Here is a 72,089-nt window from a genome sequence, read left to right as displayed (position 1 = left end):
AGGAAAATCCCATCCAGGATGGCTCACCTGGAAAAGCTTTTACACTTTTTCAACCGAGTGTCCCCACCGGGAATCGAACCCACTACCAAAGATTAAGGCTTTTAATTAAGTAGTATCTTAACATATAGTGTACGGCGTGCCGAAGATTGGAACACAACAAGTATGAGTAGGGTATCCTAAGTCGTTTTTGAGAAAATTTTCCGAAGGAACAAGAAGAACCTATCTCGTATGGATTCTTTTCAGGAGAAATTACTTAAGCTATGTTGTTAATACAAAAATGTATTTACAAAATGCCAACAAAATTTTCTGAGTTGTGTTTTGAGAAAATTATCCTGAAAGAGCTTTCCTTTAGGTTAAACTATCCGTTGGCGGATCCAGAATATGATCAAGGGAGGAGCTAAACCATAGTTTGCCGCTTTATCCAGTGTAAAGCAGGATTAAAGCCCATTTTATCCAATGTATACCTCAGCGCCAAGGGGGGCATAGCCCCCCTTGGATCCGCCCCTGGAACTATCCCTTCTGGATTTTGCTCTGAAAAATAACTGATACCATCAATGAAATGTTAATTGATGAAAAATGTACACAATCGTTAGAGGTGTTTTTCGACATTTTTTTTATTTTCACCCTTCAATAAGCTACTCTTATCTGAAGAGAAGTTTGATGCAATTGAAAAAATTCCTCCATTTCTACATATATATTCTTTGACATCCTGTCAATGTGGGAGAGATTGACAATTATGTCCAGTTTAGACACTTCCATGAACACAGGCTCAGCAGAACAGCCAAATGGAACGATCTTAACATCTCTTCTTAATGGCCAGTTCCACCATGTCTATATATTTTCTCAATACCATTGAGATCCGACAAATTCGGAAGTCAAGTGATATGCTGGTTTGTCCTCCTCATGATCTACTCCTGCATTATTACAACTCGGTTGACAATGCAGTTATCTTTGATACTGTGGGTCTGGAATGGTACTGTCCATGGTGAACTGGACAAATGGAAACATCTCGTTATCCAAAAGTTGAACGTAATACACTGGTTTCATGCGATTGGATACCTCCCCACCAGTTGAAATACATCCCTTACCAAATAGCACGATACTGTAACTCCCTTCTGCACAACTCATTTGCACACGGTCTGTGTTGAAAGATTTTAAACACATACATATACAATACACATACAATACTTTACAAACGACACTTTCTTTTACATGATCCTGCACCGACCAGATGGTACGTCGTAACTGTTGATGTGGTAAAGTGTCGTGTTTTTCTCCTCGAAGGGTTTACCTGGAGACTAGATCTGATAATGTAATCATGCAACATTTCTGGATTTGGAAACATTCATGATTGATGATCTCCCCAGATATCACGGGTTGCTCATGATAATTATTCTAGCACAGTTGCTCCGACAGTATTGGTCCTTTCTCGACTTCTGTTATCTACTTGGACACACAACCAAACTGCACTGGCTCCCTCAGAGAATGATCATGTGAACAAGCACTACCAAACACCATAGGATAATTCCCATTTCCCAACCTGTTATACCACCTTTTCGATGTACAGTATTCGCCTATAAACAAAAATAAAAGTAATTACGCAAGAATGTTTCAAAAAAGGCTGAAATAGTAAAAAGTAGCATACAATACTTTACAATACACTAACTAACTAACTAACTCTATGGCCTATGGAATCCAAAGGTTGAATGCCGCGTTCACAAAAGCTCTCTATTGACTACTGTCCTTAGCCAGCTGGATCCAGTTTCTACCTTGTATTCCTATTTCTGAGAAATCAATCCTAATATTGTCCTCCCATCTGCGCCTAGGTTTTCTTAGTGGTCGTTTCTGATTGGATTTTCAATTAAAACTTTGAAAGCGTTCCTACTTTCTTCCATTCTGGCTACATGATCTGCCCACCTGAGCCTCCTAGATTTGATGACCTTTATAATGTTTGGTAAATGGTATAAAATATATAATTCCTCGTTATGAAGTTTCCACCATTCTCCATTCCCGTTTCTCTTGGATCGGAATATTTGTCTTAGGAACTTGTTTTCAAACACTTTCAGTCTGCGTTCTTCCCTCAGAGCAAGCGACCATGTTTCGCAGTCACGCAGCACAACAGGCATAATTATGGCTTTACAATACACGCATTTTAATATTCCAGGCCAGTATAAAAACTGTTCCGCAGGATGACTGGATTCCGTAATATTTTGTCTGACCATGTGCTTATGATTGAAAATATACTAATCATGTGTGATCGGCTTTTACAAAAAGGTTTATTGGGTCTTGTTCTAAATACTCGTATATCACTACAAAAAGGTTGTCTTCTTCTATGTATATCACTACAAAAAAAGTTGTCTTGTTCAAAGTATATCACTAAAAAAACGTCTTGTTCTAAGTATATCACTACGAAAAGGTTGTCTTGTTCTAAGTAACGTTATATTACTTCAAAAAGTTGTCTTGTTCTAAGTAACATTATATCACTACAAAAAGGTTGTCTTGTTCTAAGTAACGTTATATTACTTTAAAAAGTTGTTTTGTTCTAAGTAACATTATATCGCTACAAAAAGGTTGTCTTGTTCAAAGTAAATCACTACAAAAAGGTTGTCTTGTTCTAAGTATATCACTACAAAAACGTTGTCTTGTTCTAAGTATATCAGTACAAAAAGGTTGTCTTTTTCTAAGTATATCACTACAAAAAGTTTGAGTGACAAGAAGACCACTTTAAAATTAATTACATCAAATATATTGGATATCACGAGGAGATTGATGTACGTATTAAGCTTATACAAATTTATTACATGAAAAGAAAAACATATATCAGGGCGTAGTTTAATGGAAAGAAGAAGAACTCCTGAATATTTGGACTTGAGTTGTAAACCAAAAGAGTTTGAGCTGCTTACGTAAGTTTTTCAATCAAGCTTACATTATGATATCCACCGGTAAAAATAATCTACAATGCAGATGTGTAAAGCGTTATTGTAAGATATAATTTTAGTGGAAAAATGACAGGTTACATGCTTTCTGCCTACTGATTAACAACTTTTTTTTTCTTTTAACCTATACACATTCGAAGTCTATTTGCAAACCAATTATGGAAATTTCTTAATGGAATTCAGAATCCAATTTGCACAACACCATCAATTGAGAAGAAAAGGAGTGGTTATAAAGTCTGGAATAAAGTCGTTATCATCGCATCGAGCCACGTCTGCTTTTGTATAATATTTTCCATTCACTTTCCATATAGTAGATTCAATAACGCTTCATCGTATTCTGAAGCTTGTTTTCTCACAGTTCTTTAATGAGTTTTTTTTTAAAACAAAGAAGTTGTAAATGTATTATTTACTTTGAATGTATTGTTTTATCTAATAAGTAAGCGGAATTTGGAATGACAGAATTAGGCATTGCTGCTAGTAGAATATACATTGTGTAGGAGGAAGAAAGTTGGTCAGATCTGTCCTTATTGCCAATAAATATACCTTGTGATGGTAGATCCTCCACTAGGCGAACGTACTTGTGTTTTCATTTTAAATTCATTACTTTCCCAACTGTAAATATCCTATGTATTCTATCTATTAAAATGCTAGCTTTATATGTTTGTCTCCAATCCTTTTGACAATGAGATCTCGAAAACCACTAATGTTAGAAACATACCGTTTTCACTGGTCGAGTCCAAATGTTGTGTAGATTGTCCAGTTCTAATTGATTTTTTTAAAAAAAACATAGCAGTTATTTCTTTATTACATTTTTTAGGAGTATACTGAAAGAGTTGAAATTTTAAAAAGCATCATATCCTACGAGTTATACATTAAAACATAACACAGTTGTCTACAGGGGTTGTATATATCTCAGATGTTTGTTTCGTGGGCAAATGGTGAAAACGAAGGATAACCATTTCTTCAGTCTAAGAAGAATCTTTATTGTTTGGAGTGTTTTGTCCAATGAATACTGACATCATAATTAATTGTGTATGTAATGTATTTGCTTATTACATACTGCATGCAAGAAGAAAGAAAACACTGATCATATATGAATTAGAAGCTCCAATCGGAAGTAGGTTCAATCTTGCAAACGATGCGAGATATTAAAAAAAAATAATCGAAAAGATCTCCCCTTGCCGATTTTTATCATGATATCTTTCACTTATGTCTGTAAAGGGACATATACAGATGTCGTGAGGAATGACAAGGAGATTCATGCTCATATGTGAACGACGCGCTGTGTAGAGAGCGCAGGTTCAGCTAGTATAAATAAAAAGAAAAGTGGCTATATTTGTGACCTAATAATTCTTGAACCACCCGATCGATCTCGATCAAATTTTCCACATAGATAAAGTTCGGGCCTGTAATGGATTTTGTCATTTCATTTTGAAGGTGCAACTTAAGAATGGGGAGAAAGATATATAATTATGATAGAAAATGAGCGATATTCGTGTTGAATCCATAATTTTCGGGATCGTTGAGATGAACAGTGGCACTTCTGATGCCGTTTAAATCCAAATTCAGCCCCGCAACTTGGGGATATATATATATATATATATATATATATATATATATATATGATGGAAATGCACGATATCAGAGAGCGCTTCAGTAGTAGTAAAAATGACAGACTAAAGGAACATATTACTATTTTTTGTTATTTTAACCTAGCGAAGCGTGTAATTGACGCTAGTTGCATATATTATCCTGTGCCATCTGTAAGTTCTGGAATTTATTTAAGTGAAAATATTCTGGTATACAAGAATACAAGTACGAATATACGTTCTTTATAGCATTTTGTAAATTCTGTTAGATGACTTACTCTAAATTGCTGATATTCATTATTAATTGCATTTTCAAGATTTTTTTTTTTTTAAGAGTCTTAGTGCCTCAACATGATGTTACTTGATATTTTAACATATTAATAGTCCATTTGGAAATTTACCATACATAGAAGGCGTGACAATTTTTTTTCTGCATATCCTTTCAAAACCCATCTCACTACACGCATTTCTGTCCTCTGTTTTCATATCATTTCCTATTAAATTGACATTATCAGCGTAAGCACCATAACTTGGCGAGCACCATTCAACTCTGGGCAGTAGTTACTATCTTTTAGTTTCCTTATATGAAATATATGAACACAAATATAAGTTTAAGTAGCATTTAACCAGACTGCATGTGAGAAATATATAAAAGCACTTTGTAGCCTACATGACAGAACAGGTTCCTGCGGAGATGCCTTCAACATTTTCCAGAGATTATCATAATATCACTAGACAAGGAACATAGTCATTTGTAGACCCATTATGAAGCTGACGGCAAAAGACATATAAAACACACAATGTGGAGAACTCAAGACGAGATACCCAAGAATTACAAGAAATGCTTTACATGGTCGTTTCTTTGTGTTGAAGGATTAATGTTTGACATGTAGCAAGTACATTTGGCATAGCAAACAGAATAGGAAATATTCCAGCTCATAAACTAACCAGAAGACTTAAGTAGAGCGATGTGTATCTTAATTTCGCTGGGATCAACGTTTCGTACTCTATTTTTTTTCTTTTCTTTTCAGTTGTAGACCCAAATACATTCCAACTTTGTCGCACGGCTATTTTATGGACTAAGTACGCTACAGAATTTGGAATTCCCTTCGTTTTCCATCTGGTTCAGCAGAATTTCGCAATATTATCGTTGCTTAACACACACATTATTTTGTTTAAGTCTACAAAAACTGTTTGTACGTACATACGTAACTTTGATGGTATTTTGTTGTACTGACTACGACCAAAGGAATTTTTGTATCAATAAATTAGTGCAAAAGTAGTAAGTCTCAATGTAATTAATCTTTCCTTAATGTCTTCTTTCCTTCTTTTCTTTTCTTTTCTTTTTGTTTATAAGTAGTGCTAACCAAGAGACGAGACGAGAAATTAGGATTTCTAGTTTCGTTCTCATAAATTTTGTAGATGTCTCATCTCCTCTCGATTCCTGAAGAACGATTTCTCTCCTCTTATCTAGATTGTACAAAAAATGTCTTGTCTCGATTTTCTCCTCTCGTCTAGATTCTAGAAAAAGGTCTAATCTCGAATTTTTTACATCTTGTCTATATTCTAGAAAAAACGTCTTGTCTCGGTTTTTTTGTTTCATTAGATGCTAGAAAAAGTGTCTTGTCTCGAGGTTACTCGTCTCATCTAGATTCTACGAAAAGAATCTTATATAGATTTTCTCGTCCCGTGTAGATTCTAAAAAAAAAAGCATATTGTCTCCACTTTTTTCCTATCATCTAGATTCCAGAAAAAGCGTCTTGTCTCGATTATTTTCGCCTCGTCTAGAATGTATAAAAATCGTCTTGTATCGATGTTTTCTCGTTTCGTCTAAATTCTAGAAAAAAGCGTCTTGTATCGAATTTTTCATCACATTCAGATTCTAGAAAAAGTGTCTTGTATCATTTTTCCGTCTCGTATAGATTCTAGAAAAAGCATCTTGTGTCGATTTCTCTCGTCTTGTCTAGATCCTACAAAAGGCGTCTTGTCTCGATTTTTCTCGTCTCGTTTGGATTCTATAAAAAATTGTCTTGGTTTTTTCTCATCTCGTCTAGATTTTCGGTTTTCTAGAAACTGGTTTCTTGGCTTTAGCAACCGTTAGTTTAAGATTAAATTCAAACCACCGTATTGCGTTCAATGTTTTCCCACTGAAGGTCGAACTCTGGATTTTGTGCACCAAAGACGCGCGCCCTAGCCGTTTTACATTTCTTTTTTACTTTTGTTTTTGTTGTAACCATACTGTATTACCAGCGGGAAGAGCTATATATTTTATCGTAGTTCTCCCACATCTTCAATCCTTCATAAAAACCGATATTCATTAATCACCGTTTTCTTTTATCCTAAAAGGCATAACAGATTCAGTTCAATTTCACCTCTCCCTTCGTAATTTTTATTCCCTGACAGTATACATAACACGGCGAAAGAAGAATTAAGTATGCTATACACATTACCCTTCATGGTATTTCGGTGAATACAAAGAAGAAAAAAAAGAGATCATGTAACAATTCAACGTAATCGGCCGGCTATTACTTACCTCTAACACAGGGTTTCAGTTTTCACGTTGGCTCTCTGTGGGTAAATAAACGTAGCCTCGAGGCCCAGCTAATATTTACGTATGACTCAATGGGAAGGTATGGAGGCAGTTTTTCACCTGCACAGTCTGGCTAGCTGGCATTTTTTTCACCACAGCCGATGCTTACAGTCATTTGGGAAACAGAGTTGCTAAACCACTTAATTTTTTTGTAGACGCGTATTGAAACGAGTGACCGTGTGTCTGTCCGTCTGTCCGAGAGACAAAAAAAAATCTCAAGAATGTAGTGGTTCAATTGTTAGAAATCGACTTAATTTGTTTGTTTGTTTGTTGATTAGAGTTTTGCTTATTTTTGACCAGCGAGGCTATGTAGTAACTTTAGTAGAGATGGATACTTTTTTTCTGTCCACAATAACTCCAATACTTGTGTATGTAGAGCATGTATTTTTTTTTTTTTTTTTTGCACGAATTCCAACAAAGGACTTTCTGTAACCATAACTAAAGGATTTTAGGATAAAAAAAGGACGCATTTCTACCTGAAATTTACGCTTGAAAAAATGGCTGACAGGTCCACCTTCCTCATACGATTATGGGTTAGATGGACCATGCACTATAGAAGTGATGGACCGTATGCAGAATCTAAGCAATAAATAAATAGATAAATAATTTTGAGTAGTTTTGTCTTTATAACCATTATATTAATAAAGTAGATATTATACAGCTACCAAGTTTTTTTTTTTTTTTTTTTACTGAAATCTAATATTGATCTCACATAATCTAATATTGATTAAACTAAGATAGAAATATGGAAAATCTAAAAAATGAACTTTCTTCTTACATGAAATCTAGAAAAGAAACATTTGCAAATGGTAAGAATACATAAGTTTTATGTTTTAAGAAGAAAAATGAGTGCCAGTAACTACATTGTAACACACATTGCATCTTTCTTGTGTATATTTGAAAACTTTGCCAGTCAAACAAACCACAAACATTCTCACACTTCCTATGTGATCCATCCATCTCTCCCACAGTGACAGTGGTTCATTTATCCGAAGAAGGAAAGGTAAGAAGGGTAGTTTTTGAACGCAGAAAACTTCAGTTTTTCATTAACATATTTCGTTATGATGAAATGCGCTAGTAAAAAACAAAACCGAAGGAATCTACACCAAGAACATTGAATATTGTTTTCAATAAAATGTAGTAAAAAAAAAAATCTCTCGACCTACCTGAAATAAAAAATCTCGTCTACTGAAGAAAGGTGTGGACTTCTGCTTAAGGAAAACACACGATGTCTAGGATACATCCGCCATGACACTACACCAATATACACGCTGCACTCTGGTGGATAGTTTACGAATTATAGCCCTGGTTCGTCTCTCCAGGCAGGTCCATCTCTACCCGAGTTACCTTATGACGTGAACCTACTGCCTTAGGTGGGATCAGAACCACATGAGCTCCCACCAGGAATTGAACCCAAAATCGAGTTTATTGATGGAAGTCCTATTCAAACCGTAAGTGATAGAAATTAATAATTTCCGGTTTAAACGTTGATCACTAGAGAGCGAAAATGGTAATAAGTAGCGAGAAACGTTTTGTAGAATCGGCTAGAAACGTTTTGTAGAAGCGTCCCAAGAAAACATTTCATCTCCATCCTTAACTCTCTACTGAAACTGGAAGTGAAAGAGATCCACTACATTTTACGGAGGCCGCAGTGGCTCAGTGGTAGAGCGTTCACCTCTGGTGCGTGGAGCCCCGGGTTCAAACCCTGCTCACGCCAAGTGATTTTTGTGGTGGACAAACACCGTGTGCGTGGGTTTTCTCGGAGTTGTCCCGTTTCCTCTCAGTTTCTTCATTCCACCATTTCATTCATTTCTCATCATCACCGTCTCCTTTAGCCTAGCCAACATATGCGTGGGACGTAAAAATCAAAAAATTCATTTCATTTCATTTACGTTTTACGGTGTCAATATTGATCTACCTAGAACAAAAACGATATGAGATAGTGAGAAGCGCCATTTTGAAATCGATTTAGCCTTCTAGAAACAGATACTATCTTCTCTTTTAACTCTGTATTCAAACTGGAAATAGCAAAAGTCAACCACTTCCGGCTTTAACGTTGATCGCTTCGCTATAGAGTTTAAAAAAAAAAAGTTATAGATAAAACGAATCAGTTAAGCATGCCAAAAATTCATCGCGAAACGACTCTAATCTCTCTAGTAACATCAGAATCCCGAATATTGATTGAGAAAGTATCACGTGATGCAAAATAAATTTCTTCACGTGGTGTACACGTGACGTTACTTGTTGTTTCATATAATGTGTCTGCAGTTGTCTTACTCTGGGTCTAGTGCAGCATAAAGTCCCACATTTGATTTCCAGTGGGAGAGCATTAAAACACGGTGCAGCAGTTTAGATCCCATTTTTAAAGCTATAGGTCTTGTCCTATATAACCTTCCTGTTGGCGAAAGGTGTAAAAACTAAATTAATCAATCAATATAACTAGAGTACGCTTTCAAACTATATGAATGCACTATAGACTGGAATAGTGGTGACGTCATTTCCTCTCCGTTACCATGGTGATCGCCATTTTGTTTTCTATACAAACGTGAGTGTGTAAAAGAGGTGTTGAGTAAACAATAGCTGTGAAATTATTTAGAATTTTTAAATACTTTGAGAACGAAGTAAAGTTGGTGGAAAAAGGCGAAAATGCTCTTGAATCAAATCGCGTGTCTTCCGTAATGTATGATGGTGAATTTATATATTTAAAAGGCAGAGTGGAGGCAAACATGAAGAACTGAAGTTGAGGTAAGTTTGTATTCATTATTTGTTAATATAAATGCCTCGATGTACTGCACAGAAAGGGAACAAACCTTATGTAAAGATCGTGTTGATTTGTCTGTATCATGTAATATTACAATTATGTGTTCTGATCGAATCATATTTGCTCATTTATTTTGCCTTAGTAATTTTACGTTTACGATTAAGAATTTTATGTTGCCTACAGAATATCGAAAATCTTTAGTAAAGAATTGTAGGATATTGTTTGTTCCATTTCTGCTCAATTACATTAATGCTTACAATCAAATACGTAACATATCACCATTTATACGTTGTTTCTCAGCCTTCGCTTGTGTTTGTATAGAAAATAAAATGGCGATCACCATTGCAACGAAAAGGATGTGACGTCACACTATTTCAGTCTATTGAAATCGTAAGTGAAAGGTGTGCTGCTTTCGGTTTCAATAGACTCATGAGGTTAGATGGGAATGTATACACAAATTCCATATCAAAAACCATTTCTTGGCCTCTCTACCTGTTTCTTGCTTTATAGGGAATAATATTGACATGAAAAGCAGTAGTAGATTTGTATTACTTCTGGTTTTATCATGGATGGATCAAGCAAACATACTTCTGGCACAATTTGTTTCCGGTGGTGGGTTCCAACAATAGTTACGGTGTTCGTCTACCTATAAACTAGTGGTGGGCACAAAAACCGGTTCGGTTTTTCACCGAAACCGGTTATCGGTTTTCTCCAAAACCGGTTCGGTTTTTTTACCTGGTCCGGTTCCGGTTTTCTTCAAAACCGATTCCGGTTTTTCTTCAAAATTTGTTCTATTTCTGACCAGAATGGTGTTTCGTTGTTCTCTGGACACCGAATCCATTTCCACAGAAATAGTTTTTGTGTTTTCGAAAAGTTTTCACCGAAACCGGTTTTGGAGAAAACCGAAACCGGTTTTGATGAAAAACCGAACAACCGGTTTTTGGAGAAAACCGAAATGTCGGTTTTTCGGGTTTCGGTTTTTATAGAAACCGGTTTTCGGTTTTTATAAAAACCGGTTTTGCCCATCCCTACTATAAACAGAGTGTGAATTACCGGGGATAGGCACTAGCCAAGAGGGAGGTCCGAGGGGTCCGGACCTCCCTTCAAAACCAGAAATGAAAAAATAGGGAAAGATGAAACAAAAAAACGAGAAAAAGAAGAATCAGTGTTATATAAATGAAAAAATCTACAGCAATCGTTCTGTAATAGTGTGGACATTTTTTATCATAAGTTTTCGTCATCGCTTCTCTGCAGTATCAAACATGTTATTTCAGAAACAGTTTTCTACTGCTCCTTTAACTTGTCATTTGGAACAGACAGTAATTGACGGAATAATAAAAACCAAAAAATTATGTGGACACCAAGTTCAGTTAACATTTGATTCAACAGAGAAAGGAACGCAGATATTGGAAAATATTTCACAAGATATTATTGGATATGTACTTTTTATAATAGTTGAGGTCATAATGAAACGAAAATTGTTATATTTTAATGAACAGAGGAAGGAACGTAGATATAGAATCTTTTTCAATGTATTTTCTATATTCCTTTACTAAAAAAAAAAAAAAATCATAGTTTATTATTAAAATACTACTAACATATCCTTATCTTATTGTCCTAACAAACCAATACATGTTGCCAGTAAAATTGTTTAGATTGATCGACATCTTGGTGTGATAACCACAATATTTCATGTCAAGTCCCTCCATTACGAAATCCTGGTTAAACGAACCAATATATGTTGCCAGTAAAATAGTTTAGAATGATAGAGCACCTGGTGTGATAACCATAGTATTTCATGTCACGGATCTCCCCAGGCCCGAAACCAGCCACAGAGGTTTAGGGAGGGCATGGATATGTTAGGGGGGCCAAGTCATTAAAAATTCTCCTACAAATTGTTTTTTGTATTAATAATAGCATTTTGGATTGAGGTTTGGAGGGGCCGCTAAAAGTTTAGGAGGGCCAGGCCTCCCCTAGCCCCCTCTGGTTCCGGGCCTGGATCTCCCCTATTACGAAATCCTGGCTACGTGCCTGCCAGGGAGATTGGATGATTTTCTCCCCTCAATCGCATCTCGATCTCTACTAAATAAATTATATTTGCTAAACTGTAAATCATAATCTCACGAAGCTTTGAGGCTAAACTTTAATCAATAAAGAAATATATGTAAAATATTAAACTAAAATATTCATTATACTTTGCAAACTGTAGTCTTTAATCTAATAACTAATGTCCTGTTCTATAAACTGTGATTCAATCTGGTAAAAGGTGAACCTCGAACTATGTGGATCAAAATCAAGTGTTTAAGCTTGTAACATTACCGGTAATCTGTATAAATATGTAAACGTTTTTAAGGACAATAGTATGGCACGAAAGATATTTTCTTTTATGGCCAAACCTGCTCATTTGTGTTAGTTTGTGTGGTCAGACAGTTTTCTAGGTAGTTAAGAAATAATCCAAAGAGACATTGTTGTAAAATGCATGTATGTTCAATTTAAAAATAAGAAATATTATACAAATATAAGGTAAATATGAAGAAGTCTTCGAAAAATACACAAGTTCAAATTTATTTTATTTTCTGTGTTATCATAGAGCATTCATTCAGTGAAATACATCTTAAGTAGTTTAATAATCACATATCTGACGAACTCAGGGTAAATATGTAACTAACCGTCTCATAATAATAGCTGAAATTGGATTAAATGTTACAAGCTTACTGGTTATAGATATGGTACTGCTTTAAAATATGAAAGACTTAAATATTTCAGGACGCATTTCCGTAGATTTGGAAGAAAAGGGTATCAGTATTCTTCATGTTGTCTGCCGCTAAATTTGTTGTGATGTGTGAAGGATAACCATAAAGCATCTGACTGTTTTTCTTCCTGTGTTGTTTGGAATTCCTCAGGGAAATACATTTGACCCATTATGTTTTCTGTTGTATATTGACAATGCCCAAGGCTGTGAAATGTAGTAATATTATTTTAATTCAATGCAGATGTATACTATTCAAGACAATAATGATATCCGATGGAAAGAAAAAAGAATCATGCAGCAGAATTTGTAGTTAATGGTGGCAAAGGACGGTATGACTTAAAAACTTCATTGACAAAATTTGCACTTCAGCAGTTCGTTCAGTTTAGGATTAGGATTGGAATTAGATATTTGGGCTTTCGGCATCTATGACCATGTTAGCCCGTCACTAGGATTAGGATTAGGAATTAGATTTCTGGGCTTTCGGCATCTATGGCCATGTTAGCCCGTCACTAGGATTAGGATTAGAAATTAGATTTATGGGCTTTCGGCATCTATGGTCATGTTAGCCCGTCACTAGGAATAGGATTAAGAATTAGATTTCTGGGCTTTCGGCATCTATGGCCATGTTAGCCCGTCACTAGGATTAGGATTAGGAATTAGATTTCTGGGCTTTCGGCATCTATGACCATGTTAACCCGTCACTAGGATTAGGATTAGGAATTAGATTTCTGGGCTTTTGGCATCTATGGCCATGTTAGCCCGTCACTAGGATTAGGATTAGGAATTAGATTTCTAGGCTTCTGACATCTATGGCCATATTATCCGTCACTAGGATTAGGATTAGGAATTAGATTTCTGGGCTTTCGGCATCTATGGCCATGTTAGCCCTTCACGTATGAGGGATGATGTCCCTCACCGATCACACTATCCGATGAAAGGGAAGGAAGAAAGGATTGGGGAAGGCAGGAACCAGACTAGGACCATTATGTTAGATATCATCCCAGTATTTGTCTGGTGTGAATGAGGAAAACTTAGGGTGGCTGACTTGCTTTTACATGTTTTCGCCCGAGTGTTCCCACCGGGAATCGGATTCAGGAGTGCAAGCTTGAAAGAGAGAGCGCGATAGTGACTACGCTACGCAGGATCATTCTTCGTTCAGATTAACATTCGAATATCCAAATGCAAACACTATAAGAACATACGTGTTCCATTATGACCGCACAAAATACATTAATTGCTATGGGTAAGTTCCGATTTATGCTGGTTTAATTTTTCCACTTTGAATTGTGTAGCTTTATTCCCTATATATGAATTGTCTCGAAACGAATATATTCCAATTAAGCCATCTTGGTGATAAGGACAGGTTTTACTGTATAAGGTTTTATCTTAGAGCTAGCATCTACTTGGATGGATTGGATACACGGTGGCTCAATGGTAGAAGGCTCTCATTTGCGACAAGGAGTCTCTGATTCGATCCCAGATCAAGTGAGTTTACGGTGGACAATATTGTCCGTGGATTTTTTCGAGAGTCTCTTAATTACTGCTAAGATTTGATTACACAAATTCTTTTATACTCATTAACGTTCAAAAACCATTTATTTTATTTAGCCTACATCACAACTATGCAATGCAAAACTAGAAATTTTATTTGATGTACGGGGTCCTTGGTTCAAATCCCAGGAGAGAATCTTAAAATTTGAACGCTTTATAGTGGTTCGGATGGGTTCCCGTCTCACATAGCCACGGTGTTGAAAAGCGACACTAAACTCCAACTAACCAACTAGAAATTGCATTTAGTTTCATTTATTTCTATTGATAAAATATACAAGGTATGATCAAAAAGTTCGGTGAATGTAGTTGCACAGCGCCATCTATCGATGCTGCAACCATTTTAACTAGTTAAGCTCGGTAACCTAAATCTTTGGCACAGTCAGTGTCGAGTTTAAACAAGTTGTGTCATGTTAGTCGGCTTCCAGAGGCAGAAGAGTGAGGACGTGTTAAGAGTGTCGTTCGAGCGCCAACATTAAGTATTGTTCTAAGCTGCAAAAAAAAATTGCCCAAGAAGCTCACAAGATGTAAAAATCAGTGTATGGTGATAAATCCGTGGCATTGAAGACTGTTTATAAAGTTTTATGAGCGATTCAAAAGCAGCAAGGAGTCAATTGAAAACGTACAAAAATGGCACGAATGATTTGTTCAAACAGGCAAATGACTATTTAAGAGCTTTCTGAAGAACTAAACGTTGGGATAAGTGCATTGCTACCTAAGGACAGTACTTTGAAGCAGATTAAATCAAATTCCATGTAAGATTATTACTTTGTTGCTAATAAAAATGTCCCTGGTTCGATCCCAGCTCGCGCCGTGTGGACTTTGTGGTGGACAAACACCGTGCTCGTAGGTTTTTTCGGGGTTCTCCCGTTTCCTCCCACTTTCTTCATTCCACTATTTAAATTCATTTCTCATAATCACCGTCTTCTTTAGCTTAACCGGCATAATCGTGGGACGTAAAACTCAAAGACTTCTAATAAAATGATTCACCATACTTTTCGATCACCCTTCGTATATAATAGCGAAATACCTATTTTTAAAAGAAGCCAGAGTTGGCAATCATTATAAGAACTGAAGTGAACTAAATTACAACCGAAAGTGTCTCATTCTTTATAGACTTTCACATTTTTTTTTTTTTTTGTTAAATCCAGTCTTTTATTAATGTTTTTTATTAGTCACAAAGACTTAAAAAAAAGAGAGAAGAAAATTCAACTCATAATACATTACAAGAGTAATGATTATGATTTTCACCTCCAAAATGACGTCATCTATGATATCTATCCCAATTTTAGAAAGAAAAGAAAAGAAAAAAAGGCAAAAAATAAAAAAAAAATATTTAAATAGAAAACTGTTGGACCGTGCAAACACTTGAATTTCGTTTAAAAAGATTTACCTTGTGGAACTTAACTGGCAAACTTACTTGATCCATAGAATAATAGTGCAACGTAATCAAAAATGACGCACAACGTCTCATATCAGGACACAAAGGTAGTAACAGTGTTTCAAAAGGCAGGAAGTAGTATCTAGTTTTTGTTTATGGCTGAAGTTTTTTTTTTTTTTTTTTTTGCATTTTTACCTGATGAACAAACAAAATGTAAGAAAGTAAGAAAGAAAAAAAACGGAAAGAGAAGAAGAAGAAAAAAAACAAAAGTAGTTACGGATGTTTAAAAATGTAAATCTTTCTGTGGTCAGTCAAGTGAGGAAAATTGAATTTTTAACAGGTAGCGTTTGTATGATTACAACAGAAGCTGGTTATTTTGGTGCTATTTACGGAAATCCTTGACACCTCATGAATTAAAAATGTGTACTCTTTCTTTCTCAGTACAGCAACCGTCTTTTTTACCTATGCTATGTATTTATCATAAACGAACGTCCTTGCAAGGTAATTGCACAGTGGTTTAACCGATTTTTTTTCAACAAGAAAGTAATTCTTTAATTGCTTGGTACTGTATTTTTTTCTGTGATAGTGGCAGATTTTTGCCTTCACGTGTACACAAGTTATTATTATTTATTATTCAATACTCGAAAGTAATACACAAAGGGAAGAAAACGTATGTGGCATACGTAAAAAGGTAGGTTACATGTGTAAATCCTGTAGTTTTTGGACTTAACGTATAAGTATAGATATTATCCTGTATCAAATATATAACTGAAAATGTAAATTTTATAATCTTTTCCGTATACTTTCCGTATGACAGAAAGAACTGTATATATAGGCGTTAAGAGGTCTAATCACTGTGAAATTAAAATACCGCTAATTTTACAGTAATTATATGATATCTTCAAATAGATAAAAATATATTGCAAAGGTGGAACAAGAGCGCGCTAGACAATATTATTTTGTATGAGGTATCGTAATTACGAGTCACCTAGTAACTTTCCGTTTGTAGCTATTTAGAAACGCGAAAATAAATGCCGATTTTCATAATGGCTGAAAATGAAAATCTCATGTAAAATAATATTGTCTATGGAGCTCGTATTTCACTTTTCTATTATCTTTTATCAATTTGAAGATATCACATATTTACTGTAAAAATTTGCGGTATTTTAATTTCGCTGTGACTGGGGCCTCTAAAAGATCTCACATCAGATGGACCTATATAACATATAGCTAACATGTGTAAGATATGTATACATATGTAATATATGGAAGGCTGTTATATGTCAGACAGCCTCGAGAAAAAGAGGGTATGTATATAGCATATAGATAGCATATGCTCCGTACAGATTTGCGTAGTAAACATATGCATACCGTATATTTGTACAATATACCGCTGTCCGGATAAAGGGTGTTTCTCAGTGTAGCTACAATAACGAAAATAAAACTGGATATATAAGTATCGATCCCCACAGTGAACATTACACGAAGAAGTTTCATTTGAAATCACTTAACAAGTTAAATGTTACCAAGCCTAGGCTTAAATGTAGCATTTTACTAGTACACTCTCTATCTAAATACATAAGTTTCAGATAGGGATGGCCAGATCCGGATATTTTTGGATCCGGATATCCGGATCTACTTGGGTCCGGATATCCGGTATCCGGATATCCGAACACTGGATCCGGATCCGAAATTTCGGATCTTGGATCCGGATCCGAAATTTCGGATCTTGGATCCGGATCCGAAAAAACGGATCTTGGATCCGGATCCGAAAAAACGGATCTTGGATCCGGATCCGAAAATCCGGATCTTGGATCCGGATCCGAAAATCCGGATCTTGGATCCGGATCCGAAATTTCGGATCTTGGATCCGGATCCGAAAAACCGGATCTTGGATCCGGATCCGAAAATCCGGATCTTGGGTCCGGATCCGAAATTTCGGATCTTGGATCCGGATCCGAAAAAACGGATCTTGGATCCGGATCCGAAAAAACGGATCTTGGATCCGGATCCGAAAATCCGGATATTGGATCCGGATCCGAAATTTCGGATCTTGGATCCGGATCCGAAAAAACGGATCTTGGATCCGGATCCGAAAATTCGGATCTTGGATCCGGATTCGAGAAACCGAATCTTGGATCCGGATCCCAAAATCCGTATCCGAAATTTCGGATTCGAAACTCCGTGTCAGAAAATTCGGGTGTTCCGAATCAGCAAAATTTTCGAAATTATTGACAAAGTGATTTTCATTCCTATGCTTAAAATAAGATTTTAAGACACTTTTGGTATCTGATCGTGTGACAGCCTTGCGTTCTCTTCATTCCAAATTTGATTGAGTAAAACTGTCGACTTAGGTAAGAGCAATCTCATTGTCAGATTCGATTCTAGTGGAAATACTTGACCGAAAGGGTAGTAAACCTTTTTTAAAGCGGTCGTCCTGATGGAAATTTGTCCTTTGTTTTCTGTAACACTAGTCAAATGCTGGGATGAAACCTTAGTCTCAAGCTTCTTCATTAGACTCAGGCTGCTTACTTTTCTAATTCTTTCTGAGTTATTGTGGTCACTGAATGAGGCCATTTCCTAGTCGTGATGGGCTAGGCCATTGCTAATGGAACAGACTATAAAATATAGATCAAATCAAATTAAGGAGCAACTTCCTATTCTTGCTCTTGATAAGCTTTTTTTCTTTCTTTAAAAATACGTTTCTCTGTGACCGTACCACTTCAGTTAGAATTAAGAATTGTAGTAGAGATGAAGTTCTAAATTGCAATTAATGTATCAAAATCAATGTATTAATGTACTGTATGTGTATACAAAATACCATATGGAGGCACGAGCAGTAACACGTATCTTTGTAATTAGTAATCCACTACTTTAACTCTGCATAGGTTGTATAAGGAGCTATATCATTCATGTAAACACATAGGCGGATGCAGGGGGAGGGCGAAAAGCCGTTCGCCCCTACCCAGCGCCACCATCAACAGTGTACTACTTTAGTAGTAATTTGTGGCAATTTCAGATCATCTAAGTAATTTTTCACTGCTAGCATCCCCAACCGCCCCCTCCAGGAGTCCGTTCTGGATTCGCCCCTGCGCAAACATAATATACAACTCATTTTGGTAGCTTTTTAAAATTTTTATCTTAAAGGATTGTCATTTCTCGTGGCTACTTATGCAATTTTCTCCACAGGCATACATGCAATTTCCAGTCATTACGCAAATACATTTATATACTTAATAGACCTCGGCTAGTTGGGGGCTTCGCCACTAGACCCCCGTTACTAGGGCCTCGCACCACAAAAGCCTCTAATCATAATCAATTTAAAAAGAAATGTCTGGGGATTTGCCCTTAGACCCTCTGATATCTCATTTGATCGGCCTATGACCTCGTACCTCGTAAACCTACAACCATACCGAATCTTAGTTCAAATATCAAATTGTATGTAATAACATTCTGGTATCCCGAGACATACCGAATTTCAGTGCGAGTACATGGGGCTTTTCCCCCAGCCCACACATTTGCTCGGTCTACGGCCTCGCACATCATACGCCTACAAACATAACGAATTTTTAAGGGGCCGCGGTGGCTCAGTGGTAGAGCGTTCACCTCCGGAGCTTGGGGTCCCTGGTTCGATCCCAGATCGCGCCGTGTGGACTTTGTGGTGGACAAACACCGTGCTCGTGGGTTTTCTCGGGGTTTTCCCGTTTCCTCCCACTTTCTTCATTTCATTTATTTTTCATAATCACCGTCTTCTTTAACCTAACCGGCATAAACCTGGGACGTAAAAACTCAAGGATTTCATTTCATAACGAATTTTTGTTCAAATAACAAGTTTCATTTCTCTAACATTCCAGGATTCCGAGATATAAAAGTCTTTTCTCCCCGCCCCTTTTCTTCTCCTCTAAGACATCAAAAAACGCTTAAGTACATACCTAATTATTTAAATGTAAAGTCCAAATACCAAATTCTATGCTCCTAACCTTCAGAGGTTCCCAGAAATCGACATGTTATTATAATAATTACAATCCCCACTCTCTTTCCTTTCCATCTCTTTTCTTTTCCTTTTTACTAAAACGTCAAAAAACACTGAAACACATGTCAAATTATTTTCAATGAGAAATGCAAATACCAAATTTCAAGTATCTAACCTTAAAGGATATAACATATTAATACAGTAATTGTAAACCCCACTTAATTTTCTTCTCGCCCTTTTTCTTCCCTTCTGGGCCACACACACACACACATATATATATATATATATAAAACGTTGAAATACGTATCTAATTATTTTAAGTGAGAAGTCCAAATACCAAATTCCATGTTTCTAACCCTTTAAGTTTCCGAGATATAGGCATATTATTATACTAGTTGCAATAATTGCAATTACCACCCGCTCTTTTACTTCCTATATCTTCCCTGCCCCTTCTAATTTAAATATCAAAAAGCACTTAAACAAATATCAAATTATTTTCAATGAGAAACCCAAATATCAAATTTGAAGTATCTAACGTCAAGAATCATCAATATTTTCCACCCCATTTCCCCCCTTCCTCGTCAAATTTCCCAAAGTCCTTTCTTAGTGGTATCCTACGTCACAAAGCCTATAAACTGTCCAAATTTCAAGTTTGTAGTTTAAGCGATTTGGCCTGTACGATGATCTGTCACTCACTCACTCAGTCACTCAGGACTTTGCCCTTTTTATATAGAGAGATTTAAGATTTTATGGGAAAGCCATGGATTTTGTCCTAAGGCCGCCAGTGTCTTAGAAATGTAATAGCTTTGCTATAAACTTTAAGCAATCAACTGACTGATCTGCGTCTATATGTATTATGTAAAATACCGCTTATAATATTTATTTTGCTCGTAATAAAAGAAATAGAAATGATGACGAAAATTCAAAGACATCCATGATTTTAGCGTAATGCTGCAGGAGTTCAGATCATTGAATTAATCATAAGAGCCGACTGTATAAGATAGACTACATTAAATTCCAATGTGGCACAAAGAAAATATGCAGCATTACTATGCAGTTTTTCAACGTTATAACTCATTCTGAAAATATTATCATAGGTCTCACAAACAATCGAATTTTAATCCTAACTCGATTAATATATAACAAAAGGCAGATCTATACAACTACTGACTTGAGATGAAAGTGGCATACTTGTAGTACGTTTAAAGATATACTAAAGACTAAATTAAATGATGGGGTGTGCGCAACAATGGTGAAAATGACATTTTGATGTAATCTTTTGTCATTTAAATTGAATTGTCTTCCCACTGAGTTAGATAAAATTCACCTAGTAAATTTTATACATATGGATATTTTAGTTCTGGCTCTCAATCTAAGGCCTAAAATATTCAAAACAGGAGTTCGAATCTGAACTTCGAAACTTCGGATCCGGATCCAAGATACAAAACTTCGGATCCGGATCCAAGATCCGAAATTCCGGATCCGGATCCAAGATCCGAAACTTCGGATCCGGATCCAAGATCCGAAATTCCGGATCCGGATCCAAGATCCGAAACTTCGGATCCGGATCCAAGATCCGAAATTCCGGATCCGGATCCAAGATCCGAAACTTCGGATCCGGATCCAAGATCCGAAATTCCGGATCCGGATCCAAGATCCGAAATTTCGGATCCGGATCCAGGAACCGGATATCCGGATCCGGATCCAGGAACCGGATATCCGGATCCGGATCTTATAGGATCCGGATATCCGAGATCCGGATCCGTCTGGCCATCCCTAGTTTCAGAGTTGGGTTGTACCGGCGCACATGATTTTAGAGAGAGAGAGGTGGAAGAGCGAAACCTATACCGCAGCTCCCTCTACAAAATCCATTGCGCTGATACGTCCCAACTCTGACACATTATTATTTAGATAGACAGTGTACTAGTTCCTCTAATATTTCTTTAGCCGACTTTGATATTTCTCATAGTTTTTGAGCTAGGCAGCCTCAAAGATACACTTTTCTCGATTTCGGCATCTCGTAACATTAAAAGAACGCGTTTCCGTCCTATGTTCATATGGACCTTTTTTTTTTTTAATTGTTTAGGTGTGAGGAATTCACCAGTGGATTTTGGTTAGATAATAAATGATTACCCTGTATAGTGTCTAGATCCCCGATTGTTGGGTGAGGACGTTTACTTGTGAGACCTTGTAGTACTTCAGAAGCTGAAGTTTCTAGCTTGCCATGCACCTTAAACGTTATATTTTCAGAACAATACAACACCTGTTTGAGTATGTATAACAAGTAATGATTCCTAATAATAGAAGTAAAATATATTTCCAATTTTCATGGCTCGAAAGTGTTGGCATTCGGTATGCGAGAATATGGTTCGTCAAGTATCTTTCTCCGTGGGTGAGTGGTTAAGGTCGTGCCTTCAGAGCTCAGAGTTACGTTAAGATCTTTCTCTCCCTCCACAATCATCAGATGGTTAGAAAGAAAAAAAAAGTTCTTCACTTTAATTCGACAACTGCGAGTCCGATTCTCACAGGTTTTACTGAGAACCTATGATTCTTACCATGGTTCAGAATATCACAATTTCCTCAGAATATGGATGTTGTCCGACCATTTGTTTCTCCAATTCTTAGCTTGTATACGTCAGTGTAACCCTCTCTGTCCCCATATGTGAATCTCTCTCTGTCCCTCCTCTTTCTCTCTCTTTCAATGTCGTCCGTCATGGATTCACATGACCTGGGATCAAATGTCTGACCCTTGATACCAGATGTGAGCCTCTATCAATGACCATCATGACTCTATATGTTTCTTTTTTATTAGGCTGCGGATATTTGGGCATTTCAAATAGTCGTTTTCGTTCTGGCAATTTCAATCTCCAAGATGCTTCTATCAGTGGGTGACCAATCACAGAAAAAGTGCGTGAGATTCTGGCAAAAGTCGAGCAAGACCGACATGTAAACAGTCATGACATCGCCAATGGTATAAACATCATCTCCAGTGTTAAATCACTCGAAGAAAGCTGGCTGGAAAGTGATCTTGCCCTTGGTTATATGCAACCCGCCTTACTTTTTTGATTGTCTGGTTGCAGTATACGTTAGGATAGGTTCCTCTCGTTACCTGTTTCAGAAATTATTTGATATTTTTAAACAAGTAATTAATTAATTATTACTTTTCTCATTTTTATATATATAAACCTTCATTGTAAATAGTTTATTCGAGTAGTGAAAAACTGCATTGAAATATGACAAACACGGTATAGATATTCGCGTACAACCATACATATATACAACATACACACATAGAGGTCAAACTAAGAACCTTTGTTTTAAGCCAATAAGAAACTATGGAATTCATGTTTCAGTATTTTTTGAAAATTCCACTTCTAAGAGAAAAACGGGGTTATATCTATAATATTAAAGTTTCCCACTATTTATTCAGAGAATTTTTAATATAATGATTTCTTTGAGATAATTAAAAGTGTGAAATTCTTAATTAAAAGTAAGGGAGCAGATATTTAAGGAATTATCGAAAATTACGGTTCTGATATGGGAACTGGGGAAATTATCTGAGATATTGTATAAAATAAAAAAGCTAAGCTAACTCGCTCATAGGCGCCCAAGCAATAGTAATATATCTAGAAACGGGAGATTTGGATAGAAAACTCCTTTTGTTACAAGAGTAATTAATGAGAAAGAAGATTAAAAAGGGAAAAAAGGTGTTAATACTGTGCTAACGGAGGTAAAGGAAATTCAAATATTTACCCAGAATAGAATACCACATCAATCCCTGAAGTTAGGGAGATAAAACTCGGCATTCCAGCTTCCCATTAAAAATAAGTAAACAGTGTTCCAGCGGAAAATTCCCGTTTTATGGGGAAAGGGACATTTTCTATATGTTTTCTACAGATCAAAAGTGATGTAGTCTGTTGCTTGTGATTGCATCACGGGGAAACGCGGGTGAAAACTTTGAAAAAAATTTTCGGCATACTTACCTCGAGCAAGGTTTCAATCATCACTTTGATTAAAGGAAGTTCCAAAATTAATGGGGAAAATAGAGTATCTCACGACACGACCCCCTCTAGTTAGGAAGATAAAGCTTAGTATAGAAACTCCTCATTACAAAATAAGATGAAACGTAACCCAGCATTTTCCAAAATTCCGATTTTAAGGGAGAAGGACAATTTCCATATCTTTTTGGACATATACAAATTTATGCTCTCCGTTGTTTGTGATCGCATCAGGTGAATGTTTACCCGTTTAAAATGACTTTTGGAACGTAATTGGTATCTAGCTCAATAATTTTTGTAGTGTCATATTGATTAAAGGGCGTATCCTAAGGGAGATAGCTATAAATGATAAGGTACCTAAGAGAGGTAGTTTTAGATATATTCTTATCTCTCTTTTTCTATATTTCTCCCTCTTTCTCTCTGTCTCTATCTTTTGTTCTATGTTTCTTTCTTTCACTTTTTCTTTCTCTCCCTCATCTACCTTTATCTCTCTTTGTTTTTCACTCTACGTATCTATATATCTCTTTTTTTATCTATTATTCCATCTCTATCTCTCTACCTCCATTTCTCTCTTATATCTCTTTCTCACTCTTTTTTATCTTTCTTTCTGTTTCTATCTCTCTCTTTCTCTCACATCATCTCTCTCTCTCTCTGTCTCATTCTCTACGTCTATCTCTATATCTATATCTCTTTCTCTATCTCTATCCGAGTGTTACTGAGTTCTATCTTCGCTGGAGACAATCAGTCGGAAAGACGTAAAAGCCTTTTCAGGCCAGTTATCCTGAGTGTTCCTCATTCACACCAGGTAAATACTTAATTGGTACCTAGCACAAAGGTCTTACAACTATCTGGTTCGTATTAGCTTTGTTTTAGAAATTAAAAATAAAAATAACATAGAGCATCTGAGCAAAGCACAATTAATTTTACATACGTATGGAAAGCTTTTGTGAACGCGGCATTGAACCTCCAGGTTCCATATATTTGTATAACTCTATGGATCCCGGAGGATCAATGCCGCGTTTACAAAAGCTCTCCGTTAACTTCTGTCCTTAGCCAACTCGATCCAGTTTCTATTTTGTACTCCTATTTCTGCATGATCTATCTTAATATTTTCCTCCCGTCTACGACTAAGTATCACTAATGGAAGTTTTTCGATTGGATTTCCAGTTAAAACTTTGAAAACGTTCCTACTTTCTCCCATTCTGGCTACATTACCTGCCCACCTGAGCCTCCTAGACTTGATGACCCTAACAATGTTTGATAAATTATGCAGTTCCTCATTGTGAAGTTTCCGCCATTCACCATTCCCGTTCCTCTTGGGCCCAAATAATCGTCTGAGGATTTTATTGTCAAATACTTTCAGTCTGCGTTCTTAAGTCAGAGTAAGCGACCATGTTTCGATAGCCATACAGAACAACAGGTATGAGATAGTTTTATATATTTTAAGCTTCAAATTCCTCGACAGAATTTGGTACGATAAATAATTTTAAACTCAGTAATAACATCGATACTATCGATGTGTAACAGTTTTGCCAACTAACTAAACCTTAGGCTTCAAGAGGGATAATGTATCTGATGAAGCCAAGGGTTTAGGTATTTGGTGAAACTGTTAGACTTCGATAATTTAATATAAAATATTGTACTTCACTTCATTATAGTTCTTTTCTTCTCCATTCTTCCATTTCCATCTCCATGCTCTTCTCCACTTCGCCAGGTTGAGTGATCGCCGAGAGACGTCATTCCTCATACACGACTGGTTTAAAAGACTCTCTGAGCAAATGCCTTGATGCTTAATGCTTAGAAATATAATTCCTAATCCTAATCTTTACCTCTATCTCTCTATTTCCGTCTCTATTTGTCTCTCTGTCGCCCTCCCTATCATTCTTTACCTCTATTTTCTATTTTCTTTCTCTATTTCTCTCTCTCTCTGTTTATTTGTCTTCTTTCTTTCTTTCGATCTTTATCTCTCTCTCTGTTTCTCTATCTCTTCCTCTCTCTGTTTCTCTCTTTGCCTCTCTGTCTCTATCTCTTTTTTCTTTTTTTTATTGAATATCGTTAAACAATTTTAAAACGGATCTGTATCGAATAGTAATATTATCAACATTTGCATTTATACTCGTACATATACGTAACTCCAACAAGAAGTCATATGAATTATTTTATCAATGCCTACGAAAATTTTTGAAAAATCGCAAAGTATGTTAGATATTTATTACAAACTGTATTTATACAGGGTATTTCAAAAAAACACCGACAACGTTTGGGAGGTGATTCCTGACACCAAGATAAGACAAAAAGTATAGACCAACCTGGGCGCACAAGTGCTTCCTTTGGGAGTTATAGGCTGCCGAAAACCTGAAAAAAATTAAATTTACAGGTCCATAGCTTCAACACTGTGAGACCTACCACAATCGGATCAAGACTTCACTTAGGAACTAGTATGTGCCCTATCCAAATATCCAGATTTCAGAATCCTGCGATACTTCCGCAACAATTTTTATAGAGGTAGTTGTGAGCATTTCAAATTATATGCCTGCAACCAAACTCCGTCTGTAAAAACTGTTGCGAAAGTACCGCAGGATTCGGTAACATGGATATTTGGATAGGGTACATATTAATTCCTAAGTGAAGCTTGACTCGATTACGGTAGGTCCCTTAGTTTTGGAACTAAGGACCTTTAAATTTCATGTTTTCGGCAGCCTATATCTCCGAAAGGAAGCACTTGTGCACCCAGGTCGGTCTATACTTTTTGTCTTATCTTGATGTCAGGAATCGTTTCCCAAACGTTGTCGGTGTTGTTTTGAAACACCCCGTATATTTGTAAATACTATCTACTGTGAATCTATTATTTTGGCATGAGAATTTTGTCACAGATACTTCAGTCTCAAACATAACATTTAACAACACTTGGGTTAGGATTTGAGAGATATTGCAGATGATATATCTTTTGGGATTTTAAACGCAAATATAGATATATTATACATATGAGGAATGAAGTCCCTAGGCGATCACACTACCCAAAGAATTGGAGGGAAAGAGGGACGGGAGAAGAAAAAGGCAGATTGATATAATTATGTTAGATAACATCCCCGCATTTGCCTGATGTGAATGAGGATACCCAGGAAGAGACTCACTCAGGATGGCTGGTTTGTGGATTGAAAAGGTCTTTACATGTTTTCAACCGAGTGTACCCACCGGGAGTCAAATTCGGGACCGCTCGCACCAAAGGCGAGAGCCTTAGCGACTACGCTAGGCGAGATACCAACTACAAAATGTGTAAAACTTGTTTCTCTTTCAAGTTTCTCTCACTGTCGCTGCATCGACCCCCTATGTCTATATCTTTCAAACAAAACTAATATGTTGCTTCTCCTTCTATACTTTTGCTTATACTGTGTAATATCTAGGTATTGAAATTGTTTTTCTTTCTTTACATTTTCTAAGACATATGGTCTGTGTTATCTCTCCAATCTTGACTCAAAGTTTACGTTTGTAGACGGGATAATCTCAGACACACGACGGCCAAGTTCTCGTACCAAAATAACAGGTTCACAGTATGTGCTGACAAAAATCCGGGGTGTTTAAAAACTTTTATAAGACTATATTAAATGTATCAAAGACCACAAATGGGCCCCTTTATCAACCTTTTTTTTTTCGCCTAAAAAGCTGACATTACACTACATAGATCAGAGCTAATGTAAACAAATTTGCATGGCTCAAGTTAGCAACACTGATCTTCCGAACTAAAAACTATTAAGGGCGGAGAGGCCGAATTGTGTCTGATTTCTGAGAACTCGCTTGTGACGTTTATCGCAAAATAAAAGCCACAATAAAGAGATTGCCGCCTAACCCCACCCATCCACATAACGAGGTAATGATAGGTTATTAAACTCTTTTTCGCTTTAAACTCTATATGACGATATAGTATGTTTGGCTTTCACTAGCCCAGACAATGTCCCCTATACAAACAGATTGCAAACGTACACAGTATAAGCAACCAATAACCACCGTTAACAATTTGTGAAATACTTTCCTTTTTTGCACTGGAACCAATAATCTTCTTCAAAAAAACATTAAGGAAAAAAAAACCGCTGAAATATCTTAATGTATAGTACTGTATGTCGCGACATATATTTCGTACTTTTTTTTCTAAAGCCACTGGTTGTCGGACTGCCGTATACTTAATACACAAATACACACACGTATATTGCGTCAGTTGAACTGCCTAACTGAATCTTGCGTCACGTTACGTGTATGTATTCAGACGTTACAATCAATCAAATAATAAGGCGACACGGAGATCGAATCATTTGATCTACTTTTTGGAACGGTAATGAGCTTAAATGATTTAATCTCTTAGTCACGCACTTTTTTTTTTCTTTCGAACATGTTCTTCCAGGTGCTTGGATAGTAAGCAAGCACCTGTATCCAACAGGTATCACTTGGGAGGACTCGATAAGTGAACACCCACTGGGAGGCATAAATAATCATAACTGTTCCAAAGATTAGATAAAAACAAAATTCTATTTAAAAAATATGGCTTTAGTGATTTTCTAAACAACCTTGGCACAAGCGTAACTAGAGGGGACAAGGATTCCTTAGATCAGTGGCTCACAATCTAATTCCTATCACGACCTCCATTTTATCGGATCCCCTTGCCAGCGACACCCTTATAATTTCTGGTTTGTAAGTAGATTGTATCTGATTTTTAAGACGTATAGCTATTGCGGAGATCTCACGATATCCATCTATTTCTATAATAGTAAAATCCATTTCGTGTATATACAGTGGATTAAAAGCGAATGAATTAAAACCGAATTTGGTCAGTTCATTCATATTACAAATATCGAATCCGATCCGTCATACTGTTTCAAAATGGAGGACGTTTGAAAATTTTAAAACTTTATAACTTTCTTAATTTTGGGTCATATGATTTAAAAGAATAAAGTGATTTCTAATTTTTGTTAAAAGACTTGGACAGTTGTTAAAAAGATTATTGAATATTTTAAACGACTTGATAATGTGGGTCACTAAGATTGAACCAGACATTGCCGCACTAGTGAAATCACACTATGCTCAAGTATCTCATTAGCTTTAAATTTTAATTGTATTTCAATATGCAGGTTTTGTTGCATTTGTATTTTTCTGTTATTTCAATATGCAGTTCTCATTATATTTCATATCGTACCTCTTTCATTTAAATTAATTTTTAAACAACTCTGCACTTTGTTGAAAATGTTTAGTATGCTTTTTTGGGGGTCTTAACAGTAAATATAAAAATAAAAATATGCTTATCAGAACAAAAGTTAAAATAATATTTGAAAATATTTCCGGTATTAGATTCTAATTATATTTATCTCTTCCATTTATCTTCGTCACACCCATGACATCCTCTCGCGACTTCTAGGTTGAGAAACCCCGACCTAGATTATTGTTGGACGAATTGAAAAGATTCAGTCTAGTCTCAGAAGTCATATCCCCTAGCAAAATATCCTAGTTACACCAATGCCCTTTGGTTATAAGATTTAGATTTTCAGTTTAATGTCCCTTTAAAGCAACGAGGCTATATGAGACGTGGACCTGCAGTTTAACGGATCCAGGGGACACGGTGACTGAGTTATAGAGCGCTTACCTCTGGTGCATGGGGCCTCTGGTTCGATCCCCGGCCAAGTAATCTATTGGTGGACATCATCGTGTCCGTGGGATTTCTAGGGGTGCTCTGTTTCCTTTCGCATCATCACTCCCTTGCTTTAATCATCCGTCCCCCTTACCCTAAAAGGCATAATCATGGGATATTAAACTCAAAGATTTCGTTTCATTTTTAATGTGGGATCCAAACTACATGAGCTCCTGCCGCATATTGAACCCCTTTTGGTGACGAGAATAAAGTTTAGTCCATTTATAATACAGAAATTTACCAAATTCAAAAGTTGGTAAATTTCTGTATTATAAATGGACTAAACTTTATTCTTGTCACCAAAAGGGGTTCAATATGCGGCAGGAGCTCATGTAGTTTGAATTGTTACTTGGCTATTGAATTGTTACTTGCTTTTGAATTGTTACTTGGCTATTTTCATAAAAAAAAAAAAATGAGTTGGCAACAATAGGCATCCATGAAATTTATCTGGGGAACATCTAAAATATCTGGACGCCCCTGCACGGTTAAGATCTATAGTCATATAAATAATTTTCTTCAGCTCAATAGATCTAATCGATTGGTACATGCCTTATCTTTAGATATCTTTTTCGTTAAATTCTTATTATAAAAATAAAACATCTCAGATCAAGTGTAACGCTAATTCTTAATAGTTAACGCTCACCGCTCCGCTATGTACGCTGTCTGCCAGACGTCAATAGATGGCGCTAGTATGCAGAGAATTTCCGAATTTAAAACTATTGTGGCGATTTACTTCCTACTAAAAATTGCGTGATTTGAATTTAATTGTTTGAAAATAGGACACAACCTTGACTATATTTAGATTTGAACATTAATATTTGTGTCTTTCTACAGCGATATTGTTAACGATTTAATTGTAACTTAAACTGTATTAATCATCATCATCATCATCATAGGTATTCTGCCATTATTGGCAGGTCACTTGCCGCAGCTGAGAAGCTCCCATGCCCCAAGGTCTTTAGCTGACGTCTTCGTCTTCAAGCACGATTTTTTCTGTTTTGATATCGTTCATCAATTGTAGCTTTCTTCTCCCTTTCCCTCTCTTTCCTGCCACCATACCCTCCGAAACGTCCCACATGATATAGTTCCTTCTTAACCAATGTTCCAACCAGTTTCTTTTCCTCTTCTCAATAATATCTAAAACTGTTTTCTACATTCTAATTCTTTCCATTCTTCTTCATATCCACATTTCGAAAGCTTCCAGTCGTTTTTCATAGTTTTTGCTTAATATTTATGTTTCTGCCCCATAGTACAATACTCCACACGAAGTATTTCATAAGTTTTTCTCAACTTTTTATTTAAGGTCCCACAAAATAGTAGGCCCTACTTTCTTTCTCCTAAAGGCTTCATTTGCCATTCCTATCCTTTCTTTTATTTCACGTTCATATTTCATATTGTTACTAATAATACTACACAGGCATCGAAAACTAGTCACTAGTTCTATTTTCTATCCTCTTATTTCTATATTTGACACCGATACCTTCGTTCCAATCATCATGCTTTTTGTCTTTCTAACATTTCTTTTCATCCCATATTCTTCACATCCCTTCCTCAAGTTTTCTAACATCTTATTGACTTTCTTCTCAGATTCCGTAAAAAGCGCCATATCATCTGCAAACCGTACACACCTAATCATTCTACTTCTTACCGAAATGCCGTTTTCATTATGTAGATTCTTTTTTTTTTTTTTTTTTTTTTACTACTTCTTCTAGATTGATTAAATAATGTAAGCAAGAGACATCATCCCTGTCGACCTCTCCTTCCAATTGTACTCTCCTTTTTCATTTCCTTCTCTATTCTATCATTTATTTGTTGGTTTATATATAAGTTTCTCACGAGTCTTCGATCTTTCCATTACATCCCAATCTTGTTTAGAACTTCCACCAACAATTCCCAGTTCACGCTGTCAAAAGCCTTTTCTAAATCAGTACATACATATACCATTGGTTTTGCCTTCTTTTATAAACCTTTCACCGATTACCTTTAATAATCCAGTTGTTGCATCTCTTGTGCCCTTACTTCTCCTGTACCCGAATGGTTCCTCCTCGACTTTTTCATTTCTTCTTCCATACAAATTTCTATTCAATATTCGAAGCAAAAGTTTTGCTTCATGCAATATGAGACTAATAGTTCTATAACCCTCACTTCTCTCTGGGTTCGATTTCTTAGCTATTGGTATCACGAATGTCTTCAGGAAGTCCTCTGGCCACTCTCCTGTTTCATATATTTCATTGCAGAATCGGACACAACTTTTCCTTGCTTTTGTCTCCTATATTTTTAATGAATTCAATTGGTATATATATTATTTATCCCGGTTGCCTTTCAATGCTAAATTGTATTACGTCAATTTAATTATTTGGAAATGGATAAGTGAAGATGCTGAACATGAACATTTACCATTAAGAGGTCTTATCACTGTGAAATTAAAATATCGCTAATTTTACAGTAATTTCGTGATATCTTCAAATAGATAAAAGATAATCGAAATGTGGAACAAGAGCACCCTAGACAATATTATTTTGCATGAGGTACCGTTATCACGAGTCACCTAGTAGCTTTCTGTTTGCAGCCCTTTAGAAACGCGAAAATAAATACCGGGTTTCTAAATGGCTGGAAATCGAAAGTAGATAAGCGAGTGGCGATAACGGTATCTCATGTAAAATAATATTGTCTAGGGAGGTCTTGTACCACTTTTTGATTATCTTTTATCTATTTGAAGATACCACAGAATTACTGTAAAATTAGCGGTATTTTAATTTTGTGATGGGGCTTCTTAAGTTTTGTAACTATATTTAGATCTGAACAGTAATATTTGTATAACTACGAGTTAGTAGGTTGCTAAACAATAAATAAATAAGGTCGATTTTAATCTATAATGTACAACGAACCGAGGGCTTGGAGAAAACAGCTAATGCTAATAATAGTATAAGATTTGCAGCAATAATCCATCGTTAACTGAAGCTATTTGTATCTCCTTCCTTTTATGACGCAACACTAGACAATCATTACATTGTAAATCAGACGATAGTTAGCCTTTTTAAGAAGTATTTTAGCGTTTAAAATATAAGAGTGTCAATGAAGACTGAAGATAACTTTAAAATTATGATCACTTAAAAAAAACTTGGAAAGTCTGCTGATAAATTATTTTTCCCGAAGATTGTGCTGTCAAAGGCTAGCATAACCTGTCCCCGGACACCAGTATATCATTTAAGGTGAAGTTTACAACACGTACACTGGTCTTCCAAAGAGTTGTAGAAGTGACATAGGTACATGGATTTATTAGTCTCTTCTCGCATGTCGATATATATATATTTCATCGTTAAATATTTCTACCACATTTTTGCTTGATTCTTCAACTAGTGAATTAAATAGAACATGACTTTATGAGTGAAGTTTTGACCATGCAAGATCACTGAAATAGAATGCTGGGATTATAAAAGAGCATGATTTAATAAAATTATAGATTATGATAGCATCACCTAACTCTAACATTACTTCTATCATTGGTTAATTTTTTATCATCTTAAATGAAGTTATAGTACCTTTATATCGAATTATTAATTATTAATGGTAAGTGGATATCTGGGTAAATTAACGCATAGTTAATCAGTTAATGTATACCGTAAAACGGGGCTACTTTGACATTTAGGGTTACTTTGACATAGAGCGGGGCTACTTTGACAGATGAGAAATTCGTGCTTCCTGTGAGAATTGTAGCATATACTTTCATAGATAAAGGCTGATATGGTGTCCACCGTGCGAATTGCCAGAGGGGATGAGGGATTTCTCTCATTGTATTTCTACCCCCTCTCAATATCCTTCCTGTCCCCCAATATATAATATAAGGACTTCTAGATCCGCCACTGTTTATTCCCCCCAAAAATCTGTGCCATCTGTATGTGTGACTATCGAAAGTACAAGGGTGGAAGAGAGTGGATTCAATGTGTCCTGTGCAAAAAATGGGTGTGTGGGTTTTGTAATGGTGGATCAAACTATCCTCAGTATGCTTGTTACGACTGTGATGTTGACGACTAAGGTTTTTCTTTCCATTGTTACATGTAAAGATAACATACCGGTACATATGTAATTATGTTAAAAGTAAAGTAAAGTGAAAAAATAAAGTAGAGTAAAAAATAAAGTAACAATGTAAGGTAAAGCGCCGTGTATTTCCAAAGTAAAAGATGTTAAAAGTAAAGCTTTAGAAAAACTTGTATAGTGGTGTATAATGATGTACCACTACAAAATAAAGATTTCGTGCTTATCAAGTATACAGCATACCGTACCTTACACATGACCAAAACAGTGTTTTATACACTTTACATAAATTCCATGTCAAAAAAACTCCATACGTTGAGTAACTTTGACCTTATGCAGCAAATATATAAGATGTCAAAGTAGCCCCACCCCCGGGGCTACTTTGACCGGTATTTCTTAATTTCTTCCCGCCAAAACTTACTTGTAGAGACTTAGGTTTAGTAGTGGATGTGATAGCCTAGATACCTATTGTTATGATGAGAATAGTATCATTCATTGGTTGCAGAAAGTGTCCCGTGTACATATCTAAACTAGTCCAAAACCTGTCAAAGTAGCCCCGTTTTACGGTACGTGTTTTACTGATTCCATGGTCATCATACTGAGATATAATATAAATTAAGGCATGATTTTTCAGTTATTATATACGTGGTATTTATTCCTTATCGTATGCTCATCATACTGAGATATCTGTGTAAATTAAGGCAGGTATTGTATACCTGATATTTATTCCTAATCCCATGCTCGTCATACTGACAAGGGACATCACCCAATTGTCCGGCTCCGATTTTAATGAAATTTCTGTTGCTGATAGAGGACATGTATTCATTACTTGTAATGACAGAAATTTTTGCCATCGTGCATGTTTTCTATTTTTTACTAATTTTTAAAGGTTGTGATGTGGTTAATAGAGATTACTGCAGAAGTCCCTCACTACCCTTTGTAAACGGAGTGTTAATGAAAGAACAACCATGTAGATACGTATAGGGCCTAGGGGGAAGTCGTACGGTGCGTATGACCTTGACGGCAGCCATCTTGAAATCCGCCATTTTGAATTAAGGTCAAGTTTTTTAAATAGGAATAGGGTAATATGATACATAATTTCGGGCTAAAATTTAATCAGAAAGACAATGGTGAAGTTAGTTTTAAGATGCGCTCATTTGGTGAAAAGTTACAGGCATATTAATTGTTTATATTTACTATGTGCGTAAGTCCCTTATCTCCGCTTCTAACCCGCGTATTAATGATGATAAGTGGATAAAGGTTTCGGTAATACATATTATGCCTAGAGGGAAGTGGTACGATAAGGGTATCATTGACGGCAGCCATATTGAAATCCGCCATTTTGAATTAAGGTGAAGTTTTTGAAAACTGAAAACCATAGCATGTGGCACCAAATTTTAATAGTAAATTTTCCCCAAAAGCCAATGGTATGCTTATTTTTGTTCTATAGTTAACCAGTATGAATTTATGACTCTTCTAATGTGCACGAAACGTCCATTATTCGATCTTCCAAATTGGCAACACTCCTAATTTTCACCGCATGTTTTAAGATTCCAACTGGCACTTTGCAATTGTTTCCATGGCTCATGTTTTCTAAATTTATTACATTTTTTTTAAGAGTTGCGATTTGTCAGTTCATGAATAGTGTTGGGATAAGCATCCAGCAATCTTTCTGAATTTTGAAGACTTGCCATGTAATTATTAATTTCCTAGGCAGTGTAGTTATTTATTTTATCCCAGAGTACATGAGGAACCTATGGACCTATGTGATGTAAAGAAATACAATTGAAATTATAAGAAATTTGTGTAACACGAACTCACAATTATCATGAAATATAGCGTACATGTTGCGCAAACGACAAACAGTATTTTTTTTTTTTTAACAAATTCAACCTTACAACTTTAAAGGAACAGCAGCAATGATAGAAAATATCAAACAGGCATAATATTACTGTTCCCAACACACTATTTGTACCATGAACAAAATATGAAAACTGGTAACTTGTTTATAAAAAGGTGTAACTTAATCGAGTTCCCGATCAATACTGATTATAAATCTTACAAACATAAACCATCGACAACAATCACTAGAAAACGAATGACTTTTTTGTCTGACTAGCTAAAATATTGCCATAGAAAATAAATAAATAAATAAATATACAATAAACAAATAAATATAAAACAAAACAAAAGACCATTGATTTACACAACAATCACATTTCGTTTCCTTTTTTGAAGTGAATTTTCAACTTATTTCTCGTCTCATCTACTATCCATTATAAGCTACGTCTCCGGTATTACCTGAATGCAAAGTTGGAGTTCTTTCGTTCTGCGATGATTTATGTCAGTAAACGAGTTTTTGAATTGCAGGTATAGAAAATAAATAATTACATTGCCTATGAGATTAATAATTACATGGCAAGTCTTCAAAATTCAGAAAGATTGCTGGATGCTTATCCCAACACTATTAATGAGCTGACAAATCGCAACTCTTAAAAAAATGTAATAAATTTAGAAAACATGAGCCATGGAAACAATTGCAAAGTGCCAGTTGGAATCTTAAAACATGCGGTGAAAATTATGAGTGTTGCCAGTTTGAAAGATCGAATATTGGACGTTTCGTGCACATTAGAAGAGTCATAAATTCATACTGGTTAACTATAGAACAAAAATAAGCATACCATTGGCTTTTGGGGAAAATTTACTATTAAAATTTGGTGCCACATGCTATGGTTTTCAGTTTTCAAAACTTCACCTTAATTCAAAATGGCGGATTTCAATATGGCTGCCGTCAATGATACCCTTATCGTACCACTTCCCTCTAGGCATAATATGTATTACCGAAACCTTTATCCAATTATTATCATTAATACGCGGGTTAGAAGCGGAGATAAGGGACTTACGCACATAGTAAGTATAAACAATTAATATGCCTGTAACTTTTCACCAAATGAGCGCATCTTAAAACTAACTTCACCATTGTCTTTCTGATTAAATTCTAGCTCGAAATTATGTATCATATTACCCTATTTCCATTTAAAAAACTTGACCTTAATTCAAAATGGCGGATTTCAAGATGGCTGCCATCAAGATCATACGTACCATACGACTTCCCCCTAGGCCCTATACGTATCTACATGGTTGTTCTTTCATTAACACTCCGTTTACAAAGGGTAGTGAGGGACTTCTGCAGTAATCTCTATTAACCACATCACAACCTTTAAAAATTAGTAAAAAATAGAAAACATGCACGATGGCAAAAATTTCTGTCATCACAAGTAATGAATACATGTCCTCTATCAACAATAAAAATTTCATTGAAATCGGAGCCGGACAATTGGGTGATGTCCCTTGTGAGATATCTGTGTAAATTAAGGCATAATTAATCAGTTCTTGTATACGTGTTATTTATTACTGATCCTATGCTCATCATACTGAGATTTCTGTATAAATTAAAGCATGATTTATCAGTTATTGTATACCTGGTATTTATTTCTAATCCCATGCTCATCATACTGAGATATCTGTGTAAATTAAGGCAAAATGAATAAGTTATTGCATGTGTGCTCTTTATTACTAATCCTATGCTCGTCATACTGCTATATCTTTGTGAATTAGAGCATAATTAATTAGTTCTTGTATACGTGACATTTATTTCTAATTTTATGCTCGTCATACTGAGATACCTGTATAAATGAAAGCATAAGTAATCAGTTATTGTGTATGTGGTATATATTCCTAATCTTATTCCCAGCCCACTGCGTGGCCCCGTATAGCGTTGTCGCTACCGAGTGCGACTTGCGTTTGGGACAGTCGGTTGAAACAGTGTAAGAGTTTTTTCAGGACAGCCATCTTGAATGAAGTTTTCCTGGGTTTTTCTCATTCACATCAGGCAAATTCTGGGATGTGGTACCTAATATAATGGTTCTATGCCGCTTTCTTCCCTTCCCCAACCCTTTCTTCCTCTCCAAAGGACGTCATCCGAAGTGTGATTGCCGAAGGACGTCACCCCTTCATACATGACGGCCTAATATGGCCTTAGATGTCGAATGACCAAAAATCTAGTAATCCTAACCCAGTCACCTGTAAAACTTCCTTCTTCCTGCCATTACGTTTTCTGCTTTGAGTTGTAACAAATAAACAAAATGTTCATTCTCTCTTGCATGACACCGTAATCTCTTGGAACTTATACGAGCAAAGATTTCAGCGTAAACTTTGCCTTATTGCAAATCTTTCTGGTTTTGATAACTGTATGGTTGTACTTTTTGTGTTTTCGATTCATGCATTAGTAGAACTTGGTTTCTTCTTTCTCTAGATTGTGGAGTAAAAGTCATGAACATTGCGGTGTTTATTCGTTTACACTTAGAAGCATGCATTCAAACGTTGAGTTGAAAGATAATTTCACGAGGGCTGAGAAGCTATTGAACGTTCGAACATTAACAATGACATTAGGTCTTACAGGTCTTCGATAATCTGTATTGTCATGCACTAGATTAGGTTAGAGTTTAGTGTTTCTTTCAGCTATTAGCCTGAATGAGGGGTGGATCTACGGCTTAATTTAGGATACGATCAACATGAGCTCCCAGTGGGAATCGAACCTGGATTTTTCAAGTCAAAGGCGCATACGCTAACCATATAGAATAGAGATGAAGAAGCTCCACTTTGCCGTATGCTATTTCTCAAAATCTGTGGTAGCCGTCGTATGGTGTTGGAGACGAAGTTTTCGTTGATCTCAGAGCAGGATCCCTGGATATCTGGAAACCTGGTGCAACTAAGTTAAAATCGCATGGATTCCCATCTGATAAGTATGGTGGATATTCCAAGATCTCCCAACGATGTCTGGCTAATAATTGAGTCACTGTACCTGTTATATGACAACGAAAGTTGTAGTTTCTGCTTCAGAAAGTGCCACATAGTTTTAGGATCACCTCATACATTCTGGCCATTTTAGATATGTATAGCGCCATAACCACCCTCTTTACTGAAAGATTTTGGCATTGCACACCTCAACAATGGTAGGAACTACATGTAGTTTAAAGAACAAATTTAATGAATTATGAAACTACTATCCATAAACCAGTTCGAAGTATGAATTGGACACATTATGAAAAAAAAAAAAAAAAACGAGGCGGACGTTTCGTTCATCGCCTCCGTGGCGAAGTCAGAAGAACACCCGCCTAGTAATAATAAGGTTGCTGGTTCTAGCCCCCTCTGGGGTACTTTTTTAAAGTGTTTTTTAGACTCACCTTAATGTAAACAAATCACACATATAGACGATTTAACATAGTTTGGGGGAGTAATTTTGTGGTTCATTGGCGTTTTGTCGCGTCTCTGCCGCTTCGTGGTATAATTTTCAAAACGGAAGAGGGGTCACCGCGGATCGTCGCTGCGGGGCCACCAATGTTTGGCGAAATATCACTAGTTGCCCATCGGTAGTCCACCGACGCTTACGGGATGAGGTTACTTAACAGGCCTAACAATACATTTGTTGTCTTCTCATTATTTTTATTTTTACTCATCATACAGCTCATATTAATAATGCTAATCATACTACTACTACTACGAATAATAATAATAATAATAATAATAATAATAATAATAATAATAATAATAATAATAATAATAATAATAATAAAGCCATTTTTGCGTTGTGATTTCAGCGTGACCCCTTTCTCAACCGGGTGAACCTTATTCGTTTGAAACTTACGATCGGTGTATCGTATCGTGTTTCATTTGATATCGGTTCGCATTTAATGACGTACTAGAGACCCCAATCACCACCGACTATTATCATCTTGAGTTTGCAATATTTGTCTTCGTGTGAAAACAGGTCCCAGTGTATCACATTCTGTGTATCGCATGTATGACCAGAGTACATAACTTTCAGGGGCTATGGGAGAACGATCCTTCTACTTCCGGTTCGACGACGTTGCGAATCGTAAGAGTAAGCATATTTCCATCTTTCGATATGTCCTTTCACTTGTGCAAATTTCAATGCGATACTCGTCGAGGAGTTGGATAGCTTACCTTGTTAGTCAGGATTTTTCCATCCTAAAATCTGTCAAAGACTGTCGCATCCATATATGTTCATAGAACAAGATTTATGTTGTGCTTATGATATCAATTGTCATAGCTCAGAGACATAATAAAAAAAAAAAGAGAGAGAAGAAATATATGTTGAAAAAGAAAGAAGTTCGTTTGTCAATCCCCCAATCGCATGTATCTAAAGTGGGGATTGCGAGGAAACAAAACGAGCAACGGAACCACACATGAAGAAATGCTTACATGACCTGTTGATGACATCCACCGATTCTGATGGAATGTTTACAGAGTATTGCACCAGGCTTTTTTTTTTTTTTTTTTTTTGGGGGGGGGGTAAGGAGCATGTTTTATCAACCAACCAAAAGGAATGGAAAGTCCATACGTAAGTAAAAGGTGATAAATATTCTAGCAAGACAAATAACCAACGGCCCGGAGGGTGTGTCCCTAAAAGATTTTTTTTTTTCCTTAACGTAAAGCCATTCCCCTACCTTCACATCATCAGATGCATGTCAACAACAAGTACATTGTACACTTCAGTTAAGATCATTATGTAAGCTAGTTTTTTTTTTTTCTGCTTCTGCTGCAAAGAAACACGCGATCGTATCACACATGTTGTTTTCGTGATCAGAATTTTATTCATATGTCATTCTTTTAATTTTCCAACTGAATGGGCATCCGCTATTTCCTCCTCAACGTTTAATCGTGCGTGTTATGTGATTCTCTCTCCCTGTGTATGTAGGATTATGTTTCATTGAATGTGCACGTCTATTTCCGTTTACATGTTAGAATAGTATTACATACATTTATCAAAAGATTGTGTAAGAAACAAAGTAATACATATAAATATTATGACATTACTTTGTATCAGAGGAGGTGGTTTTGCAATCAGGCTCAAGCGAGATCAGGTTGAATATCCTCAATCTCTAAAAGCTTGGCCTTGCTAACTCAATGAGGCTCACTGTCGCTAAAAGCTTGGCCTTCTTATCCTCAATGAGGCTTACACTCAATAGCCTCATTGGGTTCAGGCTTGCTGAAAGCTTGGCCTTCGTATCCTCAATTAGGCTTACACTCAATAGCCTCATTGGCTTCTGGCTTGCTGAAAGCTTGGTCTTCTTATCCTCAATGAGGCTTACACTAAATAACCTCATTGGGTTCAGGCTTGCTGAAAGCTTGGCATTCTTATCCTCAATTAGGCTTACACTCAATAGCCTCATTGGGTTCAGGCTTGATGAAAGCTTGACCTTCTTATCCTCAATGAGGCTTACACTCAATAGCCTTTTTGGGTTCAGGCTTGCTGAAAGCTTGACCTTCTTATCCTCAATGAGGCTTACATTCAATAGCCTCATTGGGTTCAGGCTTGCTGAAAGCTTGGCCTTCTTATCCTCAATTAGGTTTACACTCAATAGCCTCATTGGGTTCAGGCTTGCTGAAAGCTTGGCCTTCTTATCCTCAATTAGGTTTACACTCAATAGCCTCATTGGGTTCAGGCTTGCTGAAAGCTTGGCCTTCTTATCCTCAATGAGGCTTACACTCAATAGCCTCATTGGGTTCAGGCTTGCTGAAAGTTTGGCCTTCTTATCCTCAATGAGGCTTACACTCAATAGCCTTTTTGGGTTCAGGCTTGCTGAAAGCTTGACCTTCTTATCCTCAATGAGGCTTACATTCAATAGCCTCATTGGGTTCAGGCTTGCTGAAAGCTTGGCCTTCTTATCCTCAATTAGGTTTACACTTAATAGCCTCATTGGGTTCAGGCTTGCTGAAAGCTTGGCCTTCTTATCCTCAATTAGGTTTACACTCAATAGCCTCATTGGGTTCAGGCTTGCTGAAAGCTTGGCCTTCTTATCCTCAATGAGGCTTACACTCAATAGCCTCATTGGGTTCAGGCTTGCTGAAAGTTTGGCCTTCTTATCCTCAATGAGGCTTACACTCAATAGCCTCATTGGGTTCAGGCTTGCTGAAAGCTTGGCCTTCTTATCCTTAATGAGGCTTACACTCAATAGCCTCATTGGGTTCAGGCTTGCTGAAAGCTTGGCCTTCTTATCCTCAATTAGGTTTACACTCAATAGCCTCATTGGGTTCAGGCTTGCTGAAAGCTTGGCCTTCTTATCCTCAATGAGGCTTACACTCAATAGCCTCATTGGGTTCAGGCTTGCTGAAAGTTTGGCCTTCTTATCCTCAATGAGGCTTACACTCAATAGCCTCATTGGGTTCAGGCTTGCTGAAAGCTTGGCCTTCTTATCCTTAATGAGGCTTACACTCAATAGCCTCATTGGGTTCAGGCTTGCTGAAAGCTTGGCCTTCGTATCCTCAATGGGGCACAGGCTCACTAATCTCATTGGACTCATGTTCACCGAAAGCTTGGCCTTCCTATCTTCAAGAAGGCTGAAAGCTTGGCCTTCTTATCCTCAATGACGCTGACGCTCAATAACCTCACTGGGCTCACGCTCGCTGAAAGCTTGGACTTGCTATCCTCAATGAGGTTCACACTCACTAATCTTATTGACTTCACATTCTCTGAAAGTTTGATCGTGTTATCTCCGATGAGGCTCACGCTCACTAACCCTATTGGACTCACGCTCGCTGAAACTTAGCCTTCCTATCCGTTGAAAAGTCCTTTAAAGCTCTGTTTACTGAAAATGACCCCGCAGCATGTTTCTGCAGATATAATATAAATGGTCCTCAGAAGTCTATTGAAAGTTTAAAGGGTTATCTGAATATAGAGCAAATAGAGGGAGTTCGATTGTTTTCTTGCTTAATTTGAGGCATATTGTAAAACTGCACATATAGTAATTTGCTCTCTACCACCTACGTTAAAGCAAAGTTACTCACTCTTCCCTTATATATATATAATTTTCCACGATTATGCCTTTATACTAGAGGAGACGGATGATTGCTGAAAGTGAATAATGATGAAATTTAACTTTTGTACTGACCCATCGGGAAGCAAACCCGGGACCACCTGCACCAAAGACACACGAGCTAGCCACTAGAACAGCAACTAGGAACCAGGACTTACATTCTCGAGTTTCAATTCAGTTCATTCCCTCTCATTGTGAGAGATTTATGGTATGGGTAAGCAACTCAATACAACTACTTTAGAATTATTCTATTTTCTCCTATTATTTAACCTACACATTAATCGGTATTGCGATGGATCAGTTTTCAAAAATCCTTCTTCCTTAACCATGTAGATATCTGTTCTCTGCAGTATCGTATAAAGATATAATTATGCAATTTTCCCACACTATCTATGCTTGGCAAAGTCAAATGGTGACTACAGGGACACTCACCTACGACGTGGACAAATAAAATTGTGATTTTTTTTACGAGAATTTGGATGGTATTTTTTCCTTGATATCTCCAGATAATGATAAGTATTTGAAGAAATATTTAAAAAGAAAATATTTTACGTATATCAATTTGTACATTTAATTTTGAATTTAAATATTTAATCTAAAATAACTTAAATATTTTAATTTAAATGCAATTACGACAATCATATGAGGAAACCTCGGTATTACTAATAATAATTGATACCTAATTCTATTGGTCATTTGTAGAATTAACAGGGTTTACAGTGTGTTAAAGAAAAAAAAACGAAACTTCTTCTCTAGAATGCGTCTTTAAAATACCATATGCTTATATTTAAACCGGGTTTTGTATCAAATATTACATGAATTACATTGGTACGGGTACGATCTCCGAAATTTTCTTCTTACATTGTAAAAGTTTTGTTGTAAAAGTTTTGTATTGTAAAAGTATTGTGAAGTTTTGTTTTCCAACATCTCAGATAAAATGGTGACGTGAAGTTTCTCACGGTGCAATTTCACACGGTGCTCATTATCGAGCAATTTCACACGGTCCTGTTTATCGGATTAATCATTCTGCAGATGTTGTGCACTTTCATGCGGTCCACCTGTCAATCATTAGATTCATCCTGAAAACGCTTTTACTATAGGAGTGGGAGGACAGAACAAATGTCAACTAAGTAAGAACAGAAATAGAGCAAACACAAGTTAAAATAAATACAAGCAATTCAAGTAATACTAGCTTCAAGTATTTTTCCCACTTGTACACCATACATGCAGATATAGGAAGCACACACGGTAAGACGTTAGTTATACCAGTCGCGTATGCATTGATGCCAGATAAAATAGAACGAACATGCAGGGAACTGCTTACATTTCTTAAAATTTGGTCTGACCAGAACGAATCTCGAGTGCTGAAAGCGGATTTTGAGCTTGCTGCAATCAATGCATTGCGTGCGGTGTTTCCTAATTCATAGGTTTCTGGTTGCTATTACCATTTTAACCACCGCAATTGGTGGAAGCTTTTTAGGTCTCGTCGAAGGATATCTCCACAGTGAAAATGTACTGTCATCATGTTCGTATGTGTAGTACCTTAGCATTAATAGCAACAAACAGAATCGATGAAGGTTGGCTCATCGTCATGGAGGACTGTTTGTCTGACCATATAACCGAAGAGTTAAGCGATTTATTTCATTGAACAATGGATGGACATTCCAAACATTCAGAGAAATGTAGAACTGCAATGATCAAAGATAGAACAATCAATTCCCAGTGGTGGGTTAGCGCAATAAGTTAAACTGCAGCATATATAAGAGTACATCACGTATCTTGAAGCTTGCGAGTGTACTAAAAACAGATGCGACGTCTAGTTTTCATGCTTTTGCGAGACAGAAATTAAAAATTGCAGTCCAGAGAAGCGTAGAAAATCAACTTACATCCATCTTGACCACATGTTGCAATTAGTCCTGGAGAAACTAGGAAATAGCGTGGACTTTAAACAAATGATTTGAGAAGCTTGAGCTTAAGGATGGGCACGACTTGACCTAAAACTCGACTCGAATTCAAGTTGAGTTTCGATTCGAGTCAAAGGTAATTTTCTCGAGTCGAGTTCTCGCTCAGCTCGTTTTAACTCGTTTTGAAATCATGGCCTGATTAGACTGGACAGTGAAACGATGAGATTTGAAGCAGTAGTGTCGAATACTTTCAGTGTTACTTACGAGAGGGAACACTGCTCACACCTCATCTCGTCACGATAACGAGACGACAATAGATTTTTATAAAGACAAGCCTCAAATGTCGTGAGCACCAATATAAGGATATAGGGTAGTTCTTACCATCAAAGCTGACATCTGCACTGTTGAATTGTTGAGCCCAAGCAGAAACCCAACCCGGCTAGTGATGTCAATCGGCTCTGCTCGGTTCAACTGAGCGAACAACTCGAGTTGACTCGGTTGGGATGAATCATCGGCTCGGCTCAATTGAGCCGATGGCTTGACCAGGCTGGGTTAAAACGAGTCCATCGGCTCGGTTTGACTCGGCTCAACTGAGCCCATGGCTCGGGCCAGCTCGGTTGGGGTGAGCCATCAGCTCGGTTCAGTTCGGCTCAGGTGAGCCATCGGTTAGGTTTGGCTCAACTGAGCCGAGAGCTCGAGCCAGCTCGGTTGGATGAGTTGTAAGATCGGCTAACTTCTCTGTTCGGCTCGATAGTGAATGAGCTGTGACTCGAGCCGCTCGAGCCGTTGACAACCCTAAACCCGAGCCAAGCAGTTTTGAACATGTTTGCCCGGCGCCCTATAACTTTTAACAATTTTTGGCTCAACCCCGAATACTTCCTCCTCCGGAACTCAAACCGAGAATCTCGTGAACGATGTCCCTGCCTCCTACACTTCTCGATTACCGAGGTCGGTAGTCAACTAGTTTTTGGTATTCAGATATAAACCGCCTGCCTTTCCTGTTTATATGTGTATTATTTGTATTATTATTATTATTATTATTATTATTATTATTATTATTATTATTATTATTATTATTATTATTATTATTATTATTATTATTATTATTATTATTAAGTAGTAGTAGTAATAATAATAATAATAATAATAGTATAATTGATAATAATTATATTGTCTATGTAGGACACCTGAAGAGAGTACAGTACTTGAAACTACACACAGGATTTGGCTCGATTTGGCTCAACTCGACTTGAAACTTGACCTGAATTCGGGTCGAGTTGGAGGAAATTTTTCGAGCCGAGTTCTTGAGTCAAGTTCAAATATGTTTCGAGTCGGGTCGAGTTTCAAAAGAACTCGCTCGAACTTGCTCCTGCTCATCTCCAAAAGTTGGAATAATGAACTATGAATTGTACAAAATGAATTGACGATGTACAGAAATATGGAAGTTCCACCTTAACGATGTGTTGTTCGCTCAGAAAACAACAAGACGACAAGATTTTTCTTGAAGCCGCGTGTTTCACAAATCACAATGTTTTTCTATGCTCTGGGGCGGGCACATTTTTTTTCTTCGATTTTTGGATTTCCTAACTGAATTCTGTGATATGCTGCTTATTTTATTATTCATTTATTTTAATTTGTGATTGTTCTATCTTCTATTCCTAATTATTACAATTCTTGATTGTTCCTTTTCTGTTGTTATTTATTTTCATTTGTTATTCTTTTTTCTATTTCAATTTTCCATAGTTTTTGTTATTATTTTTTTTATTTATTTCAATTTCATATTGTTTATGTTATTATTTTGTGTCCTTCTTTACTATAACTTTTATGTGCTTCTCTTTTGTTCTGTCTTGTTCTTAGTTATTTTAATTTCCGGTTATTTTAATTATTGTTTTTGTGAAAGTGAAACATTTTCTAAGCTCTCTTCCTCTAGTATTAATTACAATTGTTCGTATTTAACTTGTATTTGCTATTTTCTGTTCTTACTTGTGCTGTGTCCTTCCACCCCTATAGTGAAACCGTTTTCAGGATGAATCCAATGATTGACAGGTGGACCGTATGAAAGTGCACAACACCTGCAAAATAATTAATCCGATAAACAGGACCGTGTGCAATTGTTCGATAATGAGCACCGTGTGAAATTCCACCATGAGAAACTGCACGTCACCATTTTATCTGAGATGTTGCAAAACAAAACTTCTCTAAGAGGAGATAGAGACCAGGGGCGCACAGTAGAGACCTGCACGGGCCAAATTTTTCGGCCCGAGCCCAATCCAGCCCGAACGTACCTAGGCCCGGCCCAGCCCGGGCCCGAAAAATTTTGGAGATTTTCGGCCCAGGTCCGGCCCGGCCCGGCCCGATAAGTTTTTAAAATTCTTGGCCCAAGCCCGGCCCGGGCCCGATAAATTTTAGAAAGTTTTCGGCCCGACCCCGGCCCGATAATTTTTTTAAAAAATTAGCTCTAGACCCAATCTTTCTCAAAAATTTAGTACTAAATTTGACCTAACCCTCAGAAACATTTTCTAAACTCTGGTTCACAACCTGACGCTTGCCTACCGAATGGTACTATTGCCTCCTACAACTTTGCCTGTCATCGAGAGAACAAAAACTCCATCCCCTGCAACAAAAATCTAACTTAATTGATTTTTAGCATAAAGTGAAGATGGCAATATTGTTTAGCGACAGGGAAAAAATTCCCACCCCTTCTTGTTATATTTTGAGTTCAGTGAAGGTCAAGGTCAGAGCTTAATTTACCGCATAATGCCTGCAATCCTCTATAGTGAAAGTGGAGCCGCTAAGCAACACAAACTGTAAATAGCTATTGCATTCTTTGTAACATTTTTCACGGACACACTACTTCAACGTTTGGCTTTATTCCAATTATCGTTTAACGAAAGTCAATAATTATTAAAGAATTCCAATTGATCGCCCCAGCCCGGCCCGACCTGAAGAGTCGGCCCGCCCAAGCCCGGCCCGTGCAGGTCTCTAGCGCACAGACCCGCCTACTGAGTCCAGACCCGCCAAAAACCTTTCGAACTTAACATATATTGTGTACTTTCTCAATAAAACTATACTTGTTTAGCAGGGAAATTATTGATGTTGCATGAAATTTTGAGCTTACACTTCATTTGTACTCCTTTCTGTTCCAAAAACAATCTAGTTCTATCATTTTCTTCCTGAAAATATAGGTGGAAGTGTTGTACAATTACTTATAATCTTTTCGGGCCCAGAATGATACCCGTTTAATACTACATGGACGTAGTGGCTTGTACTATTGGACACCCTTTCCCAAAGCTTGGACCCCTTTCGACAAAAAATTCTGAGTGCGCGCCTGATAGAGACAATGATATAACTTGACGGTAGGATTGTAGGCGAAATAAGAATTGACCGAACAAGAATACCTTTCTCGCTTACATTTAAGAAGAGACAGACAGAATGATATAAATTGAAGACAGGATGGCAAAAAATAAATAGATAAAATAAGAATTCATATTTATCCTATAAAGATATAGCAGAATATTCGTTCTTCGTACGGGGAGAATACGTTTGATTTTGGACATAAAGGGTTAAATTTGAATTTAAACGGCATCGGAAGTGTCACTGTTCGTTCATCTCAGCGACCCCGAAAACTATGGATTCGACACTAATGGCGGTCATTTTTGATCTTATATATATATCCCTCTCTCTCCCTGTTGAGAATTTGATCAGGATCGGTAGGGTGGTTCAAGAGGTACGAAATTATAAACATAGCCACTTTCACTCTTATATATATAAAGTCTTTCCAGCCTTAGAACAAAGTAGACGTAAACAAAGCGAAATGTATTACTCCGCGGCTCACACGTGCTTCGGCAGCGAGAGACGTGAACAGCAAGATCGTCTGCTAGCTTACTGTCGTCGCATAATTTCCAAAGTGTAAGGCTACAGTTGGTTGGTAAATAATAATTAACGCACTGACTACTGCTATGTTGGAAATATGCATTTTCTTAAATCATTATATAAACGAGATTGCCTTTGTTCCTGCTGTCCTTTCTTGTGTTTTATATATAACACGAGACGAAAATGGATTACTGTCACACATCGACGCCATGAAATCCTACCTTCTACAATAATTTTAAATGAGTGGGGTAGGCGCGCGAACGCATACGCATGCGCAGTAAATACTATGTGTCCAAATACGGGTGAGGTTGAAATAAAGCTACATCTGTTGTTAAATATTATATTTATTGCGTTTATTATCACAAAATGCAGGATAAATTCAGATATCTTTATGATATATTATTATTTTAGTAGGGGTTATATTGCGGTAGGATACTAGTGCAATGAGACCAACAACCAATCACTGGTCATCGACCCACTGGTAGTCAGGTGGGTTTGTTTACATTTACTTGTTTACTTTTTTCTAAGGCTGGAAAAAGACTAGATAGATAGATGAAAGAGAACTATAGACGGATTATAGGAGGACTATAGATAAAAGAGGAATAGGCCATACAGAAATTTCTGTTCCGCGTACATATTGAGATAATGATATAAAAAGAAGACAGAACTATAGACGGACGTGGAATATAGACTACCAAAAAAAAAAAAAAAAAAAATTGCTATGCCTACATCTAAAATGAGAGAGATAATGATATAAATAACCTGCAGAACTGTACGCCAAGCAGCAATGAATCTCCTGTTTCGAAGATATTTATGACGTCACAAAACTTTATATCCAAATTTCCAACCTATAATGAAAGGCCTTATCATTTTATTTACAGCTTTTTACAGATACCACCTTCTCTATTTACAAAATGTTTAATACCCTTTATTGTCTTGAAGTTATTCACTAATTAAAAAAATGGTGGGGCGAAGGAAAGACCCTTAACCCACTTCACAGACGTATAAGTTTTAGTAGACGTATAAGTTTTAGAACACATAGCAATTTGTCAATCAAACATAATAACAGAGTAAGATTACTTAAACATGCAATTCGTCAAAATATACAGGAAATTCATGTAAAAATACTATGTAGCGACATCATTAAAAATTTATTAACACACAACTGTTGGCTACTTTAAAGCAAAAGAAACTAATAATTACCTTTCACGTGTTTCTTGTTTTGTGGTTAATTAAACTGTAACATGCTACAGTAAATTATCATAATTTTTGCTGAGTACGTTTACTTTCCAATAATATTGACTGTAGCATAATTTATAGCATTTAAATTTAATATTGTTAGTTGAAACACACAATCATCTTGTTTAGGTATATGCTTCTTATAAGCTGTCATTCGCATAATGTCACATGCTTTTAGTTATTATATAGAGAGCGTTATATTTAAAAACTTGTTTTTGTTGTGGGTCGAAAAAAATAAGAAATTATAAAATTTTACTGAACCATTAATTGTACGTACATTTAAAACACACACACACAAAAACTACTTGTACATTTGAAAGAGATTTATGTATGGAAGTTCCAATGCAAGATGTTGCCACGGAAACGTTAGGAACAAAGTGTTGTAGAGTCACCAACTTGGAAACATGAATCCTAGTTCGTGATTCACCAAAATGGAATTGGTCACCCTTCTGTCGATCATTTGATGGCGGAAAATAACTGTAGCAGACGAAAACGAAGATGACTGATAACTTCACGGCCACCTGTACTATTACTCATGGCTTCCGTAAAACTAGCGGTCAATTCGGATATTGTAGCAAAACGTTCTAATTTGTCCAAGGCGTGTGACACTTTCTGGCTGATGGGCAAACAATACTTGTCCTCCCCACTTCTTCTGATGACATTTCTTGCACCTCAAACATAACTGCTTGTGTATATCAAGTTCCACTGGAGCACACACGGCAATATCATCATCTGCACCAACAAACTCCTAAAGAACTAACTCCAGGGTTCGCAACGTCTTGTAGAATATTCCATTCGTCAGCTGAAGTGTCTCGTTGTCACCATATAACTCTTCAATAGGATTAGCGTCTTTATGTCTCCAGGTTATACTAAAACAGCTCTGTTTGTGTTGTGATGACATGGATTCCCAGGCTGCGGCGATAGCTTTTATTGGATCAAGTACACTCCAAGTTGACCTTTCTGTTTCCTTTTCAACAGCGGGAATTGCAACTCTCACAAGTCGCTTACAATAAGACCTCTTCATAAGAGCAATAGTACCTTGATCCAAAGGCGAAGACGACTTGTTGTATTTGGAGAGGAGAAACTGAACCTTTACATTGGTTAAGTTCAGATCATGTATGTTATGGTCATGTATATATATATATATATATATATATATATATATATATATATATATATATATATATATATATATATATATATATATATATATATATATATATATATATATATACATACGGTCATGTATGTCATATAAAATGTCATAAGAGCATGCCTTTTCTGAGCCATCATTCATTCGACTGTTAATACGAAGAATTCACGAAATAGTGAACTGTCAATCCAAGCTTTCTTAAGGTGATACTAGGTGCAAGGTAAACTACCAATGCTTACATTATTAAAACAACGGAGTTTCTCAGACTTACCGGTCACCTAAGGACGGTGTTTGGTGCTCATTTGAGATAATCAGATATGACAGAATGATTATCAGACGGTAGAGCACTCACCTTTGGTGCGAGGGGTCTCTGGATCGATGTCAACTTGCGCCAACGGGGCTTTGTGATGAACAAAACACCGTGTGCGTGGGTTTTCTCCGGATTCTTTCATTATCATTGTCACTGTATTCTTTAGCCTTGGAGCATAATCGTGGGATATTGAAGTACAAAAAAAGTCACATGACCTCAGATCGAACCAGAGATCGCTAGCATCAGAGGTGAGCGCTTAACCATTGAGCCACCCTGTTCCCTGATTTAAGCGTTCCGACTACGAGATCCCTTTATGCAGTAGACTGCAATTACATCAATTTGTTGCGCATAAGCTTCAATATCTCATTCTTGTAGTCTATAGACAGTACATAGTTTACAATACGGTGCATGTATAGGCATATGCGATTAAGACATTCCAAATCTTATAAGAAAAAAAGGAAGAAAAAACAAAACTAAACTAATTATAGGGAAAATAACGCAGGTGTACAGAATTATAACCTCTGTATCTCTGTACCTTTGTATTACAATATTACTTCCTTCCTTTCTGACGTAAACCATGTGAGCTAATCTGGCAATATATAGAACAGAGCCATCAACACCAAAATACTTTGATACCAAAAAGGAAAGAAAGAAAGAAAACTTACGAAACTTACGAACAGATAATATGCTGTTATGCTCATGTCTACATGTGTCACACCCTGTTTGTGCCGAACGTATATTGCTATTATGGTATGATTATAAATAATGGGTGGTATGGCATACATTGTTATTGTGCGATTTTATAAGAAATTGCGATGTGTCCTTGGAAGTTTAGGAAAGGAAGAAAAAAATGCATGGGTTAAACCACTCGCGTTTGCAATGTTCTCATCGAAATCAAATACATTTTTTTTCTTTTTTACAATACCCAATTATGTATTCATGTTGTCTGTTATCTTCGAGAAAAATAAGAGATATTGGTAATTGATGAAAAAATACAATTGCATACACTTATTTTCTTTAACGTGTGGTACGCACTTCGGTAAATTTTTGGTTCATATCCAAAAAACGATATACTAAACTGTTATCGGCCACCTGTAACGCTTAATGATACAGAAAGGGTATTGGCTTACGTCATCAGTCTTGATCACAAGGGACAGGGGGGCGTTCCGCTTCGTTCGTGGTGTTAGTTATGAAATATTGGTGGTCCGTTCCGTCTTCCCCCGCCTTCACTACCACACCACAAGTACCGTACTGTGTTTTCCCGACAATCGTTACACAGACTTGATATAGCCTCAAGGTACCTAAACTACCTTCTCTTTCGCTGGCAAATGTATTCATTCAGGCTCGTAGACGATTGCCATATCTTACCAAGAAGGCACGCGCCATGCGATGTGGTTCTTGTGGAGTGAAATATTGCTATTTAGTGTTAAAGGATGTGACTTTTTGGAGACCTTTTCTTCTTCTTCTTCTTCTTCTTCTTCTTCTTCTTAAAGAAGTAGAAGGAAACTCCTTTCTGCTTTCAAAGCCGGTTGTTAAATGTATTTTCTACCTTTTACTATTGTTTCGTATACATGCACTTTTTCGTATTGTCATTATGTGTATCAATGTCCGTATAATTTACAAGAACTTGTTTTTTTTTTTTTTTTCACCGAACAAATCACTATATACCGTACATTTGTCACTTGAGACATAAGCAATTTGCTTTGGAGGAATTCTACACGTGTTAAAAATTCTCCCATGATTCAGTGCTGTAAATGGCGTTATTTAACCTACTTTGTTACGGAGATTTAACGAACTGGGAAGTCAAAGATGTTCAAGATGCTTGAGCACTGTTTGTGCTAGATTTTTCCATTAAGAAATTCCTCCTACTCCAATACTGCATACCATTGCTAGAAATACTCACAAGAAGTAGTTTTATTCTTTTATAATAATAATAATAATAATAATAATAATAATAATAATAATAATAATAATAATAATAATAATAATAATAATAAAATTAATAATAATAATAATGATAATAAATTATGTATTAAATTGGTACCCTTATCTTTTTGGCCAATTTATTTCGACGAGATCTCGCAAACCACAAGCTCTCGAAACGTGCACTTTTTCTAAACGATTTTGTGTAAATTTGTCAGTTCTCATTCAAATTTTTAATTCAACGTTTTAGAGATAATTTTGAGCACAGAAGATGAACAAACACTCTTGTTAAGGTGTTGCTAAGGTTAATACCCTTGTGTTAGGCAACCAGAGCTACGTAAAGCGGGTTGAAGGACATCGCAGGCGATTTGCTCTAATTCGAATAGCAAAGCCTACTTACATGCTGGAGATTTCACAGGCTTGTAAACTCGCAATGAGGCGTACTTGGATACGAATTTATAAGAAAAAATCAACTTAATATCATCTATCACTTCCAGAGATGGAGTGGGTCAGTAGGTCGTGAGTCAAGATTTGTGAGTGGGCCAGTGGGACATGAGTCAACTGGACGTGACCAACTGCAACTTACTGCCTACTATGGCCCACGTGACTCACTGATCCTGTGAAGCGCTGTAGCTCCGTGGTATAGGCGAACCTTCCCCGCTTGGGGTCGCTAGTTCGATCCCAGCTTCCACCAACAAGCTTTTTCTTATATTTAGCGTCCTGATATAAGTACGCCGTGCAATAACCACTTTCTCCCGATGGCAGCCTACTGTTTGCATGTGTAGGTACGGACGTGTTCTGCAGATGACCCTCTATGTTCGCTGCATAATAGATTCTACGGTTTCTCATTTGGTTCGGAAGTTACTAGATTAACGTAGGACTCTTCCAGATTACAAGGTATTTTTTTCTCCATGTAGAGAAGTAAAGACGGAGATGGAACCTTTTCTTGGGCCGATGAATTTATATCAGAAAACCGTTTCTTGCTATTTTTTCTTTTCTTTTTTTTTGTGTGTTTTTCTTTTTTCTTCTCTGATATTTGTGGCCCGACGGTCAGATGGAACATACCATATTTACGCATAGCATAGAGCAGAAAGTTAAAATCACACAGACACAAAAAGAAGTAATTTTCTTTACAGCTAATTTGATTGGATATAAAATGGATATGAAAGAAAGCATTGAAATCAAGTATGGAAACTAAACAGATGTATTTATTTTCAATTTATACGTACATCTACTTATCTCTTGAGGCACAAAAATGGAGAGGTTTCATTATCAATGCTTTCACAATCATGCAAGTGCATACCAGTAATTCTCTTAGTACGAAAAGTACGTATAGACGGAGATAGATACACATACTACCTTTCAAGAAAATTGGGTGTGACTGAAAGCCACAGAGGAATGTTCTTACCAGAGATCTTTGCAATGGAATGGAATGAGAAAGGAAGAAAATGAATGAAAAAAGAAAGAAAGAAAGAAACGTTAAAATATGTGTATGGGGAAGAAGTTTTTTTAAAACTTCTATTTGCTATAACCTTTCCAACCACCTCGTAGGCACGATTTATTCAGTTGGCCTCTCTCTCTTTCTTTCCTTCCTTCTTTCTTTCTCTCTCTTTCTCTCTCTCTCTCTCTCTATTTCTCTCTCTCTCTCTTTCTGGTTTTATTTTCTATTTGCTGACCACTATCACATTACACAAACACACTTACTTCAATTAACATTACATTCCAGAAGAATCTCATTTCATGGTGCTTCCAAAATTAACCTACCTTACTTCAATTTCAAAAGCCATGCTCTCGATATTATACACTTTAGTAGCACACTTGGGAGGCCCTATATTGGCTAATCGTCGGTATATGGTTGGAAATAGGTACTTGCATAAAAATGCCAACAATTTGTCGTCATTTACCCAGTAGTTTCGATCTTGCATTCTCAATTGCAACCTCACTTCTTTCATAAGGGGTTACGTTGACAATTAAGTTGGTTAACAAATTTTCGGCAAACTAGCCACTTGTAACGTAGAGCCAACATTGGCAGTTAATTAGCCTACCATTTTCTACTGTTGGGCCTACTAACATTGACAATTAAGTTGGTTGGCAAATATTAGGCAAACCAGCCATTTGCAACGTAGAGCCAACGTTGGCATTTGGTCAGCCTATCGTTTCCCACTGTTGGGCTTACTAACGTTGACAATTAAGTTGGTTGGCAAATATTCGGCGAACTAGCCAGTTGTAACGTAGAGCCAACGTTGGCAGTTGGTTAGCCTATCCTTTCCTATTGTTGGGCCTATTTCTTCTTCTATGAAGCGGTAGAAACGCGACGCATCTCGTAGCCACTGTATTGAACGAGACTTGTTAGCAATTTAAAAAACTAATTTAAGGTGTATAATGTAAAGATTTGATTAGTAGAAAAAGATTTAAAAAAAAAGAGCAGGTATAGGACAAAGTAATAGAAACTCTACAAAGTAATCATTAGAACATAATAAGAAATTTTCACAATCAGGAGGAAAAAAATAGTTAAAATCGGGAAAGAAGTTCAGACAATAAAATAGGGCTAAATACGCATATAGATAGGGTTTAAAAGGCGGGAAAAATGGGAAAATGTATGATGAAAAGGAAAGGAAATGGATGTAAGAACAAGTAACTGTACAAAGAAACATGTAAGTGTAGATCATGTATAAAGAAAGTCCCACTTGATCCCCTTCCTCTACATAACACCATGGGAACACGATGTGTACTCGAAGGCCGTCACTGACGAACTCCTTGGGCCTACTATCTGTACTGCTAGGGCAACTAACAACTGAAGTATCCGGCGTTGTCAGACATGTATTCTAATATAGCCTATGGTGTCTCGAAATTTGTCCAGAAAGTACTACATACCTATTTGTAGCCATAATAATTGTGTCCTCCTAAAGTAAACTTGCGCCGAGAAATTCGTTGTCACTTATAAAATATCATTTTCGAAGCTACTAAAAGACGGTTTTATCGAAACAGAAGGATATATATAATGATTTTATATTAGTACACCTATTCCTAATCTGCACTAACTACCGGTGGAAAAAACCGAAGTACTCAACTGTTTCTTCCCTACACTTACCTAGAAGGAGTCATACCTAGTAGGAGTATATCAAGTAGAAGTAGCCATTGAGCAGGTGCCCGGCCCCCTTGCCCCTGTAGCGTCGTAACTGATAACGAGCCGCCACTGCTTAAATTATTTCGCGAAACAGGAGTTGGCAAACTGGAGGTAGCTTGGTTGAGGAACTCTGAAGAGCACGTGCTTTGAACGCCATCATTATTTCGTGCTACCCGTTTTTTCATGTAGCTTCCAGTGTAAAAAGAAAAAAAGTAACACGATACCAAAGAATTGCATATATATATATATCTTTTAATTCAGCTCTTGGAATATTATATGAAAGCGTGTGTATCTTCATGGGGGGCGTGTCAGAGTCTTGAAGCATATCCTTTTCAACCCAAAAAATGAGTGACGTTAGAATACACCGTAGGTGAAGAGGAATGAACTACTGAAAGAGTTAAGAAAACTGGTCTCTCTCCTTTCTGTTTTTAAATATCATTTTTAAAGAGGGTTGAATCTTCAAAATGCTTCTCACGAACATACAATCCGCGTGGCTGTTCTTCTGCTCAGTAATTCGTGAATTAAAAGAACAACCGTACAAGCTACTGATCTGACGTTTCTAACTTAGCATTCTTTTGCATTATTTCTAAAGCCTATTTACCACTGAGGATATTTTGTTGCAACAAAGAATTCTTTTATTTTCTATTTACTTATTTATTTATGTATTGTATAATTATAATAGTACCAAAACACAACATTGAAGTTATGCTTTTAAACTAAAACTTGACGTGGCGATTATTTAACAGCATCTAACATCAAACGGAAAGCAAACGTTTGTTTCCAAGGTTCATTACTGTTTGTGCTTATGTGAAGTGAAGGAGCCAAGCAGAGCATTGGAAAGAAGATAAAAAGGACAAAAAGATAAGCAGTATGTAACCAATCACGGGTTTTTCAAATATGCCAAATATAGAAGTAGAAGGGGAGAAAATACAACACGTGTCTAGTTTTCGATGCCTGGTAGTATTATTAGTGATGATATGAAGTGTGAAGATGAAATAAAAGGAAGGATAGGAATGGCGATAGAAGTCTTCAGGAGGAAGAAAATACTATTTTGTGGGACCCTGAATAAAGAGTTGAGAAAAAGACTCATAAAATGCTTCGTGTGGAGTATTGTACTGTATAGGGCAGAAACATAAACGTTACGCAAAAGTGATGAAAAACGACTGGAAGCTTTCGAAATGACGGTGTTGAGAAGAATGGAAAGAATTAGCTGAGTCGAGCGGGAATCGAAGTGAGGGTGTTAGAAACGGTGGGGGAAAACAACAATTTTAGATATTATTAAGAAGAGGAAGAGAACCTGGTTGGAACATTGGCTAAAAAGGAACTGTATCATGAGGGACGTGTGAGAGAGTATGGTGGCAGCAAAAAGAGGGAAGGACGAAGGAGACTACAATTAATGGACGATATCAAAACAGAAAAATCGTACGTGAAGAGGAAGAGGTTAGCAGAAGACCGTGGAACAAGAAAGCTTCTCAGCTGCAGCAAGTGACCTACCGATAATGGCAGAATACCTATGAATCATGATGATTTATAGGCCTATGTAGTATTACCCACGAGAAGAGAAATTTCGCGTCTCCGAAACGAGACGAGAAGTATATTTCGAAATTTCGAGACGAGACGAAAATATGCTAATTGTGGTCTCGAAAATGAGAACGGATAAGAAGTTTCATAGTCTTGTGTGGAACACTAGTTCACCCAAGTCATAGTTCTCAGACACTGTTCACTGTTACCTAATCCATAGAATAATAACTATAACTTAATAACGTGATTGAGTGAACACAATGGAGAGTAGTTATGAACGTTTAAAGTTACCCGTGAGTCATTACATGGCATACCCCAATAATAAATATGGTTAGAAAGAACACCTTCTGTGGATCTCTTGTGATGCGGAAGGGTTCTAATTACCTCTAGTTAAAATTAACCAAAAAGACAGGACATAATTTCCTATGTAAAATTTACAAAACGAGACGAGACGAGACTGGAAAGAATTCTTCGAGAATCGAGACGAGACGAGACTTTTCAAAACATTTCTCGTCTCGTTGGGAATACAATTTATATGTTGAGTTAGTTTTCTGTTTGCTTTCTTTTTAATGAACTGTAATTGTAGGATTTTACTGAGTTCTTATTTAAGTCTGGTTCAATCTCACTTGCTTTTTTTTTTAAATGAAATTACTTTATACGTAAATTTATTATTATTTAAATTAAATATGTCTGTTAAATATTAAAATTATGGATAACTAAATTTAATTTTCAAAAAACAAAAAACACTTAAATAGATTTGAAGGAAAAATCAGTAAAATCAAATAATATTTCAAAGAAAACAGAAGAATAGTTTGAATATAAATCAATTTGCTAACAAACAGAGCGCAGATATTCAACTCCTCCACCGTAGCTATATGAGAGGTAAACTCAATGAAGATATAATGGGTGGCCTGGAGAGAAGAATCTCTCCGCCCGCGAGTAACTAAATTTCTCCCGGAGACATATTTCCGATCATGCTCATTGTGTATTGCCAGTGTTTCTGGATCCCCCAGAGCAATATCTCCAATCGTGCTCATTGTGTATTGCCAGAGTTTTTGGATTTCTCAGAGCCATATCTCCGATTATGCTCAATGTGTATTGCCAGTGTTTTTGGATCCCTCATAGCCATATCTGCAATTGTGCTAAATGTTTATTGTCAATATTTTTGGATCCCTCAGAGCATATCTCCGATCATGCTCAATTTGTATTGCCAGTGTTTTCGCATTTCCCGCAGCTTTATCTTCGATCGTGCTTAATGTTTCTCGCAATGTTTTTGGATCCCCAGAACCATATCTGCAATCGTACTCAATGTGTATTGCCAATGTTTTTGCATCCCCCAGAGCTATATCTCCGATTGTGCACAATGTGTATTGCCAGTGTTTTGGGATCCCCAGAGCTATATCTCCTATCGTGCTCAACGTGCATTGCCAGTGTTTTTGGATCCCCAAAGCCATATCTCCGATCATGCTCAATGTGTGTTGCCAAGGATTTTGGATCCCCAAAGCCATATCTCCGATCATGCTCAACGTGCATTGCCAGTGTTTTTGGATCCCCAAAGCCATATCTCCAATCATGCTCAATGTGTATTACTACTGTTTTTGCAACCCTCAGAGCCATATGTCCGATCGTGTTCAGTATGTATTACCAGTGTTTGGCATCCCTTAGAGCCATATCTCTGATCGTGCTCAATGTATATTGCCGGTGCTTTTGCAGTACTTTTCATACAGGTGTGCACCCAGAAATTTTTGTTGGGAGGAATTCAAGCTTTAGGAATGAGATTATAATCTACATGCCACTACGTCTATATAGTATTGAACAGGTATTATTCTGGGTACAAAATACTTCCACCTATATTTTCAGAAGGAAATAATAGAACTTAACTGTTTTTATAACAGAAAGAGAACAGATGAAGTGTAAGATCAAATTATCATGCTGCATCAATCATTTCCCTGTTAAACAAGTAGAGTTTTATTCAGAAAGTAAAATATGTGTTGAGGTAAGAAGTTTGGGAGGTCCGACCCGAGGAAATCTTCTGAAATCATCACTGGAAGAACCAAGAGCTTAACATGAGAATCAAAATTACCGGGAATTAAACCCAGTTCTCTCAAGCACCAAAGGCATATATACTAACTATATAGGCACGAAAGAGCTCTGACTAAATTTGATTTCTGTTTATATCCTACCAACAGATCAGCACCATCTATAATCACTTATTAAAATCACAATTACTATCTGACATGTGAACCAATTGGATGGTTGGGAAACCAATAATGATTAATAATCACATTACAATATATACATTCTGTGATGATGAATAATGTACGATAACATACTTAAAAAGTTACAAGTCATAACTCAACAGTTAAAAACCATATATGAACATATATGTAGGTACAGTACGTTCTATATTAATCTCACGACTCTTTGGTCTCCACGTATATCGTTTAATTAAAATTGAAACGATATCATCGGTTGAGAAGGGCTTAATAATTAATACCTTCGCTCTGATGATGAAACTACCTTTGATAAGAGGAGGGGAACGTAATTAAATAGATGTAAGATCGGGAACGTTTATGTAGCCCTATTATCAGATTTCAGACTGCAATAAGAGTTCATACATGCATATAGGGGTCTCTCCACAGTTCATTCTCCTAAGTGGAAATAATTTCCACATTAGCAGTATGAATTGATAAGAATTGCAACATGCCCTGGTATAAAGATTATATTTTTGTTACTTGCTATAGTAGTAGTAGTTCTATTTTTTTAAAGAGTTCGGTTTAGAAACTAAAACTCCTTCATGTATTTACTGTGTCCATATGTCCATCCATGCAGGAGACGAAAAATCTCAGATACTATTAGGGTTGCCAATTTTTTTGAAAATGGAAACACCGGACACCCTTCTGGAGTATGTACACTCTTAATATTGTGACATTATTGCTCGTCAAAAATGTTAACAACCTGAAAATGGTTATTTCACCTAAAGTTGACCGTTTCTGAGTTCCAATTTAATAACTTCAATTACTTTTGAAGTGTTTATTAAACTTAGTTATTCCAGTTTTGGTTGAGTCGGCACATGTAATTTTTCTAGTCTACCATCAACAATTTATATTTAAAACAGAAAAGCAAATATAATTTATGACATGTTCAAAAAGTACTTGAAAAATAAAGTCTTACCAGCTTCACTGCGGTTGATAATGTCTCATAATGAATACATATTTTTTACTGGATCTGGATGCATTATTTAATCGGAAGATGTAGCTGAGGTTGAAGCAATGCTAGCTGCGCTCTTAAAAATGTACTTTTGTTGGCCTTTAGGAAAATGTATCTGGGGATGAAGCAGTGCTAGCTGCGCTCTTGAAAATGTACTTTTGTTGGTCTTTAGGAAAATGTAGCTGGGGATGAAGCAGTGCTAGCTGCGTTCTTAAAATGTACTTTTGTTGGCCTTTAGGAAAATGTAGCTGGGGATGAAGCAGTGCTAGCTGCGCTCTTAAAAATATACTTTTGTTGGCCTTTAGGAAAATGTAGCTGGGGATGAAGCAGTGCTAGCTGCGCTCTTAAAAATATACTTTTGTTGACCTTTAGGAAAATGTAGCTGGGAATGAAGCAGTGCTAGCTGCGCTCTTAAAAATATACTTTTGTTGGCCTTTAGGAAAATGTAGCTGGGGATGAAGCAGTGCTAGCTGCGCTCTTAAAAATGTACTTTTGTTGGCCTTTAGGAAAATGTAGCTGGGGATGAAGCAGTGCTAGCTGCGCTCTTGAAAATATACTTCTGTTGACCTTTAGTAGTTTTGATAAGTTCAGTAAATTTTCCTGCCTTCAACTCTTCAGCAAATTCTGCGTACGACAGGTCGATATCAAAATGAATTATAAGCTCTGCTTTTAACCATGTTCATCAAAGAAACGATTCCTTTGTCACCCCAAAATAATCTCAACGGAGAACAGGACAAGTAAGACGAAAAATTAACGGACATTTAACGTCCGGTTTTGAGGTCGTACCGGATACCGGACAAGGAGTTCAAAAACCGAACTGTCCGGTTACATGTCGGATGGTTGGCAATCCTAATTACCACCAATTTCAGCCAAGATGAAGAAGTCAGGAACTGATTGTGAGTTCGTTGATGAAACTGATCCATCCATCAAAAGTGGAAGAAATAAACTATTTTCGAAATTTATGTTGATCACTGTATATCGAAAACGGTAATAGATAGCGAGAAACAGTTTCCTGCAGTCGATTAAGCATCCCAATAATACATTTTATCTCCATCCTTAATTCTATACTAAATCCGGAAGTGATAGAAATCCACGACAACTTCCGGTTTTAATATTGATCCACAGTACACAGAGCAGAAACGAAAAATGTTAGCGAAAAGCAGTATTTTTGGAATCGATTTACCGTTCCAAGAATAAGTTCTATTGTTTCTTTTAACTCTCTATTCAAACCAAAAAATGCAAGAAATCGACAACTTGCTGTTTTAATGTTGATTGCTATAGAGTAAAAACGGTAATAGATATTGAAAAGGGGTTTTCTGCAATTAATTAAAAAAAAAATGTATCCCATCTCCATTTTAATCTCTCTACTAGATCTGGAAGTGACAGATATCCACTACAACCTCGGGTATCGTATTAATTGAGAAAATATCTATCTCCGCCCCCATGGAATTTACTTAAACTGGAAGTAGTAAAAGTCAAATTTTATTTCTAGTTCCAATTTTGATTCTTAATGACCGACAAAGTTAATAAGAGCCGATACACACACACACACACACACACACACATATATATATATATATATATATATATATATATATATATATATATATATATATATATATATATATATATATATATATATATATACACACAGGGATTGGACAAAAAATCTAAAAACATTTGCAAATGTGTGAAAATCATACCTAGTATGGTGTGGGGCCTCCTTTTGCTTCCAAAACAGCTTGGATCCGACGTGGAATGGACGTATACAGCTCCTGAATTGTGGTGTGTGGAATTTTATACCATTGTTCCTCCAAAACATGGTCCAGTTCCTTAAGGGATGCTGGTAGAGGGTAATGAGACCGAACACGCCTTTCTAACTCAGACCACAATGGCTCAATGATGTTCAGATCTGGTGATTCTGGGACCCAAGGGAGGTGTGATAGCTCCTTGTCATGCTCCTCAATCCATGATTTCACCGTTTTTGTAGCGTGACAGGGTGCCAAATCATTTTGGTAGATGCCATCACCATCAGGGAACAATATTTGGACCACGGGTAGAACATGGTCCTCCAAAATGGCCTCATACGCCTTAGCATTCATCATTCCATGCAGGGCTATGATGAGACCTGCAGAAAACCACGATGTCACTGCCCATACTGTAACAGAACCACCCCCATGCTTTACAGTTGGGAGCACACAGTCTATATCATAAGCCTGCGACGGTGTTCTCCATACGTAAACACGACCGGTTGTTGGAAACAAAGTGAAGGTCGATTCATCGGACCACATTACATGTTTCCACTGCTCATGAGTCCACGTCTTGTGGTCCTTGCACCACTGGATACGTCTCTTCGCATTTACTGCTGTGACCAGAGGTTTGGCGATAGCGGCCCTGCCATGAATTTTCATTTTATGAAGTTCCCGTCGCACTGTTTTCGATGAAACCGGATTCTGTAGGCCGGAATTGCGTTCAGACGTAATTTTCATTGCAGTGATCTTCTTTTTAACTGCTGCAATCCGTTTTAATGCCCTTCAGTCCCTATCTGACAGGATTGTCTTTTTTACCACTGTTGTGCTTTGCAGACGTCGTTTGCCCATGAATTGTGTATGCCCTCGTGACATTGGACACAGTGCCTTTTGATACCCCCACACAATGTTCGCTACTGTTGCCACTGAAGCTCCAACAAGATGGGCACCAACAATCATGCTTCTTTGGAAGTCTGTTAGGTCGCCCATTTTACCGCACCACATTCACACCACGACACTCACAGGTGAACTGATTACTGCTAACGGAAGAGGAAAGTCCACATGACACATTGAAAACAAAAAAGCGATCGGCAAACGCAACACGCGTTGAACAGAGGAGGGCCAAAAGCACGTATTTAAGGGGAGGGCTATAGCCCTCCCTTGACGTTTAGATATACACTGGATAAAATGGGCTTCAATCCTACTTTCTTTACAGTGGATAAAGTTGCAAACTACACAGCAAAAAATGAGGTGTTGAAACAACACAAAATGACTACCACTTTAGCGTGTTACTTTGTAAAAATTAGAAATGAAATTAAAAATAAAAACTATCTGAGTGGGGGTTTTGGGTTCGTATTCCGGGTGTCACCATTGCTATCATGTGCACACCGTTAAAGTCTCCCTTCTCTGAATTAACTGGTTTATGATTCGATAAAGACTGATTTCACGGTTTGGAAAATCCTATCTCCCCGCGGTATCCCAGGGCTTTAGGGAAATAAGATCCCCTAAACCGAGAGCAAACGAAAATTAATTTTATTCGCACTTGTATCCATGTATCCACATGCTGCAATGCTGAAAAAGAATCTTGCTCTAATTTCTAGTTTGTAGGGACGAACTAGACTGATTTTCACTTGTTACGAAAATTGAATAATAATAATAATAATATTGCAAGAAATAAACAAATATGTTGAATTTAAAATTTTGATTGAAAGATCACGAAAATCAGTTCAATTCAGTCCATGGCAGATAGAATTAGAAAATTGCCTATATTGCCTTAACAGTTTGGCCTAACAGACTTAAAAAAAAATACCGTTGAGGTTAGGGATGTAATTTGTTTATGAAAGAAAAAGTTCACTAATTTTAGGTTAACAAAACAATAAAAGCTTTAATGAATAAAAACAAACAAAAATGTTTAGATAAAAAAAAATCGAGTATGATGCAAATTAACGCTGCATTTGGAATATTGATAACAAGTGTGAAAAATAAGGCAGAAGGCCTTAGCACCAAAATTAATTTAAGTGAATTTACATCTGTTTTCTTTCTTGATCTCCAGCTTGAATGACATATTACCAGTAACTTGACATACATAAACAAACTAATGAGATCGATATACATAAACAGTCGTATCTGAAATTTACGATTGATTATCCTTTCATAACGAGTACAATACAAGCTAGTTAATTTTACGACCTTACATTGGAAAATACCTATTTGCGTAACATTGGATAATAAAAGATTAGCGTTGATCAGCTGATACTTTTTGGCTAATTATATTCCTAAAATTATTAATTTAGGATTTGTATAATGCGATAGAACCTGAGTTTAATTACCTACGATTTAAGTTAAGTAAAATTTATATATATTTCCGAATAAGTTGGAATACATTGAAATAGCAATAAATCGAAATAAGTTGAAATAGGTCGAAATAAGTTGGACTAAGTCATGACTTTGATTTAGAATTTAGTGAGAAATTTGAGAGAAAAGCAGAATGAGCTAAAGAAAATGAGTAAGCCTACGCCTGACTTCTAATTGTTCGTAGTTATCACTTAGAATAAGAGATAATTACATCTGATCTTAAATTTGATATCATCATAAACAACAAGAATACCTCATACATAATATCAATGTGATTAATATAGTGATTTAACCATGCATAACACACATATATATATACATATTAGCGAATATGGCAAAATATAAAGACACATATATACACAGATAAATCATAGATATAAGCATGCATAGATACACAGAATACAATTTATACTAGAATATTCATAATAAATGCAATGACGTCATTTGAAAGAAATTTGTAGACAAATGTATCTATTTTTCATGATTTCTCTTATGTTGCAACAGTAACATACGAAGGTATCCGTAGGTTGTCGTAATTAGTCTGGTCTATGCGCATAGACTTCTGATCGCTCTATTGGTTTGAGGATCAGAATAATTCATTCAATGCGGCTTTGCTTAGCCTACTTCATGGTTATTGCCAATACATACTTTTCATGATTGAATCTAACAGCTGTTCCGTTCTTAATAACAGATTCCGTATCTCTAACAAAAATGACTAATCGTGAGCTTATTCGCATTTTTCTGATTAGTAATTAACATTTAAGCTCTCTACGCCGAATACTTTCATTGAAACATGATACAGACTTTTTATAAAGCTCCTATTACCATATTGATTGAAATGAATTTACTCAGTTACCAACTCCTTTGTAAATGACTCTACATACATAATGCTTCCATACAATTTAAACAATACACTGATTACACTTTAAAAAAAATATCAAGCTTGGTTTATAATTATCTCACATTAACAAGAGTGCCTGTCAATGGCTTAGACGCATTTTCACTGCATACAAATTTAAACATTCTAATTTGAATACTTAATAGTCATATACAGTATTCTCAAGAATTGCACAATTCGAGCCACTAAAAATCTACATATATTTTGTTTACATCTAGTTTATCTCTTTTTATCCTCAATTATGCTTCATGAGTGGCAAAAAAAATAATATAGGAATTAATAATTCTTGAATGAGAATGATGCGGTCACTAATATCACATACTATATAAGTAAAATTTGCAAAGTGTCTCTACATTTCAATGTAGGCTGACTTTAAGGTAAAAAAAAATCTAATCGTTGATTGCTCAAGTTCGAATTATAATGTTTATTTTCAATGCGATGAAATTATGTTTGGAAGTCTAAACTATTTCCGTACTTTAATTTTCGTAGAGAGAACGTCTTGCATTCTTACTTAATGCTGAGAATTTTTCCGTTTTCTACAAAAAAAAAAAATTTAGATGGATCCTACCTTTCGTCGTCACCACTGCCTTGACCACACTCGTTGTTGCCACTGCGCTGACCACTCTTGTTGTTGTTACGGTGCTGACCACACATCACAGAGGTCCTTACGTCTCCTCTTTCCATGCCTGCGCGACGAATGTTTTGGGTCCTGAGTTCTGTCCTCGGCTTCCTCCGAAACTGCCAGGGGCGACGCGCTCTGGTCTGTGTATGTCCATCGAAATAAGCACTGTTCCGCTGATTCATCTCTCCAACAATGCACTTTTCCGCACTAAAAATTCCAATTATTACACTGCACCATCACTCTTTGTGTCGTGAGTGTTGTGTCGCACGGACTAATTATATTAAATGTTTTTATGAAGTGTTCATGACACTTTAAACTAATTTCGCATTGTTAGTGCTAGTCTAACTGCTGTTGGAAAGTGTATAGGCAACGTTCAAGTTTGTTTTCACGTCTAGTTGGTAATCGTAGCGTCTTAGCGAAATCAGTTTATCAACGCGTGCCGTGCAAGGTTTTTCAGAAATGTATGCGTAAAACTTATATCACTCGCACAAAATGTATGTAAACGTTTACGTGATTTTGGAATTCAAAGTTTTTGATGTTTAAAAGAAAATCTAAGCATAAATGTCTATACCTTAGTGTTGCTGAATTGTCGTCCACCGGGCTACTTGTTAACCTAGCCTTGCATACTGTTTCTTAATTGACGTTTAACTTAGTGTAGTGTGTGTGTGTGTGTGTTTATGTGTGTGTGTGTGTGTGTATGTGTGTGTGTGTGTGTGTTCCGGGTATAAGTTTTTTTTTCTGAACGCACTGCTTCTTGACTACGATTCACTGACTGCCTGAAAATTTCGAATTCTCAACTTCTCGATTGTTTAGGACACGCCTCTAACTGCGTTTTTGCTCCCCCTAATTTTCTTTCATTGGTCAGATTATTTTGGTGTCCTCAATTTTTATTTCCTTGGTCTCCGCCTATTTACGGTGTTCGAACGTCGTCTCTCCAACGTACGTGATTTTTTTAAATTTCACATATTGTATCTAAAATTTTTATAGGGATTGATTCGGCGCCTCGTAGTCTCGTGCGTGCTTTTGAACCAAGTTACAGACCTGTGTCAAAATTTTATCTAGGTTCTACGCGGAGCCAAAGTGACGAGTACGCGCGTTTGACAAATTCACAGATATTATTTTCCATTTGGATTCTATTCAATATGTGCAGACTTTATTATCTTTTCTCCAATTTCACAAAAAGATGCTAAAAGCTGTTTTGTTTTCCCTCTTTTGAGCTCACGGAGGGTCCTCTGTATGTTTGGTCTTTCTTCTACGCATGTGGCTTAGGCAGCGTGAGTATTAAGAAACAATAAAAGGGTCTTTCAAATGTCTTCGCCGCAACGACAGGTATACAGAATAAAAAAAGAAAACATCTTACTCTCGGATAATGACGGAAAATACAGAATGTCCTTTGCTTCTTTAAATACACAAAATGAAAATGAAAATGATATTCACTAAACTTGCTCATAATTATATGCAAAATTGAATTAAAAAGATTTATTTAAAAATTAAATAATAAATGGTAAAGGTGCAACTGTCACAGTTATCCCCCTCCTAAGATGGAGCAGATGATGCAACTTAGTTGAAGCAGATTTCCATCTCAAGAGAAAGTATGAGAGTGACATTGCATCATGAATTCTAAGTACAAATTGGACGTTACACAAAAATCCTAATTCTAAACAGAAATTTCAAAGTTCAGAAAAATATAAAGTACATGAAAATCCTATCCCTAATTTTGAAGTTCATAGAAAAGTTGAAATACATAAAAATCCAAACCCTAATTGTTTTTATTGAACGTTCTCTGATCTTCAATCTGGATGAGAGATCTCAGGTATTGAGTTTGTGGTCAGTTCAAGTTGCTGGACACAAGCTTATGAGGCACGTTTTAAATAATATATGACATTATTCTTAATTGTCTCTTGGAGTTCTCCTTTATTTTAACTGCGCTGGATACGACTTCTTATTTTTCTTCCAAATTGCTGGCTGCCCTAGGTAACAAAACAACAAAACAACAATATTATATAATCTTCAGCGTCTTGTATCATCGGGAAAGAGTGCATTGGTTACAGAGGGTGGCATGGAGCTTCTATTCCTCCATGTGTGAGGGCAAAGCCACTGCTCGCACTTTTGCTCTTATTCTTCGGCCATGATTCTTCTTCAGTAACATAACTTCAAAATATAAGGAGAGTAAAATGATTAAGGCAACGTTCCACGTCGCAACCATTCAATTGTGGGAACTTGCAAACCTCTTGGTGGAATTGTCATCTGCTCGCAGCTCGAAGCTCACTATTCTTAGGCTCTGCGCGTTTTCGCAGGTATCATCACCAAGGGGAAGGGGTGCGTTGTGTCTCTGCTCTACACGCAAAACTCCACTTCAGAGAGCTCAAATCGGGAATCCATCTCTACCGATTGCTCTGTATACAGGCACTTCTTCGTGCATAACAAAAATTATATCTCCTGGGCCGGTTTCAATGCTGGGTTGCGCACATTGGTGAACATCTTTTTCCAATCTTCCTCTGTAATTTTGATTGCCTCACATCCGGTATCTGAAATAAAGTTAAAGTAAATAAGCTGGTAAACAAATTCACTTCTGGGCATTATGCATCCATATAGTTCATCTTCTTATTCTTTATGTTTATCTTCTAGGGTTAGCCACTTGGATAAGAGATGCAGGTACATTCAAATGAGATGTGCAATAGACAAAATTCTCTTATATTTCTTTCATTATTTTCCTGCTAAGTTTTCTACTCCGCGCTGATGTTTCAGTTTTCAATTCTTCTTTTCTTGCGTTATCTTCTTGCAATTTTTCTTTACTTCTTGCCTACAATCATTGTATTCCTGTGCTTCCATTTGTTTTCATGCCATAGTGTATTTTAGTCTGTTTCTAAGCAAGCTGTCACGTAACCTTGACTCGAACCTGGACCGTTGGAGTCAATTTTTAGTATGCAAGTATAGCCGGGTGAATGGTAACGATGCAGATACCATTCTTGTCATTTTCGGGGTTTTCCTCTCTATCATCTGGGTACCTCCAATTATCATTACTCACTTCTTGAGTTCTCACTACTTTGATAGGAGCATTCATTGTATCGTCTTGGCCATCTTTACATTCTGCGTTTGACCTAAGGTGTCCTACATTGGTACCTTCATCATGAACTGTGATACGTGGCGGATTTGCTTCGTTCTCCCAGTTATCGTCGCTCATCTCCTGCGTTTCAACTGCTCTGGCCTGACTGTGTATATCTGGCCGGTCACATGGACTTCTCTGGCCGTTGGAACTTATCCATGAATCTTTTTCCTCGAAATCAAGTACTCCTTTTCCTTCTACATTTCTGGAGTCTTCTGCCCATTTTCTCCATGGCTTCTGGTGATTATTCCTCCTGCAAAAGTTATGGCTGCGTTGCCATCCTGGATGTTTGTCGTGGACACGTTTCATTCTTGCATCCTTGTGACGTATTGGCTGTATTCTTGTCTTCCCAGGGACCATGCTTCCACGCAGTTTGCGTTTAATCTTAAACTTCGGAGTGTTCAAAGCGTTGGAAACGCTTGTGCTTATCTCTACAGGTGTGGGGGTCTGTTTGGTCTCCTGGTGTGTATCCTGCACAATTTCTTCTGATTGAAGTTCCTTTAGTATAACTTCTTCCGGTTTGCTCTTTTCTACTATTTGACTGTGCTGTTCTCGTTCCGTAATAACCTCAGCGTCTTGCAGTTCGTTCTTCTGACGTGGTGCTTCTCGGGTCTCGTCGGCTTCTTTCTGCTTCTCCCGGAGCCTTTCTCGCTCTTCTCGTTCTCTTCTCATTTTTAGTCGTTCTTCTCTTAGTTCTTCTATCAGCTTCCTTGATTCTTTTCTTCGTTCTTCTTTTTGTTCATCTAACTTTTTGCAAAGTTCTTCTTGCAGTTTTCTTGATTCTTCTTTTTGTTCTTTTCGTAATTTTCTTGTTTCTTCTCGCAGTTTCCTTGATTCTTCTTTTATTATAGTCTGCAGCATGGAGAATATTTTTGCTTTGGCAGGACTTAGCCTGGAGACGTCTAACTGCTTTTCAGTTACCATTTTGCTCTTTATTCCTTGGTTTGAGCACGCAATATTTATATCTGGAACTAAAAAGGATACGGCTTCTGCGCCGAACTATTTCTGCATATACACAAAAGCATATTTATTACTTGCTAATTTAATAATGAAATTAGTGTTCTTGCATTCCAATGTAAAAATCTTAAGTTTCGTAGCTTCTAGTCATACACACACAACACGTTTATCTTATCTAATTCTTAATTCATAAAATGAGCCACAGTGTCCGACATTCAACAACATTTCATAAGGTAAAGTCATTTATACTCGAAATCTTCATTTTTTTTAAAATTTACTAAGTACTACACTTAACTTACACTAGCGCTAATATGTTTCTAACTTAACCTAATGCATAAAAATTATTAAATAGTAAACAAATAGATGGATACATTAAATATTAATCAATAAAAGAAAAGTTATTTCCATACAACTATATAAATGTGAACGACTATCCTATACATATGAGAATTTTTAATGGGTTCGATTTTTTTAAACAAGAGTGAATGTTAAGGTTTTAGCAACTTGTAATAATTTACCTATCTCTATTTTCTTACCTGGTTACCTTATTTTCTCTTCTTTTCCTGCTTCTTCTTTTAATTTAGTTATCAATATCAATAACAAATGAACCCCGTAAACAAATGTTTTCTATTTCCGGCTTGGAACACTGGTGCAAAGTTTCTTTTTCTTTTTCTTTTTTTTTTTTTTTTTGCTGAAAAAGAAATAAAATTCTAGGGGAAAAGAACGTTGATCGTCCCTAGAGGTATTGTTCGATTCCAAAGCTCATTATGAAGGTGATAAAAATCTTAGCAAAAAGTTTCCGATTTTTTTAAGAGTTATCGACTTAATACACGGTAATAGGTTTCCTAAAGTTATCGAGAATTCATAAACGGATTTCGAATTTAAAAAAAAATTAGAGTTCGTGAACGGCTATGGAGTTCTTAAACGATATATCGTGTTCTTAAAACAGCTATTGAGTTTTTAGAGTAGTCGAGTTTATGAAGTATTCGAGTTCCTAAAAGTAATCGAATCCTTAACGTAATAGAGTTTCTGAAGCATCTTTTACGAGTCCCTAGAACAGATATCGAGTCTCTAAAAGAAATTTCTTTTCGAGTTCCTGAAACAATTTTTCGAGTCTGAAAATTAATTATCGGTCCCTGTTCTGGCGCCAAATTTGTAAAAATTAGAAATGAAATTAAAAATAAAAATTATCTGAGTGGGGGTTTTGGGTTCGTATTCCGGGTGTCACCATTTGCTATCATGTGCACACCGTTAAAGTCTCCCTTCTCTGAATTAACTGGTTTATGACTCGATAAAGACTGATTTCACGGTTTGGAAAATCCTATCTCCCCGCGGTGTCTTAGGGCTTTAGGGAAATAAGATCCCCTAAACCAAGAGCAAACGAAAATTAATTTTATTCGCACCTGTATCCATGTATCCACATGCTGCAATGCTGAAAAAGAATCTTGCTCTAATTTCTAGTTTGTAGGGACGAACTAGACTGATTTTCACTTGTTACGAAAATTGAATAATAATAATAATAATATTGCAAGAAATAAACAAACATGTTGAATTTAAAATTTTGATTGAAAGATCACGAAAATCAGTTCAATTCAGTCCATGGCAGATAGAATTAGAAAATTGCCTATATTGCCTTAACAGTTTGGCCTAACAGACTTAAAAAAAAACCGTTGAGGTTAGGGATGTAATTTGTTTATGAAAGAAAAAGTTCACTAATTTTAGGTTAACAAAACAATAAAAGCTTTAATGAATAAAAACAAACAAAAATGTTTAGATAAAAAAAATCGAGTATGATGCAAATTAACGCTGCATTTGGAATATTGATAACAAGTGTGAAAAATAAGACAGAAAGCCTTAGCACCAAAATTAATTTAAGTGAATTTACATCTGTTTTCTTTCTTGATCTCCAGCTTGAATGACTTATTACCAGTAACTTGACATACATAAACAAACTAATGAGATCGATATACATAAACAGTCGTATCTGAAATTTACGATTGATTATC

This window comes from Thermobia domestica, chromosome 4 (genome assembly GCF_964235325.1).
Source record: "Thermobia domestica chromosome 4, izTheDome1.hap1.1, whole genome shotgun sequence".
NCBI classification, from domain to species: Eukaryota; Metazoa; Arthropoda; class Insecta; order Zygentoma; family Lepismatidae; genus Thermobia; species Thermobia domestica.
This window is presented reverse-complemented; position numbering follows the sequence as displayed.